At 44.5% G+C, this 70116-nt stretch overlaps 2 protein-coding genes across 4 annotated transcripts in view; both read left to right on the forward strand.

The window, feature by feature from the left end:
* The first annotated feature begins 4441 nt into the window (after positions 1-4441).
* TRAIP (TRAF interacting protein) lies at positions 4442-53178 on the forward strand. 2 transcript variants are annotated; one of them, XM_027837296.1, is made up of 15 exons: positions 4442-4703; positions 11439-11496; positions 12494-12577; positions 14750-14789; positions 15725-15852; positions 18724-18818; positions 26083-26196; positions 26988-27075; positions 28818-28907; positions 29685-29773; positions 42104-42259; positions 48874-48922; positions 50713-50862; positions 51534-51584; positions 52207-53178. In XM_027837296.1, exons 1-15 carry the CDS (start codon positions 4606-4608, stop codon positions 52318-52320), a joined length of 1404 nt encoding a protein of 467 aa, XP_027693097.1. In that variant the 5' UTR covers positions 4442-4605; the 3' UTR covers positions 52321-53178. The 2 variants fall into 2 exon arrangements, with proteins under 2 accessions (XP_027693097.1, XP_027693098.1); XM_027837297.1 differs by lacking the exon at positions 42104-42259.
* Positions 53179-56373: 3195 nt separating this feature from the next.
* Positions 56374-70116, forward strand: part of UBA7 (ubiquitin like modifier activating enzyme 7) — a 21210-nt gene continuing 7467 nt past the window's right edge. For both annotated transcript variants that reach the window (XM_027836919.1, XM_027836921.1), the window contains exons 1-21: positions 56374-56813; positions 56958-57126; positions 57273-57407; positions 57709-57815; positions 58242-58332; positions 58444-58576; positions 58992-59089; positions 59496-59642; positions 59750-59932; positions 61087-61194; positions 61723-61803; positions 62310-62465; positions 62714-62879; positions 63414-63610; positions 64018-64082; positions 64415-64598; positions 64736-64810; positions 65561-65750; positions 68151-68230; positions 68332-68424; positions 68899-69090. In XM_027836919.1, the coding sequence (XP_027692720.1) occupies positions 56758-56813; positions 56958-57126; positions 57273-57407; positions 57709-57815; positions 58242-58332; positions 58444-58576; positions 58992-59089; positions 59496-59642; positions 59750-59932; positions 61087-61194; positions 61723-61803; positions 62310-62465; positions 62714-62879; positions 63414-63610; positions 64018-64082; positions 64415-64598; positions 64736-64810; positions 65561-65750; positions 68151-68230; positions 68332-68424; positions 68899-69090 (2706 nt within the window). In that variant the 5' untranslated portion in view covers positions 56374-56757. The remainder of the gene's footprint in view (positions 56814-56957; positions 57127-57272; positions 57408-57708; positions 57816-58241; positions 58333-58443; positions 58577-58991; positions 59090-59495; positions 59643-59749; positions 59933-61086; positions 61195-61722; positions 61804-62309; positions 62466-62713; positions 62880-63413; positions 63611-64017; positions 64083-64414; positions 64599-64735; positions 64811-65560; positions 65751-68150; positions 68231-68331; positions 68425-68898; positions 69091-70116) is intronic.

Consider the following 70116-nt stretch of genomic DNA (forward strand, 5'->3'; position numbering starts at 1 on the left):
CAAGGTGACCCCCCCTCAGCCTCTCCGGTGAATGTATTGGTCCCTCTTTGCATATGGACAGAAGGGTTAGGGGCAGAAGGTGACAGAAGGCACAAAGTACTTATGAACACAGAGTGCAAGGCGAGTGACCCTACTTACCCTCCATGACCTCAGAAAGTAGAAGAGTGAGTGTGATTTAGAAAATGCGGAACAGCAAAGTGCACAGATGCAAAGAGAAGCTGTCCTGAATGCACTTCCACCATGGCCTTCTTGGAAATCTTTGCCAGGAACCTCATCCCTGCTTCTTAGTCTTACCCTCCCAGGTTCCTGGTAGCTTTGGAGCAGTCCTGAAAAAATGCCCCAGTAGGCCAAGGTATAGAGAGAGTGATTGATACCGCATTGGACAGCTAAATTGACTAGAGAAGCACTAGGGATGAGGCCTGAATCCTCATCATGGGAATGAACAGAAAGGTTGAAGGGGGGAAAGAGGGATGGGTAGAAAGGGTGAGATCAGGAGGGGCCAGGTGATATACCATACTCTATACCATGGTCAGCCTGAACCGTGCAAGGGAGCAGGGGCTGAAGTTCAGTCAGTCTCCAAAGTCCCACTTGTTCTAGCCCAGCCCTCTTCTTTCCTCTCAGGCTGTCAACCCATTACCAAAACCCAGTGGTACCCTCAGTATATCGATTTCCTATTGTTTCTATATTTTGGGGATCTGCCTCTTTATGAGTCGATTTCTCTATCACCCATTTCACCAGTGACATGGAGGTAGAAAAACTCAGTGTTCTTCAGTCCCGTCCTGTCCCCCACTCGGGCCTGGAGGGAGGTCTAGAACACAACACCTTGCCAACCTTGCAGGGGTCCTGGAGAAATCCCAAGTTTCTTTTCCTGAAAGGTGAGAATGTGGGCTAGGTTCTATTGGCCCCACACTCTAGGGAGCCAGGGATCAAGGGAAGGAACTTGGAAGATACCCCTTGTGAGAACCTGCTGCTAAGGGCAGGGGCAGCCATGCCAGCCCCCTGCCCCTATGTCCCTACCCCAGGCTGTGCCAGGCTTCTTGCTCCCTGCCTGAGGGTTTCTGCAATGGTTGTGCCCCAGCTCCCCCTGCATGCCCGTGGGTTTGATGTGGCGCTCAGAGGCCAGCAGGGCTAGACTGCGCGTCTTGCTGTAATTGGCAAATAAATGTCACCGTGCCAAAGCCTCCTGCCCACCTGCCTCACTCTGTCCCACTGCGCCGCCCCCAGCTGGGGCCTGGCCCCTGGGCTCCATTTCAGCCTTCTGGGGAGATAAAACTAAACAACATTGGGGTGCCCTAAAAGGCAATGGGATAAGTTCATTTTGCCATACTTAATAGGTCAGGGAAGGAAGGCAACAACAGTGGCCTGGGTCCCTAGTAACTCCATCCATCACCCTGACATGGGAATTTGGTAGGTCTATGTTATGGAGGCCATTCAACACCAAAGCTAGTATTTGAAAAATCCTCTTCCCTCCTTTCCCAAAAGTTTCTGGGCATTAGAGATCCAACCTAGTATAGGAAGTGACAGGCTCATGGAGCAAGGTGGTATGGATAGCTAGACTTCTCTTTATGTCATATGATAGATGATAGGATCAGGTCAAAGGACTGGTTTAGGGAGGCTCAGAAAGATTTTTGACATCATAGCTGCTGCTTCTTTCTGGTTCCTACCTGGGGCCAGCACTCTGGTTTCCCATCTCAATCCCACAAAGTCAGTTAATCAAAAAGCATTTATTAAGCATTTACTATGGGCCAGCTGCCATTTTAAACACCAGTGATACAAAGAAAGGCAAATTCAGTTCCTGTCTTCAAGGAGCTCACCTAATGGGGGAGAAAACATGTAAATAAGTAGGTATGTACAATATCTTTGCAGAGTAGGAGGAAAGTGGTCTGAGAGGGGAAGGCCTCCTGTAGAAGATGGGGCTTAAGCTGAGTCTTTTGAAGCTAAAAGGTGAAGGTGAGGGTGGATTTTATTTTAGGAATGAGGAATAGCCAGTGCAAAGTCACTGAGAAATAGATAGGTGTTGAGTTTAAGGAAGAGCAAGTGGTCTACCCCCACTGCTGTACTTGGACTACGCCAGTTTATGGATTAAGGCAAACTTGAACCAGGGAAGGCGGGGATAACATATAGTTCATAGCAGTGCTGAAAAACATTTGACTCAACCCAGGCAGAGCCCATGTAAAGCGCCAGGAGGTATTGTGTTTCAAACAGGATCCCTGAGCTGATTTGTCTGGTATGTTTGTTAGGACCCTTTTAACATCCGGGGTCATGGATTATAAAAACTGGGAAAAAGATATTGTTGATTTTAGGTTTAATCTCCTGTTAGTTGCCACTCTTTAAAGCTGATTTGGGTTTCCTGGGTGCTTAAAATCCCCAGAGGGAAATTGCCACAGCATAACTGAAGCTAGAAGAGAGCCTCTAAGGAGCAGGAGCTCATTGCAGTACCCTCTGGGAAGGTACTGGCAGGTAACTGCCCAGCTCTGGGCACCATTTTCTTCATTAGTGAAATGAGGAAGCTGGATTAGATGATTAAGGTCTCTCCAGGTTCTAAAACCTGAGACCCTTTGAATCATCAGGAATGTTTATTGATGCTTTAGCATTTATAATTAATAAGCAAATTCTTTGTATCATGGGACCAGTGCTAGCCATTTCCTCTCACTTCCCCTTTTCTTCCTGGATTTGTCACGTATACCCAACGCTAACATTCTGCCCTGGAGGCTTGGGCAAGTAGAGACAACAGGTCTCTGTATCACTTACCGCCTAGCTATAAACCTGTTCCTACCAGCTGGGATCCATGTCTGTTCTAGCTGTCTTACATCAAAGAGCCATGCTCTGGGCACATTGCCTCTCCACTGTCCAGGGGTTAACTAAGTTTTGCTAGGTGTGGGGGGTGCCTGGGCTCAAACCTTGAATACCTTGGAGCAAACCTGCACAATCTTCAGCCCGCACGCTCTACCTTTACATTTTTCTCAGGCTGCTTGAAATCCTTTGACTGATGGGCTGAAGGTTTCAAAGGCCTGCCTTGGAGGAAGGGGGGCAGTTCTGTGGCTTAATTCAAGTGGTTGGTTCTTAGAGTCACTGTGAATAAGTTGAAGAATACATAAGGGTGGAATCCTTAGGGGATATATAGACTGTATTCACACTTTTGGGGCTGAACCAGTCCAGATTCCCCTACCTAAGGCTGAGGCAGGGGGATTTGAGGGACAGCCAGAAGGATGGGACAGTAAGGAAAGGGAAAGATTTGCCCAGGACAGGAGAAATCTTTACTGGAGACATAGAGCAGGGGCCTGAGCTCCCTGGACATTGGTTCTATGACTTGGGACTTCCTACCCTCCATAGTCAACTATTAAGCCCCTACTATGTGTCAGGAAGGCAGCTAGGTGGTGAAATAGAGTGCTGGGCATGGAGTCGGGAAGACTCATCTTCCTGAATTCAAATCTGGCCTCAGACACTTACTAGCTTATGCTAACTGAGCGATACAAAACATAAACAGATAAGTAAAAGCAAGATGGGTCATCGAGGTAGCAGCACCGAGAAAAGAGCACTGGGCTTGGAATTCCTAAATTCAAATCTGGCCTCAGACATTTACTAGCTGTGTGACCCTGGGCAAGTCACTTAATCCCGTTTGCCTCAGTTTCTGAAATGAGCTGGGGAAGGAAATGGCAAAGCACTACAGTATCTTTGCCAAGAAAACACCAAATGGGGTCACAAAGAGTCAACTGAACAATTGTCAGGCGCTGGGGGTGCAAAGAAAAGCAAGAAACAAACAATTCCTGCTCTCTATGAGCTCATAGTATAATGGGGAAAACCTGTTTTAAAGAGAATCTTTAGAAACCTTGAGTCCCAGGCCATAAGGCTGAGAGGTGCCAGGTCGATGCCCCTAACGATTCAGGACACAGAAGCCGGTCAGATTCAGGGGAAGTGGAAGGAAGGAGGGTGGAATCTGGGATGAATCCAAGCATGTCGGAGCCTGTCGAGGCCAGCCCCTTCATTTCATAGATGGGAAAACAACGAAGGCCCTCAGAGGGCAGGTGACTAGCTCAGGTTTTTTGCCCCAAGTCCACCCAGACCTCTTTCCGCTGGACCACACTACTTCCCCGTCCCCCCAAGTTTTAGTGCCACTTGGAGAGCATTTCCTTCCTTTTACAGATGGGGAAACTGAGGTCCAGGGAGGATTGGCCCGGGCGGGGGGGAGATGGGAGAAGAAACCAGTCCAGTCACTCCGTGGGAAACAGAGGCCCTGGCACACAAGCGCTACAGGTGTCAAAGATGCATCTGGGGCCGAGGCGGGACACGCCTCCGCCTCCCGCCCTCTTCGGCCCCGGGCTAGCCCCGCCCCTTCCCCCCACACCCCCCCACCCTGCGCGGGCCTCGCACCGCTCTCGTTCAGATCTCGCGCCTCGCTCTTTTTGCGTCACTTCCGCCTCGCTTCCGGAAGCGACTCTGACGGAGCCAAATTTGAAGGGAGAAAAGAAGATTCTGTGGTCGCTTGCTGCGGCCCAGGTTTGGAGACCACGGGCCCCGAGTCGCCTTCCCTTGTCCCCAGACCCGCTGGAGTTAGGCCCCGGGCCCTGCTGACGGGCTCCCCGAGCAGAGGCACCAAGAGCCGGGATGCCGATACGTGCGCTCTGCACCATCTGCTCGGACTTCTTTGACCACTCCCGGGATGTGGCCGCCATCCACTGCGGGCACACCTTCCACCTGGCGTGGTGAGTGCGGGGCGGGCCGCGCCGCGGGGCAGGGTCCGGAGATCGCCCTGCCTAACTTTTTCGTTTTCCGAGAGGGGGAAACTGAGGCTGGCCGGATGGGGGAATTAGTAACAGAGCTGGTATCCAGATCCAGACCTCCCGACTCTTCCTTGGGCTTAGAGTTCTCCGAGAAGCAGTGAAAAGACACCCGGATGAAGGGTCAGGAGAGCGGGGTGCGAGTCCCAATCCTGCCCCTTGGGAATTCAGAATCAGAGCATAATATTAAAGTGAAAATGAATGGCTCCTAGGGAGGGAGGAACCGTGGCCCCAACCCCTGAACGCTCAGGTTCTGGGCAAGCACTCCTCACCTTTCTCCATCTCTCGTGGTGGAATCCCAGCCCTGCTGTTTACTACCTGGGTGACCTTGGGCGTTCCACTTGAAGCTTCTGGGCCTGATCCCTCTAAAGTAAGGATATTGAGCTGGTTGATCTCTGAGGGCCTTTCTAACGTTTACCTATGAATTTAGGTCCTTTCTATTACGTCAAAGAGAAGTGTAAGCCGCAGGAAAGTCTTCAAGGTGGGATGGTGGCCCCTTTTCATTGCTAACGCTAGCTCGCAGAATCCAGGCATCAGCTGAAGCCGCTTGTTAAAGCTGTTGCTGCTGGCTACACATTTGGAGCCACAGTAATAGATATGGTATGAAACTAAGGTATTTTACCACCTGTCCCAGAGTCTCATTTACTTTGAATAGATGAGCACCTCGGTTTCTTCCTTTGTGTGTGTGTTTTTGTGTTGAGAATACTCCTGCCATCAGTCAAATTTCCTTTATTAAAATATGGCTTTAAGACCAGAGAGAAACAACCTCTGTGTGTGTGTGTGTGTGTGTGTGTGTGTGTATACACAGAGAGAGAGAGAGAGAGAGAGGTGGAATTTTAATGTAATGATCTGAAAAAGGAGTTTCATTTTTTCCACAGTAGAGCTTCCTTTGAGTTGGCTGCTGGGTAGGCTGACTTTGTGCTGTTTGGTTATGTAAAGAGTTAAAACAGGCTTGATGTAAAGGATTAGGCAGCAAATTAATACTGGAGCCAGTTGCATTATTCATCTTGATGGACCATACTAAACATCAAATTGGCAGCATAGTCATTACTAGTGAAGTCCTGGAGGACCATTTGTTTGTCCCTGCTGCTCAGAAGCAATGCTTATAGTTTGTGCATATGGGATGGATAGCAGGCAGCAAGGTTCTTTTTTTTTTTTAATGTTTCATATTTTTTCATATTTTTCAGTATGTTTTTATTTATTTTGTTAACTATTTCTCAGTTACATGTAAAATAATTTAATTATTCATTTTTTAATTGTTCATTTTTTAACATTTTGAGTTCCAAATTCTCTCCATCCCTCTTGTCCCTGCTCCTTCCCTGAGAAGGCCAGCAATTTGATATCGATTACAAGTGTGAAGTTATGCAGAACATATTTCCATATTAGCCATGTTCAGGCTGCAAGATTCTTAAGCAGTCATTATGAGGCTTACTGATCTGGGGCAACATCAGACCAGGTGGGCAAAAAACCTTCCAAGAATGGATCTGAGAAGGGTCAAGAAAGCATAGCCCAAAGGAATGGGACCTAGCTGTTGATTTCTGAGAAGTGATAGTAAGAGATAACAAACTGCAGGGCACAGTCAGAAAGGAGTTGGCTCATTTAGGGCAACAGCAGCCCAGGAAGCAGGGAAGCTGGTCCAAGAATGGCAACTAGCCTGTATGTTCTCCTCAGTTACTGGATAGAGATGGAGCCCACCATTTTGTACACATGAAGAGCCATGCTTTCGGACTGTGATGTCATTGACTATGGAGAACAAAGAAATACAAATACTAATTTATCATTTTACCTGTTTCAAACCTTTTCCTTGAACAGATCCTTTCAAGAAGGAACCTAGCTTGTCTCAGTCATGGCTACCTCCTGTATAGTTTATTAGCTGCCATTGTTTACATTATCTAAGTTATGCTTCAGTTGAAAATTTTTTTAGCTTATCTTATATACAATTGCTTTTTTCACCCAAATTAAAACTAGTATAAAGTTATAATAATAAAAATACTTGATTTAGACAGCACTTTACAGTTTACAAAGTTTTTCCACGATGGCCCTACAAGGTAGAGAATGTAAATGCAATGTGTTTTGCAAATGAGGAAACTGATATCCAAAGAAATTAAGTGATTTGTCTGTAATTACATAGCTGGTAAGTGTCAGCACTGGGCTTTGAACATAGGGCCTTCAAACTCCAAAACCAGTGCCCTTTTCATCATACCTTAGTTGTTTGTTAAACTAAGTAGCTAGGTTTTACATTTTGTTAACCAGTACCAGAAACTATCGCAATTTGTGGGAGGCTGCTAATGATAGAGGAATTAAAGTTCTGGTTAGCCAAAGATTATTGTTTTCTACATGCTTGTAGATAGCTTGCAGAAACCTTTACCCATAGCTTTTGTTTAGCACACACTTATACTGAACACTGTAGTCCTGGGGCACAAAAAGAAATTGGACTGTGGGAGAAATAAGGCTGTGAAATTAAAACATATTCATTTTATCAGCAAAATCATTTCTTTGTACTTTCCATCTGCTTAATATGAAGTGAGAATGACAACTCTAGTGTTTCTCACATCTTTCTTCTGAACTGCAAAGTGTTTGGAGCAGACACTACCTCATTCATCTTTGCAGCTTTTTTGTATGGGAGAGAGATGACAAGTATAGTTCTTCCCATTTTTCAGATTATAGAAACTAGGAAGACTAAAAAATAAAAAGGGAAAAACTGGTAGAGCTCAGATCAGAGTCCAGGTCTCCAACTGCCAGTTAGGGTACACCTTGTCTCCATGTTCTAAACTGATTCAAGTTATTAGCTTTGACTAAGGTTGGTCTTGAGTGCAGACTGGGCCATTCTGCAAGGGGTGAGAGTGTAAGACTGTGGGTTTTGACTTAGTTGGAGCACAGCGTGTTGTAGGCTTAGAACAGAGCTAGAACCTGCATTAGATTTTTAATGGGTTGCTTGCTGTTGATTGCTCCTTGTTGTCTACTAAGTGAAAATGCCACTCCTTAGCTTGGCATTCAAGGCTCCCCACAACTTGGTTCCAGCCAACCTCTTGAACTTGATTCTAATACTACTCACTTGTGATGAAGCCAAACCAGAAAACTCACCATTCCTCAAGTACCTTTCACTACCCCTGTGAGTTGTCTGACGTAGCTGCCTGTGCTTTGAATGTGCTACATAGTAGCAGGCTCAAAATATAATTCATCCAATTAATAAGCATTTATTAAATGCCTCTTCTATGTGCCAGGCATTGTTCTCTGTAGGCATTAGGCATACAAATGCAAAAGTGAGAAAGTTCCTATCCTCAGATAGCATCTATATGAGGCATCCCCTGTCCTCAAGGGGCTAACATTCTACTAGGGGTTCAGGAAAGGTCTCTTCAAGGGAGTAGCATTTGAATTGAGCTTTGAAGGGATTCAGGGGTTCCAGGGGGCAAAGCATTCCAGATTAGCAGATCAGCTTGTGCAGAGGAGCAGAGGCAAGAGACTGAATGTCTCAAGCAAGGTCAGTTTGACTGGAGTGTAAAATGAGGGAGGGAGAGGACTGTGCTAGCACAGCCTAGAACGGGAGCTGAAGTCAACTTGTGTAGGACTTTAAATGCCAAACAAAGGATTTTGTATTTTAATATAAAGACAGTGGGGAACCACTGAAGCTTCAAGTCTGATATTCCTAAAACACATCTGACCATGTCATGCTGAAGGAGTAACATGGTCATATATGTCAGGAATATCAGTTTGGCAGCTGGTGGAAGATGAATTAGAGAGGGAAGAGATTAAATATAGGGAGACCAATTAGGATTTTTTAATTGTCTAAGCAAGATGTGATGAGGGACTCGATTAGTTTTGCTAAAAATAGACATGAGAGGACAGATAGAGACTGAGATATATAAACAAATTGGGAGGTATGTTGAGGAAGTAGAATCAAGATATGATTTGCAGTTGATTGGATGCAGGGAGGTGAGAGTGAAGAGTTTAAGATGAGTTTAGGTTGTGAACCTTGTTGACTGGAGAGATGGTGGTGCCCTCTGCAGAAATAGGGAATTTAGGAGGAAGGTGGGTTTAGGGGACAAGATAATGAATTCTGTTTTAGACATGTTGAATTTTAAATGCCCATGGGATATCCAGGTGGAGATGCCAGGCAAGCAATCGGAGATGTGAGCCTGAAGCTTAGGAGAATGATGAGAGTGGGATCTATAGACTTAGGAGTCATCTGCATGGAAATTATAGTTAAATCATTGGGAGCTGATGACATTACCTGAAGAGGGAAGAAGAGAAGGTCCAGGACAGAGCCCTGAGTTGGGATACTCATGCAGAAGGAGCAGCATGTAGAGGATGATGCATAAAAAGAGACTGAGAAAGAGAATCCTAACAGAGAAATATCATGACAACTCAGAAGAAAATATCCAGAAGGAGGGGTTGATTAGTAGTGTCAGAGGAGTTAGAGGTAAAGAAAAATGAGGACTGAGAAAAAGGCTTTGGACTTGACAAAAAAATCATTTGTGACCTAACAGAGATCACTTTCTATTGAGTGGTAGGGACAGAAAGCATATTGTAAGGGTTAGAAAGTAATAATAACAACAGTGATGACAACTGCTAGCATTTATATGGTGCTTTAAGGTTTGCAAAGTACTTTAAAAATATTGTCTTGTTTTATCCTCATAGCACCCCTGGAAGGTAGGTGCTATTATTACCATTTTACCGGTGAGGAAACTGAGGCAGAGATTAAATGACTTGTCCAGGATCACAGAACTAGGAAGTGTCTGAGGCAGGATTTGGACTCAGGTTTTCCTGATTTCCAACTCCGGCATTCTACCCATTGTGCCACCTAATTACTTTAACAAGTGAGTGGGAGGTAAGAAAGTAAAGACAATGGAAGTTGAGATACAGGATTATAATGTGAAGTTTTTTTAAGGGTGGGGGAGATCTGGGCATTTTTGAAGGAAAAACTATTGATATGGAGAGGTTGAAAATGAGAAGAGATGCAGTGTTCAAGGATGCACGGTGCCAGAGGAGAGAAGAGGGGATTAAGGGCACAAGGAGAGGGATTGGGAATACCATAAAGGATGATTTTTTTTGATGGATGAATAAATCTCCACTTGTTGAAATCCTTCCCATTTTTCAGGGCCTACCTTAAGTACCATCTCTTCATGAAGTCTTCCCTGATTATTATCACACTGCTCCAAACCAGAAACGATTTCCTCTTACTCAGTTCTTTTGTAACACTATAGTTTTTTTTTCCTATCTGTTTATTATAGTCTAATTAATGTAATGACTTTTTATAATTACACCACAGGCAGCATGGTATAGTGACTGGAGTACTGGACTTGGTCAAACAAAGCTTTAAATCCTTCCTCAGGCACCTGTTAGTTGTGTGATCATGGGCAAGTTCGTGTAACTTTTCAGAGCCTTAGTTTTTCCCTTTGTAAAATGGAGGTGATATTTGTTTTTGTTGTTTTGCAGACTTTTAAAACTTTTAGTATTTTATTTTTTCCCAATTACATGTAAAAACAATTTTTAATCTTCATTTTTTACAATTTTGAATTCCAAATTCTCTCCTATCCTTCCTCCCCCATCATTGAGAGAAGGCAAGCTATTTGATAAAGGTTATACATGTACAGTCATGCAAAACATATTTCCCTATTATTCATGTTTTGAAAGAAAACAAAAAAAAACAAGAAAATTAAAGAAAAATTTTAAAAAAAGCGTGATTGAATCTGTATTCAAATTCTATCAGTTCTTTGTCTGAAGGTGGATAGCATTTTTCATCATAGGTCCTTCAGAATCATCTTTGTGTTGCTGGGAATAGCTAAGTCGTTCACAGTTAATCATTGTACAATATAGTTGTTACTGTGTACAATGTTCTCCTGGTTCTACTCATTTCACTTTGTATCAGTACAGTCTTTCCAGGTTTTTCTGAAAGCCTTCCCTTCATTATTTCTTACAACACAATAGAACTCCATCACAATCTAAACCACAACTTGTTCATCCATTCCCTGGTTGGTGGGCATCCCCTCAATTTCCAATTCTTTGCCATCACAAAAGGAGCTGCTATAAATATTTTTGTACATATAGGTCCTTTTCCTTGTTTGTTTTTTTAACCTTTTTGGGATACAGACTTAGTAGTATATGGACAGTTTTATAGCCCTTTGGGCATAGTTCAAAGTTGCACTCCAGAATGGTTGGATCAGTTCACAACTCCACCAACAACAGTACCTTGCAGACTTGAGAATAGTACTTTGCAAGCTTACAGTACTATACAAATTGAGGAGTTATTTGTAATCCTATTTTATCATTCCTATTAAACTGTACATACTATGTGGGAAGAAAATCATAGTATAGTAAGAAAAGCACCAGATCTGGAATCGAGTACATTCTAGCTATGCTATGTACTATGTACTATTTGCTGTCTTAGTGTCCGTGAGCAAATCACTTAACCACTCTGGGTTGTTTTTTTCCTCGTCTGTAAAGGGAGAGGATTTGACTAGATGATCTCAAAGGTTCCTGCTGGTTTAGGAATATAGGAGTTTACCTATCCTGTCTTGAATCCTCTCAGTGTATGCCTTTATATTCAGTAAATGCTCAGTCTGTATTTCACAGACTTCCCAAAGCAGTTAGTCCAGGTATCTGAACTTTTTGCTAAGGAATATCTAAAAATGTCCATTTTGTCATTTCTCTCTTTTTCAGCCTCATTAAATGGTTTGACAGTGCTCCAAGTCGTACATGTCCACAATGTCGGATCCAGGTAAACTACTATTTCTAGAGGTAGTGTCAATGGTAGGAGTGCCTTGATGAGAGATTGCCTTTCCTTATTGGAGTGATTAAATGAGAAGAGCTCTTGGGGAAATATCAAGCTTGTCTCTAGTCACTCACTGCAGCTTCGTTTGGGCATCCTCATTCTGTGTAAAGTTTGGAGGAGGTGCCTTCTCAACAAGATAGCACCATGGGGGTCTGCAAGCAGGTGGTGGATGACCATTTGAGTTTGTTACAGGGAAGATTCCTTTTGGTTATGGGTCAAACTAGATGGGTGCTGAAGCCCCTTCTAACTCTTAAAATTTTATGTTCCTGTGAGATGCCTTCATTCATCAAGATCAGTGATAGCTAGCTTATTTTTCCAAGAAAACTGGTCTCCATCCTTTTCCTGATTTTCTTAAGGTCCAATGCCTTTGGCTGCTTTGTTTTCATTGAGTTAGCCATGGAATAGTGAGATTTTTAGCAGTGGGAGCTATCATTCAATTAAATAGTGTCATAACTTTAGAGAACACAAAATTGTTGCCACCTGAGTTTTCTGAGGGCATGTGGGGCACTTGGAAGCTATCCATTTTAGCCAAAGTGCACCTGATGATGAGGCAGCTAGGTGGCACAGTGGATAGAGCTCCAGCCTTGGAGTCAAGAGGACTTGAGTTCAAATCTGCCCTCAGACACATGACACTTACTAGTTGTGTGACCCTGGGCAAGTCACTTAACCCCAATTGCCTCACCAAAAAATAAAAAGTAAAGTGCACCTGATGTTCTGAGAGAAACCTGACCCTAATTCCTTCCTTTAGAAGAGGAGCAAAGTGCCATTTCTAGTATAATCTAAGTGTTCTGAGGGTGGAAAGAGAGAGGGATTTGCAGCAGTCATCAGAATCAGGCAGGCAGCTGTCAGATCTTGATATTTCATTCCCTCCCCTTTTCCCTTTATACCTGCTTCTTGATCTTTGATGATGAGTCTCTTTTCCCTATTCTATTTTCCCATCTAGGTTGGCAAAAGATCCATTATCAATAAGCTGTTCTTTGACCTTGCTCAGGAAGAGGAAACAGGCTTGGATGCAGAGACCTTAAAGGTATGTGGGAGCAAATAAAGATTCACGGTTTTGTATGCAGTTGTCTTTTCCTGTTCTTTTTTATATATTGAAATGTTCTTGTTTAATGTTTACTAAGTAAACAATGAACTTTTTTAAAAATTTAAGGTATGCAGGGCCATTATGCAGGGGAAATGTTCTTCAGCTTTGTTATTCAATAGAACCCTTATGCCATTTTGTGTCTGCCCATGAAGAAAGGTCAGGGTTCCCATGTTGTTGAAAAAGAAAGAGCAGTAATAATAACTGGGCTCTTGCCATTGAAGATTGAAGCAAAGGAGAGTTATAAAGTGATAATATTGTTAGTAATAATATGCAGGAGCAAGGTTACCATGGTATTTAGAAGTGTGAAGGCCCTTCAGGCAAGTCCTTTTATAAATAAGGAAAAGGAGGCCACAAAGATTGTGTCTAAGTTGGGATTTGAACCCAGGGCCCCCATTTGCTCCTCAGTTTATGCCTCACTTCATTCTTACTGTTTTTATATGAGAGCAGTGTGACATAATGAAAAGAGCACTAGATTTAGAGTCAGTCTGCTCTTCCCCGCAGTCCCTGTGAAATTCCAGCATAATTCCCAGCTTGAAAAACACTCATGTAGTGTCCCCATTCCCTGGACACTTAATACTTGCAGTGATGTTTAGCACTGAAAACCACATTGCTATATTAGTAAATCTTTGTACTTGTAGATTTCTTAACTGGGAAGCTCAAAACCCTTCTTGGATGTTCTTTCACTTTGCTTGTGAACTGACTTAATTCTGCCAGCCTCATTTTGTAGCTAGGGAAATTGAGCACAGAACATTCAGTAGAAATAATTGAGGTCCTTTACTCTTGAAGTTCCCAATGACTAGGCCTTTGACTTTGGGGTATCATGTAGTCTTTCACAGCTGGCTCCGTTTGGATTCTTTCTGTTAGCCTTTTGGATGTGAAGTGGCTAGAATCATAGGGCTCCCTAAATAAAGCTGTGTTAGGACTGACACGTAATTGCTGGGTTTTAAGGGTTAATTTTGCTAGGCATTGAATTGTTCCACCTTCCTGCTGGTAGCTTAGTGACACATTTGCTTCCTTTGAGCCTTGAGTTAGCTGGAGTTCAAATAATGGGACTCTTGTATCCTCTTCTGCTTCAAACCAGTGTGCTCAGCCATTACCATTGCTTCTATTGTCATGGCAACAGCTCCGTTTTTAAATGGTATAGCCCCTGTAATGACGGCAACAATGACATCTTCTAATACTTTCCTGCTTAAAAAATAGAAATTGAGAGTAGGGGAGGAGGTCAGTATCTTTGGGGCTAAAAGAATGATTTTAAGTAAATGCTTAGTAAAGCTTGTACTAAAATATGAAAGGGATTAGAGCGACCTTGAGTTTTTGTTTGATTCATTTGGCTGGTGTTTTTCCCTAGTTAACTGCTAGAGAGTATCCTTCATTCCTCAAATATCCACTGTACCCAAACACACCTTTGTCTGACCAGTAAGTATTTGGAGGGCTAAAACTAATAAGAAAATTCCAGGTAGATCCCAGGAAGCAGGACTCTATCCATCCCAGGGTTACAGAATTCAAGATGGACTTGAAGCAAGATGTAACCTAGCTAGTTTGTCTCTTTTTTAGAATGCATATTCTGAACTTTAGTTTCAGCATCTTCTACCACAATCCCTCTCTAATGCCTGCTTATAATGTGGAGGTGACCCTAGATTTGCTAGAACACAAGCTTTGACAGAACCTGCCAAAGTGGAAGGGCTTCTGGTATGGGCCTAGCGACGAGTTATTATCTAAGAACCAGCCTATCTAGGTTTATAGAGATGTCTTGACAGGTTTGCCACAATGTGATGAATTTTTTTTAGGCACAGCAAATAATGAAGATAGTCTACTAAGACATGGAAATTTTATATGTAGTCTGCATCAATCAAGGGAATATCCACACTAATGAAATCTTTTTAGGTATTAAAATAAATTTTTGTATGAGAACAGTATTTTGCGGACTGGAGTTAGAATGCATCCTTGTATTATCAATGGAGACTTAGCTATATCCTTTATATCTCCAGTACCTCTGGTTTTCCCTTTATCAAATAGGACACCCCTCTTAAATTCAGATAGCACTATATTAGAAATAGTATGGAAAGTATTTGTGATGCCCTTAGATCTCTGACCATATTTGTTTCCTTGCAGAATGAACTGGATAAGACTAGAGCCCAGCTATCCTTAAAAGGTGAGTTATAGAGAATTGTGCCTACTCCCTCCAGACAGCTGAGAAATTTCCCAAAGAAGCAAACAAGCTGTACTTAGAAATGGAGGGGAGCCCCAAGTAAGCCTTCATCTAGGAATTCATTCCAGGCTGGTCCTCCCCCCATGTGGCTGAGTGTATTCAGTCTGCCCAGCTCTTAAGGTAGAGACAGAGGGCATGATTGAGACCATCACGGTGGGTCTGTGCAACTCTTCAGCCACTGACTTGTTGCTTCCTGGTCATTGGCTGATTTGTATAGAATGGATCAGAATGTGAAGGAGAGGGCTTCAGCCTGGGTTGTGCTGGTCACATGTGGCTGTGAAAAGTAGGAGATCCCTGGAACATGAAGGAAAACCCTGGGGATTTGGGAAGATGGGTCCTGGGGGCTGCTTACGTACAGAATATGAGTCACAAAGAACAGAATGAGTTTTGTCATTAAGCCTGAGTGCCAAGGTCTCTGGCCTAGAACATGCTAAGGAGAAGGAAGCTCAAAGGGGGAGCACAGCTAACTTGTTTACTAGTTTGGAAAGGATTTGGAACTTTCCCCTAGGTTCTTATGTGGCTAATGGTGCTTAGTAGGGAGAACTGCACTTCTCCTCATTTGAAGTAGCCTATGGAGTAGAAGCTAGTGCTCCTAGCCTTTCTGGAGCAAATAAGAACCTCTCCTAGGAAAATCAGCAGTGCAAACACTCTCATTGGCTTTTCAGTTTGCCCCTTAATCTCTTCACCCCTACCTACCTATAAAAACACACACACACACACACACACACACACACACACACACGCACATGCACACGCACACGCACACGCACGCACATACACTCTCTCTTTCTCTTTTCATCTGGCAGTTGGTTGAAGGGTACAAGCAGGATGCTAGGGTTAGGAATCTGTACTGTGCTGATTTGAATGTCTCCCTCCAGTAAAAGAGAAGAAAGATTGCCAGTCCATCATTGACTCTTTGCGAGAAGTATTAGATGTGCGAAATGTTACCATAGAGTCACTGCAAAAGGCCCTGGGCGAGTCAGAAATGCTGTGTTCAACTTTCAAGGTAAGTCCTTTGGGGATCTGTGTGCTTCAGATTTATAGCTCTCGTTCTTCTACAGACAGTAATTCTCTATGTCACTGAAAATTTTTCCTGATGTTAAAGGACATGGGACTAGGAACTCCCGTTCTTGAGGTTCTCCACTATCTCTGCTTTGGTTTCCCCATGTGTATATTGGAGAAAAATTCCTGCCCCTTGTTAGCCCCTCTAGAGCAGATGTTATTAAAACTATGAACTTTTAAAAAAAAAATTTATAATTGTATTTCAATATAATTAATTTCCTTTACAATCCTACACATTTCATTTTATGCATTTAAAAAGATTATTCTGAGAACAGGTCCCATAAGTTTCACTGGACTGCTCAAGGGGTCCATGACACAAGAGGTTAAGAACTCCTGCTCGAGGACTTGAGGAAGCGAATATGTAGCCTGCTTTGAGCAATCTACCTTGTTAAATGGATAAATCAAATTATAAAATGACCCAGAGTGCAACTCAATTCAAGCCCCTTTGGGACCTGTATAGGCCCATGAAGGCTGCTGTGGCAGCCAAGTTTGCGTATTGACTTTGAAAAGTACACAACAGCTCAGAAAAGCTTTTCTGGCTCCTTCCAGCCATAGGCACTTGCAAGACAAGAACTAATAGGCCTGAGCCCTTTATGCCCGAGATAGGCCCAGGCCAGCTTCAAGAAGGCAGCTGATGAGACAGGCCTCAGGAGTCCTCCCATTAGTGCTTCAGCCTTCGGCCGAGCTGCTCTCTGGAGCCAGATCAAACAGCATACCAGGGAAGAGCAGGGAACTTTGAAGTTCAATGTGCTCAACTGACCGGGAAGATCAAAGCAAGCGGCCCCCAAACCCAAATGAATATTTTGTCAGCATGGGCCTGTTGGCCTCTTTCCCTCCTCAGCCCCCCTGCCCTCCCCAAGGGGGAATGAAGCGATTGATCTGAACTGGAGATTGATATTCTAGCTGCAAAAGAAGCAGCAGCCCCATGTGATGTGCTGTTTGAAAGACAGCTGTCGTTCTGCAGGAGGTCAGACTGCAGGGTTTTCGTTGTTTCTTCAGTTCTGTTTTAGGGAGCTGAGTGAAGAAGGGAAGCAAGGGAAGGAAGATTTAGGAGCTGGCTCAGGCATCAGGATGAGTGTGGGGAGAAGAGAATATCTTGAAAGGGAAGAATCTGTTCATTATATTTCTAGAAATTCCTTAGGTGAAGGGCTGACTCTTGCAGTGCGGTACACTGGGAACCAACACACTGATATGAGGGAAGATAAATCGAGAGCTGCCTCCTGAGTCTAAGCAAGATTCAAACCAAGTTTGCCTTAAAATGATAAGCACACCTTCATGGTGGATGACAGAGGCCCCTGTTCATCATCCTTGTCTTTCTGTACAAAGTCTTACTCTAATGCTTCATCATGCTGTGGAGGTGGCTCTGGATTCTCAAGGGCTGTACTGGGGAAGAGTACAAACTCAGGTGCTTGAAAGGCTTTGAATAAGGTTCTGGTGACAAATGACATCTGCTTTCTAAGGACGAAGTACAGAGAGCTCATCACCAGTGACTGCCCACTTGAGGATTAATTTCTTTGACCATGACAGTCCATAAACAGGACTGTGCAGCCTTGTTCTATTTTTGCAGTGGAAGAAAAGGGAATAGAACGTAAAAGAATCACAGAAGTTTACATTTATAAACATTAACTCTGTTGCCTTGGTGCTCTAAATGTGAGATTGTTGTCCAGTGACCTGGTAGACATAGTACTGGAGGAAACAAATTGTATCAGTATTGACATTCTTGTAATAAATCAAACAAGAGGACAAAGGAGGATGTAAGTTGAGTGAAAAGAGTTGACCACAGGTTTGATGGATTTGGTTTCATTATGTATTCAAAGGTAGCAAGAAACATCATTTCATGGGATGTTTGCTAATTGCTGCTTGTTTGCTAACATACTGTAGAAGGCAAGAAAGTAGAGAAATTCTCTTTGAAATTGAAAAACTCAATAAGCCATTCTAAATTAAATCGATATGTAATGTAATTCCCCAGATGCTGGGTCTCCTCCTATGTTACTGTCATATCCATAACCTCTTAGATTTTTAATTTTTTTTATTTTATTTTTTATTAATTTATTTTTTCTTTTTTATTGTGACAAGTGACATTTTGATGTACAAAGAATAAAAAGGATTATATGTGAACCTGCACTTGTATTACATACTGCTTGGATTTTTTAAGTGAACACTAAATTTAATGTGATAATTATAAAATTACTCTTCTTGTCTGTATTCCCTTTTGAACTTCTTTCTTGCTCTGTTCTGTGTATTTTTAGCATTTTATTGATGCTTTTTTCCTTCACTTGTTTTTTTTTCAAAACTCAAGTACCATCTTCTTCATGAAGCTTTTCCTGATTCCCCTAGCTACTAGAGCAAAATTACCAAAAATTACCTTGTTTTTATCTTTTATAACACTTGTACATGTTGTCTAAGCTTCTTGGGGACAGGGACTGTTTCTTTTTATGGCCTTGTATTCCCAGCACCTTGCACAGAGCCTGGCATATAGTAGGAGTTTAATAAATGCTTATTGATTGATTTCTTACAGCTTGGTTACAGACAGATCTCTGCCAGTCCATAGATAACAATCATCCACATTTGGCTTATTATTTGTGTTTCATCTATAAAATACCGTAGGGACAGGAAGATGATGGTCTCCTTTTCAGATAGGGAGTAACTTGACCCATTGTCCTTCAGCCAGTCTAGTGCAGAATCAGAGTTGACCTTGAAACGAATGGTTGCTAGGTGCGTTCCTCATGTTTTCTGAGACCTTGTAGAAGAAACCCATCCTGTGAGTGGTAATCTTTAGGAATCCACTTAAGCAACAGTTTCTTTTTCCTCCCAGAAACAGATTAAGTACTTGGAGCAGCAGCAGGATGAGACCAGGAATATGAAAGAGGAGACATGCCGCCTGAGGAACAAAATGAAGAGCATGGAACGGTGAGCTTGGGGCGCAAGGACTAAGTCATTATCACAGAGGCCTTGATTTAACAAAGGCTGGACAGTTCAGCCCCTTCTCTTTCCAACTCTTATTCTTTTCCCACCTGTGAGGAAGAGAGCTCGGAAATGTTTCCCACAACAGCTTTCTCTTCTGTCATAGCTTTTGAGAATGGCAAGGGAGCTGGTTCACATTTTTGTTTTTGATTCTATTTTTCATAGTTCTTAGAAGGGGAGAACAGGAGAAGAATAGTCCTGTTTAGTGTGAGTGTTAAGGACTTCATTGCAGTGGACTTTTTTGACTTTCAAGGCCAGTGAGATCCTCCAGTATGAGAATTTAATTCTACGGTTCATGCTGACTAAGCATTTATTATATCCTGAGCACTACGCCAGCAGCCGGTGAGACACAAAAGTTTAGGTAAGATGCAGTCAGTGCATTTCTGAAGCTTCGAGTGGTAGGGGAATATGACTTATGCACAAATAATTATGATATAAAATAATGTGTGATGAGTACTTCAGATGGACTTAAATATAATATGAGGTTGGGGGCAAGGTCATTACTTCTGTGAGGGATGGTGATGAGGAAAGGCTTCTTAGTGTCATGTTAAGCTAGGTTTTAAAGGATGGGTGGGGAGAGAGAAGCGTCCTAAGCATTAGGATTGATATGAATAAAGAGCAAAGGCACTGAAGGAGGAAAATAAGTGGTCTACTTGGGAGAACAAGCTGAACAATATGGAAAGGCGAATAAAGTAAGATGTGACTGGAAAAGTTTAGGTTTCAGGTGTTAGCCTTCAGTACTGTGCTAAAGAGTTTGAATTTCGCTTGGGCTGCAAGAAGCCAGTGAATGGTTTGGCCAGAAGAGAAATGTCAGGTCTGTGTGCAAGGAAAAGTAGTCTAGCAGCAATATGAAAGGATTGGAGGGGGAAAGAGAGTAGAAGAAAGAAGACCCCCTTAGTTAATCTTAAAATCTAGATACATTGTATTGTGGACCTGAATTAGGGTGGTTGCTGTGGGAATAGTGAGTAGGAGATGGATGTGAGGGAATGTTATAGAGATAAAAGTGGCAAAGCAAGATTTCTTAACCTAGGATCCATGAACTTGTGGATTTCTTTGTTTTTTAAATGTGTTTCTGGTAAGCAACAGATTGAAAGGTTTTGTTTTCTTATCCCTTCTGTCACTTTTTTTTTGTTTTGTTTTATTGGCTTGTTTAATGCATTCACATTTAAAGTTATGAGTTAGGTTTATGTTTTCCTCTGTGTCTTATAATTGAGGGGTTTTTTTCCTTTCAAATTATGGTTTTCCCTCTCTTTTGCTGTAAACACAGTATTATGTACCTTCAATTATTTTACTTACTGGCTCCCTTCCCCTTCCCCCAAATCCCCTCTTCTTGTTTGTTACGCTTTTCCCTTTAGGGTTTTGTTTATTTGTTCCTTTTTCTCTCCTGCTTTTATCTAGTTATATATTACTTCCCCCCCTTTTTTCCTCTCAGTCAAGTACATTCCCCATCCCTCTCCTTCCCTTCAGCTAGTCCTGTTCATTAATTTTTAAATTTAATTTTTTTTGAGTCCTTTCCAAAAAGAATTTCTCTCACTCTGTTCATTATCGACCTTATCTTTCTGTTTACTTTAGAACCTCATTTTCCTCTGATTCATGACCCCTTTAATCATCTAGTCTCTCTCTTTTCTCAGTATTTTTTATACAATCAAAGCTTCTAAAGTATCCATTCTAGGCTCTGCTACTGCCTTGTAGTATTTACCCCATGGAATTCTCCTTTCCGTTGTGCCTCTCTCTCAGAGTAATGCCAATTATTGCCGATGTCATAGAGGACACACTGCTCCATAATAGGGCCCTTCTCACATACCCCATTCCTACTCTGCTGGATTTTTTCCCTTTCATTGACCTTTCTTATTTTTCCTGCATTTGCCTTGAAATCTCCCTGTGTCCATGCTCTCCCATTCTTCTAGGTGTCATTTGCCCCGCAGGAGTCCCACCCCCTACCCCCCCAGGACAAGTAGACTTTTCAGGCACCAAATACCCCAGGCCTGATCCATTTCTCTGCATTTCTCATGCAGCATTTATCAGCCCTCTCCCACCTCCAAAGTAAAGCCTCCTTTTCCTGCTTCTCAGTTTTCTCCCCTACTCCTCACCCATTCCCCTATAGACTCTTCTCTTTCCGAAGCCAAAGAAGTCACTTTTCCCTTATTGCTAGCCCTTGATTTGACTCTGGTGCATCGCTCACTTCTCTCTATCCTCCTGTTCCCCTCCCCCCTTTCAGATACCCTCCTATATTGTAATGTAGTCCACAAAAGATGCATTCACCTGTAGGTAGTTTCACTAGGTTCTGTCTATAATGCTGTCCCCTGCCCACCTCTTCACTGTTACCTCTACCAGATTTCCACCTTTACCCCTGTTTCCTAGTATACCTTTAGAAAGGTGTCGTCTCGTGTGTATCTTTGTTGCTGGTGCTATCTGTATTTATTCACTCCTGCATTTTTGTTGTTTTGGGTGTTTAAGAAGAAAATGATCTCTTCAGGCCTGATTTTCTTTCTAAAAATGTTTCAAATTCTTCTTTATTATTGAACGTCCATCTTTTGTTCTATATGTTTTAGCTCAGATTTGCAGGACAGGTCACCTTGGACCACATCCTGATCTCCCATGGTCTTTAGAACACAGTATTCCATTCCCTCCTCCTTTTTTCTAGAGGGTACAGAAGTCTTATGTTATTCAAATGTCCTTTCCTTTGTATTTGAAGGTCTTTCTACTGATGGCTTGCAGGACTTATTTCTGAATTCTGTTGTTAACCACTGTGTGTCTTGGAATTTGCAGCCTTGGTTTTTTCATTGTTGTTGGGGTTTTTTTTTTTTTCCGGAGGCAAAGTATGAATTCTTTCCATTGGGATTTCATTTTTCTGTGTTCAGAAGTTCTGGGCTTTTCTATTATTTCCTTCACTGTGGTGCTGAGGTCTTTTGTCCTATAAAGTTCTGGGAGACCTGTGATCCTTAGGTTTTCTCTATGAATCCTGTCTTTGAGATCCATGTTTTGCTTGCATAGTGAATGTATTTTCTTTTAATGTTTGTGGATTTTGCTTCTCTTCCTAGGTTATTCTTCACTTCTGTGTATTTACATTCCCAATCTATTGTTCTCTTTTGTTCTTCATTGAGACTTGCCATCACAGATTCCAGTTTTTCTGTTCTGCCCATTGTTTTTATAGGACATAAATTCTTCCCTCATATTTCTATTTCTCTTTTAAACTACTCAGGAACAGCATGTTGTGGTTCCATGTTCTCCTCAAATCCCCCAGGGTCCTCCTGTCTTATCAAGTGTTGGATCATTTTCCTTTATTTTGCAGTATTTATTCATAGATGCCTGAACTTGATTACTAGCTCTAGAAACCACATTTCCTTCTGTTACTGTTTTTCCTGTTGATTTATCTGTTTATGTTCAAGGGCTTTGAGATTCTTTCTTCCTGAAATTTCTGATATTTTCAGTCTCCAGCCCCCTTCCCCTTCTTTTCGTTATCACCCATTTCCTGACTCCCTCCCCACTGATAGTGGTTTTCTTGGGGGCTGGATCTCTAAGTGTCTTAGCCTTCTCCCACACTGGGCATTTAAGGGTTCGCTAGTCTAGATCTCTGCCTTCGGCCTACTTTTGGGTAGTCAGAACTGGCCCCAGGTGAATACTGTGCTCTTCCCCCAGGCTTGGTGGAGTGCTGCACCATTCCCCACATACAGGTTCTCCTGCCCTGGTAACCTGTCCTACTGCCCAGCGTTGGCAATTCAGAGCTTTTCAGCTCTGGCACTTTCCTTCTAAAGGGTCGTGTGGTCAAACTGACTGTCCAGTCCCAAGCAAACTTGTACAACTTGGAGCCAAGATCTCTATGGCACTAGAAAGAGGGAGGGAGGACTGGAATGCAGGGGTGTGTTTTGGTGTAAGCCTGTGTTATATCCTTGAATCTGCTAATGCTCCTTGGCATGGGAGGTGGCATAGGGGTGCTGAGTGAGCTCAGGGTCAGTGGGCATCAGTTCCTGGGTTTTGGTTTTGTTTTTAACCTTCTCTTAGATTCTGGGTGTCCTAAGCCATGGAAACAGCTGAAGTTGGTTTATCTTTGGTACATAATTTCTGTTTTGGAGAGGTTTGAGAGGTCATAAAAATCAGAGAAATTGGCTTGTCTGCCATCTTATTGTTCACATGACCCAGAAGTCTTTTTTGGGGGGAGAGGGAGGGAGGCAATCAGGGTTGGGTGACTTGCCCAGGGTCACACAGCTAGTAAGTGTCTGAGGCTGGATTTCAACTCAGATCCTCCTGACTGCAGGGCCAGTGCTCTATCTACTGTGCCACCTAGCTGCCCCTCCATAAACTTGTTTTTAAAATATTTTTGATAACTGTATTTCAATGTAATTGGTTTTCTTTGTAGTCCTATCATTTTCATTTATTTAAAAACATTCTGATGAAGTAGTCAAAGCTATCTATAACCATATAAAAAATGCTCTAACTCACTATTGGTTGGAGAAATGCAAATTAAAGCAGTTCTGAGGTACTACTTCGTACGTATTAGATTGGCTAATAGGACAGAAAAGGAAAATGACAAATGGTGGGGGGATGTGGGAAAAAATAGCTCTTTAATGCACTATTGGTGGAGTTGTAAACTGATTCAGTCATTCTGTAGAGCAATTTGGAACTGTGCCCAAAGGGCTATAAAACCATGCTTACCCTTTGACCTAGCAATACCACTACTAGGTCTGTATCCCAAAAGAAATTTAAAAAAAAAAAAAAGGAAAAGGACCTCTATATACAAAAAATATTTATAGCAGCTCTTTTCTGAGGCCAAGAATTGGAAATTGAAGGAAGACCTATCAATTAGGGAATGGCTGAACAAATTGTGGTATGTGATTGTGTTGGAATACTGTTGTGCTATCAGAAATGATGAGTGGAATGCTCTTGGAAAAGCCTGGAGAGACTTGCATGAGCTGATAGAAAGTGAAATGTACTGTGTACAAAATATCAGCAATATTGTAAGATGATCAGCTGTGAATGATTAGCTATTCTTAGCAATACAATGATCCAAAACAACTCTGAAGGACTTATGATGAAAAATGCTATCCATCCCCTGAGAAAGAACTGATGGTTTCTGAATATAGATTAAAGCATACTTTTTGTACTTTCTTTACTTTTCTTGAGGTTTGAGGTTTTTGTTTTGTTTTGGTTTTTGGTTTTGGTTTTCTTTCACAACATGATTGTAACAGAAATGTTTTGCTATATCGAATTATTTGCCTTCTCAATGAAGGGGGTGGGGAGGGAGGGAGGGAGAAAATTTGGAACTCAGTTTTAAAAATGAATGCTAAAAATTGTATTTACATGTAACTGGGGGAAAAAATAAAATATTATATTAAAAAAAATTCTAAATAGGAATCTAGGCTTTACAAGACTGCCAGATTGGTTGGGTACACAAAAAAGGTTAAGAACCTCTGTAATAGAACTTACTAATTATGTATGAAATGTGGAGGAAAAGAAAGTACCAAAGATAAACCAAGATTTTCAACATGAGAGACTTGGATGAATGGTGATGTCACTGAGAGATATAGCTAGAAGGTAGGAACAAATTTAGGAGGAATAATAAAGTCAGTTTTGGACATTTGAGTTTGAGGTGCTGGTGGGACGTCAGTGTCCTTTTAGGCAGTTTGAGAGAGAGGTCAGAGCTGGAGATAGAGATTTCGGATCTACATTAGAGGTGCTACTTTAAACTAGGGGAATAAATGAAATTGTAGTGGGAGACAGTGTAGCTTCAGAAGAGGAGGACCAAGAAAAAACCTCTAGATATTTATTTGGAAGAAAGTTCAGCAAAAGAAGTCAAGTGAGCAGCTAGAGTAGGAAAACCAGAGCAGTATGAGGTCTGTGAAGCCCAAGAGTATCCATGGGGGGAAGTGGCCAGTAGTGTTAAATAGGCTTCATTGAGATCATGGACTTAAAAAAAGCTATGGATATAGTATGATTAGAAAGTTATTGGTGACCTTTGGAGAGGAGTTTCAGTGAAGTAGTGAAAATGGAAACTGGATGGCAAGGCAGTGGGAGAGTAAGTGATATTGAAAAAAAAAGTGATGTAAGCCAAGAAGGGGAAGAAAGCTAGGATAGTAACTGGATATGGAAGGGTCAGGGAATGTTATCTTTTTTTAGAACTGGCAAAATTTGAGCATGCTTGTAGGCCGATGGGAGAGGTAAAGATGGAAGATGCATGAGAGAGAAGGAATGAGCATTTAAGTGGAGATGGGATCCAGGGAATAGGTAGAGGGATTGGCTTTACCAAGGCATTGAGATGTTGCTTCCACTGACGCAGAAAGAAAGGAGAGACAGAATGGATGATGCTAGAAAGTTTTAAGATTGAGAACAGAGTTGAATAAGCTTATGTCATAGCCTATGTTCTCTCAGAAGTTGTCTTCTATAAATGTGGAGGATGGGGGTTCAGTTGGGGCTTGAGGAGAAAGGAAAAGTTACAGAACAAATTGCTAATCAAGAATAAGCCAATAGGAAAAGAGTAAAAGGAATGCTGAGCAACAGTGAGGTCCCAGCTGAGGTTCTGTGCCACAAATTTGTAGTGGGTGAAATGGCTCCATTTCATCGCTTTCTTTGTTAAAGATCTCCAGGACCAGAGTATAAATAGGGGAATTGTATAGTGGGGTAATACTACCCAGGGCTGAGGATTAACAATTATGTGATAGTAGAAAGGCTAATGAGTAGTGAAGGTTTCCATGGTGATTATTAGTGAATTATTAAATTGGCCAGCCTTGGGGTCAAGTCTGGGTATAGAGGCAAATGAAGCCAGTGATTCAGGAAGAGACTGAGAGAATAGGCACAGAACAGAGTCTTCATTGAAGGTGAAGAGCAGGTTTAGTGAGAATAAAGGAGTGAGTGTAAAAGAGGGTCTTGCTTACTCCTCAATTGGTTTGCTCTTTATTTATCAGCTTAGCAAGGTCTTAGATGTGTTCCTCTGGTATCACTGTCCTTCAGAAATGCCCTGAGGTAAAGGTGTTGCCTTTCATTGTTGACCCTTCTTGCCTAGCAGCATTCCTGTGAAATCAGAGTAGAGCAGCTTTCCTCAGCCCTTCTGTAGGTATCCATTGGTGATGCTGCCTGCAGACACTTCCCTTTCTCCTCACCCAGCAGCTCTGATACATTGCTATAGCAACAGCAGTGAGGGGAAACCGAGCTGCTAGGATGCTTCTGCCCTGGATCCTTTAGAATTTACAAGCCATTCAGTTGGTTTTTTTTTCAGGCTCGAGATCCTGCTCCAGAGCCAGCGCCCAGAGGTGGAACAGATGATTCGGGACATGGGAGCAGGCCAGTCAGCCATGGAACAACTGGCTGTATACTGTGTGTCACTCAAGAAGTAGGTATTCCAAAATGCACTCGGGGCTTTCCTGAGGCATCATCACTTGCCTACATGAGGAGAGGGTCTTTCTCTGAAAGGAACAGATTAATCCCAGCATCCAACCCTGTAGACACAGGAACCTCTTTGGCTCTAGCACTCCCCTTTCTGCTGCTTGTACTTTGAAAGAGAAGCTGGCAGGTGAGGCTCTGAGTGCTAGAGGCCCTTCTCTCTGTGTAACCCCCTACACCCTCAGACCAAGTTCATTTTTCTCCCTACCAAGGTAGGTGTGTCTGCCTAAAATTCCAAACCTTAGCCTTCTGCTTCCCTTTGTTAGGGTGAAGACTTAAAGCAGATTTCTGAGCCTGCATGGGTGGAGGGTCAGCCATGAGCTGACTAGGGCCTGTTACCGCTAGTTATCCAGACGCAGCAGAATAGGAAGGGTGGAACCAGGAGCTCATGGGTTCCACTGTGCTTCCTCTTAGAGAACTGCTGAGCCCTGCCTGTTCCATGCTGCTTGGTTTCACAGCGGCCCCAATCATGTATGTCAGCTCATATCCGTGAAGTAGATAGAATGGTATGCCTTTTGCAGGGAGAATAACTGAGGTACAGGTTTAAATGATGTGCCCAGAGATCCTCACTGCTATCCCGTTGTTCTTTTCTCTGCCATCAGTAATACTTCCCTGTTTTGCTAACATAATACTTTGGGCTCGACACTAGTAAATATTAATAAACAGCTTGGATAATGCCCTCTGATGCTAAGAGAACTTTGTATTCCAACATCCTAATGCTTCTGTGTGATGATTTTGCAGAGAATATGAAAATCTCAAAGAGGCCCGGAAGGCCTCAGGTGAACTGGCAGATAAGCTGAGGAAGGATTTGCTTTCTTCTAATAACAAGGTAATGTGGTGGGGGAGGGGAGCTGTGAGAAGGGGGAGGAGGGTGTGGTGAAAGGCCTATGCCTCAGTCTAGGGCATCCCAGCCAAGTCAAGTGTTTCAGGCTGCCTGTACTCCTCTGTGGGACCTATAAGCTCAGCCGTTCCCTTGGGGCTATAGGACAGGCTTAGAAAGGGACGAGATCGTATTTCTTGCCCAGCACCTGGTCTGAATATCAGCAGTTTCTTTCACCAGGATCACATAGCCTGCAGCAAAGCAGTCCTTTTATTCCTCCTCAATTGATTCTGTATAGACAGCTAGGTAGCACAGTATATAAAGCACTGGGCTTGGAAAAAGGAAGACTCATCTCCCTGATTTCAAATCTGACCTCAGACACTAGCTATGTGACCCTGGGCAAGTCACTTAACCCTGTTTGCCTCAGTTTCCTTATCTGTTAAATGAGCTGGAGAAGGAGGTGGCAAACCACTCCAATATCTTTACCAAGAAAACCCCAAATGGGGTCACAAAGAGTCAGACACGACTGAAAAACAACTGAACAGTAACAAAATTCTCTTTAGATATATTCTGTGTGTCCTTATAGATTTACTTGTCTCTCACATTAGAATGTAAGCTTCTTGAGAATAGGGATGGCTTCATTCTTTTATTTGTATCCCCAGTGCCTGGCACATAGTGGGTGCTTAATATATGCTTGTTGGTGAATGACTGATTTTGCTCTTGAAAGGGATCTTAAGTTCTCTTATCCATCATTGCCTCATTTTGCAAAGAAAGAGGCCCAAAAGTTGACATGGCTTGTCCCACTTCCCATAGACACAGCAGAGCCAGGATTTGAGCCTGGGTGCTATGACTAAAAATCCATCCCTCAGGGCACCATACCACCCTCCCTCCCTCTTCAAAGAGCAAAATATAGGCCTCTGGCCTTGAGTTTGGGGAATGACCATTCATGTCCCAAAAGCAAAGAGCATTGTTCTGAACATCATGGGGCTGGGCCATCATTAAGAGACGAGCTCTCCTGTTTGGTTTTCTGAAGATGCAGTGGTCGCTTTTTAAGTCAAGTCAGTGTAGATGCAGAACAGCAGATTTTCTCACTTACTTGGAAGAACTGCTTTAAAAGGTGCTTTTGATGTTTTCCTTGCCAGCACTTAGCCTAACCTTTCCAAAATGCAAGGGAAGAAGTCTAGGAGCTTTTAGTCAGGATCCCCTTCTAAGTCTATTAAAACTCTGTATGTGTGTATCATTTGTAGCAACAAGGATCAGTTTCCCCATCTTCTACTGTGACTGTTCTTCACCTTCTCCACCTCCCAGTCTAGCTTGAGGACATCTCAGCTGGGCTCAAAGTACCCTGGATTGTACTACAGGGATTTGAATGTCAGTAACCAAGTCCCATCTATCTTGATGGGACTCCAAGGAAAAGACCTAGCAATCCCTGCAGGAGTCATTTGCCAAGTACTTGGGCCTGCTGTGTCCAGGTTTGGGAGTTTAGAGGAAATGACTTTGTTACTTGCCCCAAGAGATTGAATGAGTTGCTGGGGGCAGTCATCTGTGTGGTCAGATGATGGGAAAAATTGCTGCACTGTCTGGGCAAAGTAAACTCTCTTGGCTGGGGGAACCCTGCTCAGGCAAGGGCCTCTAACAGACTGATGAGAGAGTTCCCTACCAGGCAACTCCTGAAGATTGTCCCAAGGAAGGTGCTTTGAGTGTGAGTTGGTACAATTCTTTGGAACTTTTCTCTCTTTCTTCTTCCGTAGTTACAAAAGGCACTCTCTGAGCTTGATAATATCAAGGAGGAACTGAAATCAACCCAGAAGGATTTACAGAATGCAGACAAGGAAATCACGGTGAGATGGTGAAGGCCTGACTTGAAGGGTCCAAAAGTTTATGCGCATTTACCAGAAGTAACAGTGCAACCCCTGTTTTTCACTTCCTGGTGTAGACCTCTGTACTCAGCTTAACTCTTCCTAATAAGCTTGACATTTGACACTTTCAACAAAGAAACCCAGACCTAAATGATTGCATTCATTTTTGGCTGCCTGGGTGTTCATCCAGGACAGGTTTCAGAAATGGGAGGTGTAGCATTGCCTTTATTCCTTCATGTATCCTTCTGTCTGTCCACTGCTGGACATTGTCATGGTGCTTGCCCTCTGAAATATTGGTTATAGTTTTTATTGGCTGAAGTCCCCACCTCACTTTGAGAGGCAAGGGGCACACCCTCAGTTGTTATTTGTCCTACCTGAAGAGTACTTTAGACTTTATTTATGTGACCAATAATCCCTTCCTGTCCTGTGAACATAAAAGATCACCATTTGTTTTTTTACTGTTGCCACTCTTGGTGAATTTGGACACCAAAGGTCATCGAAGTGCACGAGGGGGAAGTAAGTTGTGCAGAATCACTTCAAAAATTTATTCCCCTGAAGTTGAGCCTTAGGCTCCAGGACTGGACTCTGGACTGTATCAGCCTGGCTGTGCAAGGGAAGAGCCTCCGTGTACTGAAGGAGTGACTGAGCTGGCCTTGCCTCTTCTCCCAAACCTGTTCTTTTCTCTTCGTCCATCTCTAGACTAAGAGCTTTATTCATTAGTCTTCTCATTTACACTTAGGCATTTTTCTCTTTCCTAAGAGCTTAAAGAAGAAGCTGACGATCCTACAGGGGACCCTGAACCTGCCATCCCACACCAATGAGACCCTCAGTCGGCTTGTGTTAGAGAGGTTTGTTCAGCCCCTTTGGTGTCGGAGGGAGGATCTGGGGAAAGCATTAAAAAATTCTCTATAGAGGGGTATTATTCATCCTAAGTTATTAGACGGAGAAGGACTAGTGACCTGTCCTAGAAATTCATCAGGAATGAAAAACAAAGCAGGAAATAAATAACCAGGAACCTCAGGTAAACTGTTCTGGGTATAGGCCTGACCAGAAGTATTATTATTTCTTTTCTTTTTTTTTTTTTTTTGGTTAGGCAATGGGGTTAAGTGATTTGCCCAGGGTCACACAGATAGTAAGTGTTATGTGTGAGTCTAAGGCTGGATTTGAACTCAGGTCCTCCTGAATCCAGGTCCAGTACTCTATCCATTGCGACATCTAGCTGCACCCTGACCAGAAGTAAAAAGCAGGTTTGAGTCTGTCTTCAGTACGCCTTTGATATGGTATTTTATTTTACTTTTGTTTTTGCATCACATTCATTTCAATAAATCACCAAGCATTTATTAAGCATCTACTAAGTGCTAGGGACTGGGAATACAAAGACAGAAGTTTGACACTCCTTACCCTCAAGGATTTTGCATTCTAATTAGGGGATACAATACATATATTCTATATGGTAACAGTGGTAATTTTCTTTCCCCATCTGTTAAAAGTGTCAAGTTTGGGAGCATCTCAGCTGGGCCCAAAGTACCCTGGTTTTGCAGAACAGGTTAGAATATTGGTTCCTGAGCTTTACTGTCTTGGCAGTGGCTCCAAGAATTGACCTAGCAGTCGCTGGCAAGGCAAGGGAGGGGAGTTTTAGATTAGGTAGTCACGGGAATCGTGAGCCATAGAGCAGGAAACCATCAGGCCCTTTCTAGGAGCAGTGGTGGTATTGATTTTAATATTATTCCACGAATAAGAAATAGAGGGTCTGCGGGTTATGGGTGAGCTGGGGTACATGCATGGTGGTAGAGAAAATGGTAAGACGTCCTCATTGAGGAGGCCTTAGTGACCTGGTGGATAGATCCATTCTGTCATTAGTGTGGGTAAGCTCTTGGATCAGTGAAAAGAGCGCTGGATTGGGGCACCTAGGTGGCACAGTGGATAGAGCACCGGCCCTGAAGTCAGGAGGACCTGAGTTCAAATCCTGCCTCAGACCAAACACTTGACACTTACTAGCTGTGTGACCCTGGGCAAGTCACTTAACCCCAATTGCCTTAAAAAAAAAAAAAAGAAAGAAAGAAAAGAGCACTGGATTGTAAGCTCCCAGGTTAGCCAGAGTAAGGACATCTATCTCTGCGCCCATCCTCAACCCAGTGAATCTTTCCTTGTAAGAGAAATGACAACAAAACCAAAGCAAAAAAGGTCAGCTAAACTAACACACACAGTGATAATATCTGTGAGCATATAGCACGTTCTGCATCCTCGCCCTTCACCCCTGCAGTGACAGGAAGGAGCTGGCGTACCCATTTTAGCCAGCCATTCCAAACAGATTACCGATTCCTGACTTACGGTTTCAGCAGTCCTGAAGCCTCTCGCTTTCCAGTCTCCCTTGCTTCCACATTGTTCCTACCTTTTTAAGCTTCTGGTGGAGGAAGACAGGAAGTGGTGGGGCTGGAGCTTTGCCCAAATCTGACAGCTCACTGGTTTTTTTGTTCTGAATTTGACAAACAACAATAAGCATGAATATTCCCAGATACAAAGTACAGAAGGGGGATTGTGTGTGAGACTGTAAATCTTCTTCTTGTTTTTTTAAAGTCTGTACTCATTTCAGCACTTCAGTTCCAAAGCGGTTTCTTTGTCTTGTTGCTCCCTGAATCTCCTCATCTCTTCTCTGCTTTTTCTCTAAATGCTTCACGCTCTTTTCTTTCTTTTTAGGGGGGAATATCTACAACCAGCTTGCGAGGAGCCAGTTGTCAAGTTCATTGGCATTTTTACAGAGTGTTAATGAAGCACCTAATTTGCTTGCAGTTGTGTACTAAATGTTGTACAAAGCTACAGCTCTTGTCCTCCGGGAGCTGACAATTAAGACAGGCACATGGTAGTCAGATGAATCATTTAGTTTAACACCTTCATTTTATAGAAGAGGAAATAGACCCAGAGTGGAGAAATAATATGGTAGCCAAGCCCAGATTAGAAAGCCTAGGGCTTCTAATTACAATTTCTTCATTCTTTCAACTCCTCCAAGCTGATGAACTTGTATATGCACACATACCTCTCTATCTGCACAAGTGATCCCCTTCCATCTCGTCCCATCTCCTCCAGCAGAGCGCTCCTCTGTCATCCCCACTCTATTATTAATCTACAATTTCTGTGCGCTGGCTTACCTACTTCTCCCCCACTCTCAAAAAACCCTCTGTAGATCCCTTCATCTCCAATAACTATCATTCTATATCTCTTTTGCCCTTTGTGGGTAAACTCCTTGAAAAAGCTGTCTCCTCTCAATTTCTTCTTAAGCCTTTACAATCTATTTTCTGACCTCAGTGATCTCTTAGTTGCCAAATCCAGTGGCCTTTTCTCAATCCTTATTCTTCTCAACCTCTCTGTAGCCTTTGACGCTGTTGATCACCCTCTTCTCCTAGATACTCTTTTCTTTTCTAGGTTTTTGGGGTACCATTCTCTCCTGGTTCTCCTACCTATCTGACTATTCCTCAGTTATCTTTGCTGGATAATAATAGCTAACATTTATATGCACTTACTATGTGCCAGGCACTGTGCTGAGGGCTTTATAGTAATTATCTCATTTGATCCTCACAACAACCCTGGGAGGAAGGGGCTATTATTATCCGCCTTTTACACTTGAGTAAACTGAGACAAAGAGGTGGAGTGACTTGCCGAGGGTCACCCAGCTAGTAGTATTTTGAAGCTGGATTTGAACTCGAGTCTTCCTGACTCTAGGCCCAGCATTCTATCCGTTTTGCCACCTAGCTGCCTCATCTAGAGGCTAGCTGCCTAGCTGAATTCTCATCCACATCACTCCCTCTGACCATGGGTGTTCCTCAGGGTTCTGTCCTGGACCCTCTTGTCCCTGTGTGCTACTTAGCTTAGTGATCTCATTAGCTCCTGTGGGTTAAATTACCATCTCTATGCTGATGATTCTCAAATCTACCTTTCCTGCCCCGAACTCTCTGCTGACCCCCAGTCTTACATCTTCAACTGCCTTTCAGACATTTTTAACTGGACATCCAGTAGATATCTTCAACTCAACATGTCCAAAATGAAACTTGCAATCTTTATCCCAAACCCTCCACTCCTCCAAACTTCCTTGTTATTGTAGAGGCCATCACCATCCTCCCAGCCCCTCAGGCTCACAACCTAGGAGTCATCCTGGACTCTGTACTCACCTACCCCTTACCCCCATATCTAGGCTGTTGCCAAGGCCTGTCCATTTCCTGTTTGCAACATCTCTTGAATAGACCCCCTTCTCTCTTCTGACACTGCTACCCAAGGGGTACAGGCCCTTATCTCCTCATGCCTGGACTGTTGCAATAGCTGCTGGTGAGTGTGCTTGCCTCAAGTCTCTCCCCTGCATCCATCCTCCATTCAGCCGCTAAAGTGATTTTCTTAAAGTACAGATCCAGCCATTTCTCTCTCTCTCAACTCCAGTGACTCCTTTTAACGTCTCAGATCAAATACAAAATGCTGTTTGGCATTCAAACCCCTTTATAACTTAGCCCCTTATTACCCTTCTAGTCTTCTTACATCTCATAATCCCCTACCCCCCAATATTCCTTGATCCAGTAGCACTGGTCTCCTTCCTCTTCCCCAAACAAAACACTCCTAACTCCAGGCATTTTCTTTGACTGTCCCCCATGCCTAGAACCCTCACCATCTTCATCTCTTCCTCCAGGCTTCCTTTAAGTCCCAGCCAAAATCCCAGTGTTCTACTGGAAGCCTTTCCCAGCCCTTCTGAATTCTAGTGCCTTCTCTCTTTTAATTATTTTTATCCTTTATGTAGCTTGTTTCTATATATTTGTTTGCTTAGTGTCTCCCCCATTAGATTGGGAGCTCCTTGAGGGCACTGCCTTTTGCCTCTTTTTGTATTCCCAGCTTAGCACAATACTTAATAAATGTTTATTGAGTCACTGACATGTATACAAAGTGAAACAAGCAAGATAAAACTCTTAAGTACGTAAGTGGGTTGGCAAGACCTTTTTTAAAAATCAAATATAGGTAAGTAATTCAGCTTGTCCTTATTTAGGGTATTATCCGTTGTTAACTGGACTCTCTGTGACCAGGCTTCAGATTACACTGTCTGAGGCTGATCAGCTCTGAACTAAAGCCATTTTAGTATCTAGTAAATAATCATGGGAGCTTTATTGCATATTTCCCAGTTAGTTGATAACCAGAGTTCAATTCTGGCATCAGACACTTGCTAGCTGTGTGACCTTGGACAAGTCACCTAACCTCTGTTTGCCTCAGTTTCCTCAGCTGAAAATTGGGATAATAATACCTATCTCCTAGGATTGTTGTGAAGCTCAGATGAAATAGTATTTTTAAGTGCTTAGCACAGAGCCTGGCACATAGTGTATGCTATATAAAGGCTAAGTGCTATTATCATGATTATTTATCAAATACTTAAATATCCATAGTCTTATAAATTATTGATTTTCCTTCCATCAACATAAATTGTATGATTGTATTCCCTCTGTGTCTCAGCAGATATTTTTATGAGTTTTTATAGTTAATAAATTCATCACCTGATGATCAACCATTTGTTGAAGAGCCTCTCCACACTTAGGTAGGTTGGCCCTTGAATGACAGGCACATTGCCCATGCTTTCTGCTTTGGTGGGACCTGCCAGACAGGTCTGGTGTAGAAGTCTTATAAATCTGGTGGCGTAACCTCCCAGCACCAGGAGTCATCTTACCATAGCATGGCATCAGAGCAGGCCTTCGGTGAAGGAACCTGTCTTTGTCCAGGTAAAAATGTATTTCAAATATCTACTGTATACCGAGCATTGTGATAAGTGCCATACATTTTGCCAAAAACCACGTTGTGTGTTTTCTATTATTTCTCCTCAATCTATCAGATTTACCAAATAGATTGATAAGATTCTTTAAAAAACTGTTGACTGTTATCCTCTATTGTCTCTGATTTGATTTTTCCTGCTCACGAGGTAGCTTCATCTTTAAATCTAGGCACAATTTAAGCTTTCTGATTTCTGTGTACTTTCCCATTCTTCCATAAGTTTTCAAAAGTGGTTCTGCACTAAGTGCCTAAGGATAGAGTCCTCTGTTGGGTACTGAAGAAATTGTAAAGTTTAGATAGTACCTGATTCTTGCTGTCATGAAGCCCATAGTTTGGAAAGAAGGTTCAGAAATAAACATAGGTAATTCTAAAGCACAATATTGCATGATAACTTCATTAAGAAGGTACAAAATAAAGTGCCATGTGAAATCTGGGGGAGAATCAGAATCATAGATGAGGAAATCAGTGAAAGCTTTGTGTAGGTGGTAGCATTTGAGTTGGTCTTTTAAAGATGGTAAGAATTCTACAAGTGAAGAGGGGGAGGCAGTTTCTGGCATAGGGAATAAAAGAAGGCATGGAGGTGGGAGTGATCAGGTTGTGTTCTAGAGATGGATAGCAGTGCAGTTGGGCTGGAATGTGGAACGTGGGAGATAGATTGGGTTTAGTTGATGAAGTCTGAACTTTAGGTAGGTAATAGGGAGCCACTGAAGACTTTTTGAACCAAAAGGTAATAAAATTTGCAAATAGGAAAGACTAGTGTGACAGGATAATTCAAAGAATAGATTAGAAAGGGGGTAGAAAATGGAAGTAGACCCATCGGGGTACCATAGTTATTTAACCTTTCATCAGTCTTTTCCACTAACCTCACAATCTCTCATTTGGCTCCAGGTTACCTTAGATTTAAAAAAACCTTTCTTATTCTTTGCTTTTGTGTAAGCTTCTAGTGTGTGCTCCCCTCTTTTCTCATTTTCTTTTTCCTACTGTATTTAAATCATGCCCTTCGTTTCCCCTTTGTCATTTGAAAGTCGCATCATATATTTCCATAAAAGCATTTGTGACTCTGTTCAGCAGCCTTCCCAACTTTCATTCTCATTTGTGCTGCGTTGCCACGTGCACTTCTCTTTTTGGCCAGCTGGGCCTCTTCCCCCATTTTAGCTGCCTTGTGTGACAGTGCCGTGCCAAACATTAGCATGTCTATCAACCTATCTTTGAGTGTGGGGATAGCACTGCTGCTCCTTCAAGGTGGGATTATGTTTCTTAGCTTCGGATAGCTAAGTGGGTCCAAGTTGAAACCTCAGCCTCATTCTTGTCTCAGGCGACCGGACAGCCATGTTTCAGATTGAAATATTAAAGTGTGTCCAGAGCAGGGTGACTAGGAAGTGAAGACTCTGGTAGACCAGGACAGATGAGGAGGACATAATGAATATTGAAGGGACTGGAAGTGTTTAGCCAAGAGAGTAGGAGACATGGTTGATGTTTGGGGCGAAGGGATGAGGCTGGTTCTGCTTGGCCACAGAGGACAAAATAAGGCCTGCTGGATAGAAGCTGAAGAGAGTAAGATTTTGACTACATTTAAGAAAGAACTTTCTAATGGTTAGAGCTATCCAAAAGTCTAATGAAAGCAAAAAATGAAAAGTTAATATATTCTCTGTCACTGGAAGTCTGCAGGCAGAGGCTAGATGATCCCTTAAGATATTGGAGGGGGACTTCTTGCTAAAGTATAGGTCAGAGGTGGGGAAGTCTGTGGTCTCGAGGCCACATATGGCCCTTTAGGTCCTCAAGTGAGCTTGACTGAATCCAAACTTCACAGAACAAATCCCCTTAATAAAAGGATTTGTTCTGTAAAACTTGGACAGGTTGAAATGAATGAATGTGAATGAATGAATGAAGTGTAGGTTAAACTAGATGAGCCCTGAGGTCTCTTCTGACTCTGAGATTCTATGAGGTGCAATTCATTTTTCTACTCTCGATTGTGCACAGGAAGTACTGTTACTTGAACAGCATTGAACCCTTTCTAAACTTTTCCCCATTTATCTTCTTCCCATGTGTCCCTTACCTCATGATCTTCCTTCAAATTTATTTTTTCAAGTTTTTATGACTTCTTTACACTTCTGAATTTTGTTGCTTTTCTAAAATTCTTTTACCCTGGTTTCTTCCTATATGAAACAAAGGTGTTGGATTAGATTTTTCTCTAAGGTCCCTTCCAGCTTTTACATTCTGTGATCCTATGAACTAATTTCTCCTTTAAAAAAAATTTGACTCAAGAACATGCATCCTTATTTTGTCTCCTTTATTTTCTGCATCTAAAAATGGTCTTTAATTTACTCTCTCATTTGACTAATTTTTGCCTACCATGTCACTTTTCCCGAAGATAACTGAGTAATAATTTTTTAATTAATTAATTAATTTATTTATTTTGGCTAGGCAATGGGGTCAAGTGACTTGCCTGGGGTCACACAGCTAGTGAGTGTTTTGTGTCTGAGGCCAGATTTGAACTCAGGTCCTCCTGAGTCCAGGGCCGGTGTTCTATCCACTGGGCCACCTAGCTGCCCCAATAATTTTATTTATTAAGCACTTTATAAATGCACAGCATTGTGCTAGATCCTGGGGAAAATACAAAGTTTAAATAAAATATGGTCCCTACCCTTCTGAAGCATGGAGACTCATGTCTCATGTCTTCATTAGTATTCAGTTTTCTGACTTGACAAGTTGAATAAACTCCCCAGTGAGCCACGTTGGCTTCCTTCCATTGTTTAGGAGGCTTGTGATAAACCCTGGCCAAAAGGTCCCTCTTTGAGATCGTCCGAATTATGAAAATGGCAGATCTTTATGCTTTCAACTGCCTCTACCAAGCTGTTAATAAAAGTAGCATAATTTTTTAAAGGTCTCTTTTTTGCCATTTGAACTGATAGTAGATACTTCAATTTCCCTATTACAGTCAGCTTCTCTAACCAAAGCCTCCCTTCTGACTCTGGAAAACAGCAGCTCTTGAAAAATGAATATATGTCATGTCCCTTGAACATTAAGCCTCCGTAAGCTGACAGTGAGCCAAGTAAACCCTGTATAGCGCACAGGACATGCTGTTCCTGACAGAGCTGTTTAACCAAGTAAATTTGCCAGAGAAAACAAGATGTTAGAAATCCACGAAGATGACTCACTTTCTCTAATGAGAGAGAGAAAACGGTCTTTGAAACGGTTTTCTTGTCTTATCCTTTGCTTCCTGCTCTGTCCCTTATTTTGAGCCAGTGTGAGACCATAGGCAGCAATTGGGGAGGGATTTGAAGGAGAGGAAATGACAAGCGAGGAAAGGTGGTTTTGCATACAGAGAAGCTTAAAAAGGCATAGGAGCCAGGGAAAGGGAATCAAAGCAGGCAGATGAGAGTGAGAGTGTGCAGACAGTGGGCTGCACAGAGATGTCACAGGTTGGGGGTGGGGATGAGGATGTGGCCACTTAACCTGACCAATATGTTTAAATAAGCATTCGGGTTTGGTGCTGGGGTGACCAGAGCCATCACAACCTGCAAGGGAAGAGCTCACAGTCTGGCACATTTTACTGTCTGGAGAGTCAGGAAGACCCAGTTACAAATCCTGCCAAGGGGACTTAACCAGATATGTGATCCTGGGCAGGTCACTCACCCTTCATTTCCCCATCTCTAAGGTACAGATAACAATAATAGTGCTCACCTCACAAGATTGTTGGGCCGAACAAATGGGATAACAAATGTGAAGCTATAGAAATGTAAGCTGGCTATCAGCCTAACAGTTGGGACCCAGGGAGGGGCTAGGTCTAGGATATGAGCACTTTGTATTTGGCATTCCAGCTTGTGCCAAAGAGCAGACAGAAAATTGAATGTGTGGCCCATTGACTATGTCACCAAGGCAGAAGATACTGATGGTACCATTTGGAATGGCCTAAGGAGATTAAAAACTCTTCAGTTTATTGCTTTATTACTTTTAGAATAAAATATAAACACCTTAGTTTGCTTTTGAAGTACTCCACAATCTGGCTCCTACCTACCTTTTCCATCTCAGTTCCTATTGTTCCCGTCGACATCAGTTCTAGTCAGACTGAACAGCTAGCTGTTCGCTATACACAAGATTCCCACTGCCTTTGTATGTTCTGCCTTTTGTGCCTGAAATGCTTTCGTGGTCACTTCTTCCCCTAAGAACCCTTCACTTACTCCAGAGCAGAGCTCAGGTGCCACCTCCTATGTGAATGAGACTTTTCCTGATTCCCTTCCTTCTCTGAACCCCTAAGTTGTTCGTTCTCTCCCTCTTGAAATTACTTTGTATTTCTTTGTCACATGCTCTGTGTTTACTTATCTGGCATTTATTGTCTCTTCCTCTCCACCCCCTAAGTCAAATATATACACCGTGACAGCAGGAACATATCCCAGTGCATTAATAAATGGTTGTTGGATTAAAGGAGAAGGTGCGGAGGTGACCAGCTAATAGTAGAATGGTGCTTTTAAGGTGAGTAGCCCAAGTACTTTCTGAATTTTGGCACAGTGAGGGACAAAAGGTCAGGGGCCAGATTTAAGAGGAAGCCATAGAAATAGCACTTCTTAGACCTGAAATGGTGTCAAAAACAGAGATATGCTTTTGACTTAAGCTGAACCTGAAACCCCATCTCTGTTGTCTGTAAAAACTCAGAGGTGACAATCTGTGACTAGATGGTGTGGGAGTCTCCATCTGTTGTTGCTATGTTATGTCAACTGTGCTTCGCCTCCCACCCCCCCAAAACCCAAACCCAACAACACAAAAATCTTATGGTAAGAAGTCATCTTTCTACAGTGCTTTAAAAGTTTCCAAAGCACTTTCTTTGTAACATCTCTGTGTGGCAGGTAGTGTAAGTATTGTCCCTGTCTTTATAGAGGAAGAAAGTGAAACTTGGAGAAGTGATTTGCCCATGGCCCTGGGACTAGGGATTGGAAGAGAAGATCCATCCTTTGTGCTTGAAGCTGCTTGGGAGCACATAGGTTCGTTCTCCTGGCTAATTAGAGCCACATGTACTGCTTGGTCTCTCCAGCAGTCCTCTGCATTGCTACAGCACGTAGGTTCCTTTTCTTTTTTGTTTTTGACAAAATAAACATTTCCCAGCAGATACCCAAACGTACACTTCCGCAAAGTATATTCCCCCCAAAAGCAATGAAGTGACCACTGCCCTGTTAGACTAAGCGTACCTTCACGCAGGGGCTCATTTTTATAGGCAGTAATCTTTATCTGTTGAACCAGTGACTTAAGGGAAAAGGAGGATCTCATTGGATCATAGGCGTCAGAACTAGGAGGCACCTTAAACACCATCTAGGTCTCCCCTTCGTTTTACAGATGAAGACACTGAGGCTCAGAGGGGAAGTTACTTGCCCACAGATATAAGAAGGGAGGCAGAACCAGTCTTCTGACTCCAAATTCTGTGTGTGTGCATGCGTGCGCGCGTGCACATACATATATACACACATATTTTATTATATCACATATAATATGTAGTAATATATCATTTTTCATAATTGACTCAATGATATTTGCCTGCCCCTTTGTAAAGCAAGCATGAAAAAGGAAGGATGGCATTTTGGCTAGAAACGAAATTGCTCTGTAAGTGGCTAGAAGAAAAAAACTCATTTCAAGGTAAAATGGGTCAAATTTCTTACCATTTCCTAGCTGTGTACACCATATGCTCCCCCATTCCCCTTCCTTCTTAAGGTCTCTGAGGCTGCCACCTCAGCTTCTCTCACTCCAGTGATTAACCCTATGAGTTCCCTGATCTGTCTTCGTGACGCTTCACACATCTCATCAAACACGGCCCCCTGCTTCGGTGTCTGTGCAGCAGTAGCTTTAAAAAAGGAAATATGGAGCACTGTGAGGGACCCTAGGGGAGAGGTGCAGAAGCTGGCCATTTCAAAGTAGGTCTTTCTAGGCAGCCACATCTGAAATGTTGCCAGTTGTCCTGTTGTCTAAAAGGACCTACCTCTGCTGTTGCATCGAGTACCGAGCTCTCTTTGTGTCAACAGTGGTGCCCCAAGAATGATTTAGAAAATGAGAGGACCTGAGAGGAGAAGTCTGGTGCTTGAGTCTGGTTTCTGGTTTTATGTGTGGCTTTTCTGTCGCTTCCTCTCAGCCACATGGGCTATGATTCAGGAAGGAATGAGGATAGACCTTGAATTCACCCTTTCAGATATTTCAGCGCTTTGAAGTATGTCACACTTCAATGGGTCTGTGATCTCATTGATGAGAGCAGTCTTTGCTCTGGCGGAGATCATAACCCACCAAACCTTCTGATCCTGTGTGTTGCTTGTCCTTGTCTTTCTAGATATTCTCCATAGAAGATTTATCCAGCGAGGCAGAGGCCTTCCTCTGGTTCTTTTAATATCTTCTGGGTACCCATGCAGCATTCAGGAATCTGTTATCCAAGTTGTCCATTTGTTATCTTTTGCTCTCTTCCCAGCTTGTGGCCTTTTCTGGTCATGTGGCCCCTTGATGATGTCTTCCGTGCCACTTGGCATGCTCAAGTTATCAATGACTAACTTACACCCACTCTGTGTTTTTCCATTGCCCTTATTCTTCTGACATCATGGTGAGCTATGATTTATAGCTGTACAAGGAGAATACTAGTATTGAGAAGTTGGGCTTTTGAAGCAGGGAGGAGCTTAGAATTATTGAAAGCATTGTATGTTGGCCAAATTCAGTCCAGCCCATTCTCTTCCTGTTCGGCTCTGGGCCTAGCTTGCTGTCTGTCTATAACAACTACCAGTATATATGTTCTGATGGAAGGGCAGCACAGCGAGTGAGTCCACTGGTATGTCAAGATCTGAGAAGTAGACATCTGTCATCCATTTGGTTTTTGCTGTTTGGATTGTTAGCTTAATCTCTCTTAAGTTCTGGTGCTTGATAATGACCCTTTCAGGTATATCTGGTAAAAGTTATCATTCCTGCGTACGTTGAGTTAAAGTGATCAAATAGTTCTTCCCACAAATGTTTACATAATATGTGCAAGGGACATAGTAGATCCCTACTATGGGCATACGTAGTGTCCCCTAGACACTGGAGGGAGGGAGGGGCTGTTAAAAGTGTATTATTCAGGGGCAGCTACGTGGTGCAGTGGATAGAGCACCGGCCCTGAAGTCAGGAGGACCTGAGTTCAAATCTGGCCTCAAACCAAACACTTGACACTTACTAGCTGTGTGACCCTGGGCAAATCACTTAACCCCAATTGCCGAAAAAAAAAGTGTATTATTCAGGATTCCTTAAGATGCCTTACCTTAGTAGGTAGGGTAGGACCCTGTGTACAGTGAATAAGTTGAACCTAGCTGTGTACTCGCTGTCAGAGCCTGAAGAAGATAATGTTACTCTGTGTGTCCTCTACAGTGAATGATTCCTTTTTCTCTTCCTAGCCCAGCTCCTGTGGAAATGCTGAGCCTAAAGTTGCGCCAGCCAGCCCGTGGTGAGGATATTGATCTGAATGCCTCTTTTGATGTGGACACGCCCCCAGCCCAGCCCCACAGCTCCAAGCTAGTCCCAGCTAAGAAGCTCTGCCTGGAGCAGTCAAGGTGAATGGTCTTTGTCCTGGCCTATGATCCCACCTCCCTGTACCCATTAAGGGGCTGCTTGGTCTGCAGAGAATTTAATGGTGGTGACAGGGGGAGGTGGGTAGGCTGTTACTACTCATGGTCATTTTCCTTTGTTCCTGGCTCCCAAATCCCCTTTTTACAGAAGTAAAGGGAGGATAGAGGAAGAAACAGCTAGAGGAGAGCTAAGAAAAGGGCACTAACTCCTCTGGCCAGTACTCCAAAGCTGGGGGTGGGGTGTGATGGCCTGTGGCCTAACCCCAAGGGGGATGTGGGTCATATCATACTCTCCCCACGATACACATTTTTAAGACTTACCACACCTACTTTATCCCTCCACACTACCTTACTCAGCTCCCTCCCTGTGCAAAGCTCCCAACCATAATCTTTCTGAGCCAGACATTGGCTCCTCATGATAGTTATAAGATAACCTGATACTGAAGTACCATTCTGAGGGCAGATTCTGCACCACCAGGCAATGACTAATATGTTAGAGCTCTGTATTTTCCATTTTCATTTTGGGTGGGAAAACTGCTTCACATCTTGTTGGGGGAAGAGAGGAAAAGGAGGGGAATAAGCATTTATATAGTACTTGCTATGTGTCAGGCACTATACTGAGTGCTTTACAAATACTATCTTATTTGATCCTCACAACAACCCCGCAAGGTAGGTCCTGTTATCCCCATTTTTCAGTTGAGGAAACCGAGGCAAACAAAGATTAAGTGACTTGTCCAAAATCACAGAGCTGGCAGGTGTCTGAGGCTAGATTTGAAGTCAGATATTCCTGAGTTCAAGTTCATTATCTTTACTCCAAACTCATTTCTCTTTGAAACTTCCCTACTATTGTCTTTTAAAATAAGTTCTTATGGATATTTTCTGGTTCTTACATCACCATAGTATCCCATGTATATGCCCTCCCCCTCCCAAAGAATCATCCCACTTGACAAATAGTATTTTTTAGAGGGAAGGAAAAAAGTCAGGACAACTGATTGATACATTGAAAAAGTCCAGAAACATGTGCAATGCATAAACCGTGGACCTCCCACCTCCATGAAAGGGTGGGTTGAGGATGTCTTCTTGTTTATCTTCATTTGAGTCCCATTTAATCTTTATAAGTTTGTTCGTTTACGTTTGTCTTTTTCGTGTGTCATTGTTCTTTCTGTTTATATTGTTGTAGCTAATGTGTGTGTTGTTTTCTTGGCTCTGCTTACTTCACTCTACATCAATACATTTAAATCTTTCCATGTTTCTCTGGATTTATTACATATCATTTCTTAGAGTGTAGTGATATTTCATTACGTCGATGTACCACAGTTTGTTTATCCATTCCGCAACTGATGGACATCTTCTTTGTTTCCAACTCTTAGCTATCACAGGAAGTGCTACTTATAAATATTTTGGAGTACACGGGGACTTTTTTCTTATCAGTGGCTTCTTTGAGGTATAAGCCGGGTAATGGAGTCTCTGGTAATGGTATGGATATTTGATTACTTGATTTGCATAATTGCAAATTGCTTTCCCAAATGGTTGTACCGTGTCACACCTCCCTCAACAGTTTATTAGTCTGCCTATTCTTCCACAACCCCTCCAACATTGACTGTTGCCATTTTTTGTTATTTTTGCCAGTTTGCAGGGTGCAAGGTAAAATCTCAAGAGTTGCCAGATTTCCTTATTTTTAAGGTCACTACCATCTTTCCAGTCACCGAGGTTCATAACCTTGGTATCATCATCAAATTCTCATTCTCTTTCACCCCACATATCCAATAGATTGTCAGATCTTGTTTCTATTTCTGAAAGCTCTCTTGCATCTGTCCCCTTCTGTCTTCTCCCACAGCTAACACTTGTTCAGGTTCTAACCTCCTCTGACCTGTACTCTTGGGATGAGCTCCTCTTTGGTCTACCTTCAAGTCTCCTGTCTTCTAAAGCACAGACCTGACCATGTCACTTCCCTTCTCAATAAACTGTGTGATCAAATATTATTTCATTTTTAGCTCATCCTTTAAAGTGTTTTTTCATGCAAGTTGTATAATGTATGTAATTATTACTACAGTAATAATAGATTTATAAGTAGGTAAATATGTGTATATTGGGGGTATACATTCAAAATTTATTTGCTGATAGGGATGTGCATCAAGAAAGTTTGGAAACCACTGCTCTGGAAGTTCCCAACATCTTACTCTTCTTGCTCTGCTGGTTTCCTCCCTATGCCTTCATTTCCCTGTTTGTGTTTGTGTTTGTGTTTGCCTCTCTGAACAGTAAGGATATAGGCTTTTCATCGTACGGTCACAAGCATTCTGGTGATTGAAAACCACCAGACAAGGGTCTAAATGTCAGAAGGGCCTATTGCCTGAACTCAGGGATGTCTGGAAAAACTGTGGCAGGGATCCTGAGTGTGCACAAACTAGAACTGCCGTAATAACTAATGATAATTCAGGGTTCTGTAGTACTTTTCTTGTTATTGTTGCTGTTATGTAGCCTCTAAGCTACAAAGGTGCAAAGAACAGAAGCAAATCCCTTCAGAGACTTAATGTGCTGAGAGAATGTGGCTCTCTTCAGAAGAGAGGGAGAAACTGACATCAAGAGAAACAGAAAGTGGGACATTATAGGACTTCTGGGGTACGTGTGTGTGTGCCCATACATACACATACAGAGCAGCTGCTGCTCTGAACTAGTCCTGCACCAATGAAATCAGAGGCCTAGACAAAAGAACACACACACACACACAAAATCACACACACACACACAAAATCTTCATCAAGTGTTCAGCCCTTTAACAAACAGGCTATTGGCCATCTAGACATGTAGGCTCAGAGAGTAGGGAAACACAGGGTTTAACTTATAAGTTGGGGTCTTATGGAAGTTATAGTATGTTTTAAAGGCATTTTGGGGGTCCTCCTACCCTCTTTCCCTATTCTTCCTTGATATCTTTACATTTCCACACAGGACAAAATAGTTTCATATAAAAAAAATTAACAAGAGTGTTGAGCAATAATGCAATAGATTTTCAAGGCAAAACAGCAGGGACACGGTCTAGACCAGCCAGTCATTGGAACAATGAGAGATGACCCAGACGAACAGGTGGTTAGGACTAGTGACAGGACAGATCTGCTGGGGCTGGCAAGAGAGAAACTGACTCAGGCTGCAGAACACTTTACTTCAAGGCCAGTGGTCTGAGAGCCCAGAGTCCAAGGTAACTTAGCTCCAAAACCCTGAAGTGGTAACTTTTAGCTAGGTAGTCAAGTGCAGAAAGTGGCCTTCTTTTGGCCAAATATTGTACTCTAGAGGTCAAGACAGTCAATAAACACTAAACACCTCCTATGTGCAAAGCACTGGGGATGCAAATGTGGAAAAAAAGATAATCCCTGCCCTCAAGTTGCTTACAATCTAATGGGGGAAGGAAGCTGGAAAAGGGGTGGGAGGGGCTTAGTGGAGAAGTCCCTTGGTTGTGCAGCCAGCTGAGAAATAAGTAGTGACTATGTACCATTTCTTTAGGCTGCCTGTCTGGAAAATGTGCTGGGGTTGGGGGACAGGGGGGAGGTATATAGATATACTGTGGTTTTTGAAAGAGGCAGTCTGAATGAGATTTAAGTTGACTCAGACCACCATAGTAGGTAGTAGCTCTCTACAGGGCAGGTCTTCAAATGCCATTGCATTCAAGGTGAATGGAAGGCCTTAATAGTCAAACAAAAAATAGTCACCCAAAGAGGCGAAGGTTGATGCCAAGGAAAAGATCATTGATAGGCAGCTGGTAGAGGTCAGAATAATAATGATGATGCTGGCATTTGTTTAGCCTCGTTAAGGTTTGCAATGCACTTTGCATGTGTCATCACATTTAATCCTCACAACTTTGTGAAATAGGTGCTATTATTACCCTATTTTACAGCTGTGGAAACTGAGGCTGAGAAAGGTGAAGGGATTTGCCCACTTGCACATAGCCACTAAGTGTCTGAAGCAGGATTCCAGCTCAGGTCTCTTGACTCCCAAGCCCAGCACAGTGTCTGCTACACTGATGTGTCCCAGAAAGGATAACTGGCTGAGAAGTGTTTTTAAGTCAGAAAGGGCTGATTAGAAAAAGATGGGGAGTTTCATCAAAAAAGAAAGAATCCTTCAAAAACAAACTGGGGTGTCTGGTACAAGCTAAAGAGACAACAGCTTTGAAGTTCAGAGAGGACACTTGGGGGGTTCCAGGAAAAGTAGTTCAGAGCTAAGTGCCCTGGTGAGATTCCTGCTATGCTGCCTGTGCCATTAATTGCCTACTCTGTAGATCTAGAAACAGGTGCTGAAACTTAGGGGGATACTTGGAGAGAGTGAACCTAGTGTTTATTCAACAAACATTTGCTGACTAATTAGCAATGTGAGGTAGAGGGTTGCACTAGGTGACCTCTAAGACCCTTTCCAATCCTATGATTCTAAATTATGCATAAGGTACTATTGAAGTTGTGGGGTAAGACATGGTTCCTACTTTCACATAGCTAACTCTCTGGTAAGTCATGAGATATAACATCCTTCCTTGTATTCAAATTATTTGTATCTAAGGAGGGGAAATAAACTAAAAACTCTAGCAGTTGAGAAGGAGGAGATCACTTCTACACAGGAGGTCAGAGGAAGCTTCATGGTGGCAGTGGTATTTGAGCTGAGGCTTGAAGGATGGGTCGGATTTTGATGGGTAAATTGGGGAATGGGTATTTCACATTGAGGAAACAGTGTCAGCAGGAGCACTGAGGCAGGAAGGAATAGAGCCTATTTGGCAAGTGGGGAAATAGCCTGTTTCGGCTTCAGCAGTGTGAGAAAGTGAGATAAGGCTGGGAAGGTAAATTTGGATTAGTCTGTGGAGGGCCTTGAATTCTGGATTGAAGGAATTTAGTCATATTTTATTTCAGGAACATTCATATTTCATAAACATTCATAAAAAACATTCTTTGAATTTTTTTAACAAAGAGTGACACGATCAAAACAATGTTAGGGAAATTAATCTGCAGTGTATAGGGTGGATCGGAGGTCAGGAAAGGCTGTGGGCCAAGAAACAAGGTAGATGTCTGTTACAAAGTGAGAGGACCCAAAGAGGAGATTAAACTGGGGGTGGGGGGGCGGGAGGTGGAAGATAAACTCCGCTGTGGATAGCAGCTGTAGTAAACCGGCTAAACTGAGTAGATTCTCAGTCTGGTAAAATTAACGTCCTCCAGGATCAGAGGGAATCTTGTGCTATTAGAAGAAATCTGTCAAGGGGAGGAAAGGGTCAATTAGCAAACTTAAGCAGTCCCCCAAACTGCCAAACACCTGCTTGTTTCAACGTCTGTTGAATGGAGAAATGAAGTGAAGGCACAAGATTTAGTGGCAGGTGACAATTAGTTCCTATCATTTGAGAGATACTTTAGGCTCATAATGTCATCAGTAGTGATGGAAAGGGATAGATAGAGGGAGGGGAACAACAAATGGATTCCATACTTGACTCTGACACAACCATTGGAAAACCTGAGGTGCCATTTAACAGGTTCTTAGAGAGTAAACGATCTCAGTTCAGCAAGTGTTCCGGTACTGCTATGTACAGTCTGGATCAGAGCCAAAGATGAGAGATCACAGGGCCCTTGCCCTTAAGAAATTTATAATCTAATGGGATATGACTTGCACAAATGAAATTTGATGCAAGATTAAAATGTTGTAATCAAGCTAAAAGAGAGACCTAAGCAAAGAGTTCTAGGAAAATTTGAGGAAAAAGAAATCATTTTTAGTTGTTGGTCAAAGGAAGGTTGAGGCAGGCTCATCTTAACTGAACCTCAAAAGAGATATTTCAACAGGTAGTGATGTGGAAGGTGTGTGTGTGTGTGTGTGTTTCAGGCATGGGGGAAAGGAGCTAAATAAGACAGTTTAAGCTCAGTAGTCCAATAGATGGGTCCTTTAAGTGTCCTTGTGAGACAGCTGGCCTCAAAAGTGCCACTGTCTAGACACCCGAAGGAAAAGATGAACAAGAGAGACTAGAGTATCCCCATCTGTAAAGTGAGAGGTGTAGACCTCAAAGTGAACTCTCAGATCCCTTCTGGTATAACTTTTATGATCTTTGTAAGCAAATATCACCACAGACATGGTCTTTGTATCTAAGAAGAACTGTTTGAATTCCATGGAACTAGAGAAAACCTTTTATTTGATATCTTTAAAATGTTGTGACTTTTCCCATCATTCCCCCCCCACACACACACCATACCACCCCTTTTTTGCTAGCAGGAAATACAGAGCCTAGCTGGATCCTTGGTGAATGTCAAGGGAAGGAATGAATGGAGCTGTGCCCAGAACCATGGCAAACCTGTAAAGAGGGTGCCCCCTGGTGGATGATTCTGAGAGTAGCTGCTAGGCTGAGAAGCTTACAAGCTTCTACAAGCTGCTAGGCCAGCTCCCAAAAGGTGTATCACAAAGGAGTACAAGCAAGCCCGTCCTCTTCTGTCAAAATAATTTGGGGAGGAGCCTGCCTAGTGATGGCTCAAGGTTGGCCAGGCCTAGCACGATGGCCCCCAGCCTCTGGCAGCCGGCTTTGACCAGAGCTCAGACCCCCATGCAAGCTCTCTACCCAGCTTCTCACCCTCTCATTGGATTTTTTTTTACAGCTCTCTGACTCCTGGCATCTCCAGAAAAGACAACAAAGACCTCACGAAGGTACGTCTCCACTTGTTCTTCTGTGGAACTGGCCTGTCCTAGACCCCTCCAAAGCCAGGAGGATGGCCAGGCCTGAAGGCTAAGAGCCATCCCATCCTGGCCAGCTTTGGACTCTTTACCTTGGTGTTTGCCTCATCTCTGAAGCTAGTGTGTCTGGGTTCTGTAGGTTAGGTAGCCTTCCTATGTGAGAGAGAGCTCTCACCATGTAGGGTATGGTGGGGAACACCACAGTGAGGGAAAGAGTACTGGACTTGTGTCCAGCTTTGGAATTTCTTTGCTACTTCCTGTGTGATCTTGGGATCTCATAGATGTTGAATCCTTCTATTAAAAAGTGAGCTCCTTGAGAGCAGGGACTGTCTTGGCTTTTCTATTTGTGTCCTCAGTTCGGGAGCTTAAATGAGATATTGGAACTGGAAGCTATAAAATCTTATGCAAATGTAGGACATTATTATTATGTAATCAAGTCCAGACTTGAGCCTTCCCAAATGGCAGTCTGTCCTGCCCATCTGCCTTTAGTAAAAAAAAATTTCCAAGGGTAAGGTAGAACTCCCACCACCTCTTAGTATTCTTTCTTGTACAGGTGAATTTTTTCAAATAGGAAGCGTACAGAATGAACCAGATTATTTCTACTCAACATGAGTAAAGGTAAACATAATAGATCTATTCAGTCAATCAGCAAATTTTTACTTAAGTGCCTACTATGTGCCTGGCACTCTTGTTTAACTGAGCCTAGAATTTCCATCTGTTCCAAGTTGGGAGGCACGAAGGTATATAGGACATGACTGGTATAGAAATAAAAAAGCATCAACAAAATTTTACTTAAAAAATTTTCCCCACTGTCATGGCCCCAAGAACTTGTTTCCCCCATTTTCCTCTTATCTACATAAACAATAGAATGGAGACATCATTATTATATAGTAGTGCCTTGAGATGCACAAAGTACAACCTGTAGAGTAGGTAATGTGAATATTTTATAAATAAGGAAGCCATGTTTCCCAAAAGTTAGATGATACCCAGGATCACATAACTAGTGAGTATTGGTAGAGGAAACTGAACCCTGGCCTCACTGCATCATGCCACATTTCACCATTTTAGGCCAAATAATATCATTCAATGTTATCTCTATATGAAAAGATAAATTAGATCCTGCTCCAGCAGCCTGTCGCTCTGTCCTTTCCTGGGGTTGAGACCTTTCTGGGCAAGTTTCAAAGGGACCCATCTGACGGCCTGGCAGCAATGGTCATGATCCTAACTACCACAGCATGGAGTGGCTGGCACCAAAAGTCTGTAAAATTGAAGGTGTAGATTAAGTACTCTAGGGTCTGCTTCCAGCTCTAAAGCTGGATCAGCATGGATATTTCCATGCCGCAGTAGCAACTAAGAGCTGTGCTTCTCTCTTGCTCTTCCCTCTCCTAGCCCTAAATACAGGTAGGAGCTGGTAGCAGCCTGGGCCCTGGAGATTCAAGGGAAGGCCACTCTAGGACACTGAGGGTCTACTTCTGGGGTTCTCTCTCTGTTCATGGGGTGGCAAGAGCTTTGGTAAGAAAGAAACCTGTGTTCTAGTTCAAGTTTTCCTAAGAACCAGTTGGGTGACTTTGGACAAGTCATTAACCTCCCATTGGGCTTTAGTTTTAAAACAAGATGGTTGTACTAGCCAATCTCTCAGGGATGTCCTGCTCTAACATTCTAGGTTCATAAGATTCTTCCTCCCAAATCCCCTGAGGTTCTGGGGATGTGTATAGACCTGTCTGTCTAAGGTATTAACTATGACCTGGATTTTTCCTCTTCAGATGAATGGCCTTTCCCTTGGGGGTCAGCATTGGGCTGGAGAACAAGATGATGAGCTGGTGGGGAACTTTCCCTCATTCATTCGGAATGCTGTCCTGGGCAAGAAGAGGCCCCTAGGCAACCTGGGGGACCCATGCAGGAATAGTGGAACTGTAAGTATTGCTGGCAACCCGCCCCCAGAGTGAGCCTGTGGGCATTGAACTGCCACCCACCCCCCTCATGCCCTATGGCCTTCTGGGGGAGTTAGATTAACATCCTTCTACATGTTGGGCCAAGAGCTGGAGCCAGGGCCAGACTGACTGAGTCTGGGGCTGGCTGCTCAGCAGCCAGGCCTTCTTCACCTCATCTTCTTCTTACAGAACCTTTCTTTCCTCTTTTTTGCTGCTACCTCCTTCACAGTCACTCTTTAATTATCTCCCTAGTGCTAGACTTGAATGAAATAAATAAATATATAAGTAAGTTAAGTAAGTAAGTAAATAAATAAATAAATAGCAGTAGAAGTGCTAGACTTGAAAATAAGGAAAGGCCTGTATTGGAATTCTACTTCTATCACACTTACATGTCTCTATAAGCCTCAGTTTCCTTATCTGCAAAATGGAATGATAGAACCTACTTCACAGGGTTGTTTTGAGGATCAAATGAAGTAATATGTATGAAGGTGATTCGAAGATTTTAAAAATGCTATCTATGTAAATGTTCACTATTGTGATGATAGAGCATCAGACAGGGATCCTATCTTTTCTCAAAGCTTTTTATTTCTCCCAGCACTTATCCTAGCATTCTGTATAGGATAGGCACTCATATGTTTATTGTATTGTCATAGGTAAGAACAGGATTTGATGGGCTTGGAGGACGGAGCAAGTATATTCAACCTGTATCCTTTCTACTCTGACCCTGAGTTTGCCATGGGGAGCTGGAGGAGGGGTCAGGGCTGCCGCTGGGGAGATGGCATTTGTGAAGATGGTAGAGACCATCTGATACCCTCTCATACGTTGCAGCTCCCAGCCCTGAGGCCTGGGAGAATGTAGTCGTGAGCCCAGCTGTGTCCTGAGTGGTTGAGTAAAACTGGGTGGCTTCCTGGGAGGAGGGACTCTTTTTATCTCCAGGCCTTGGACAATCAGACTGAGACTGCTGAACCTTTGGGGTTTTTTTAAGTGTTATTGTTGCCTTTTGTTTTTACAGCAAAATCATTTCCTCTTTAAGTGTCCTCACACCTGTTTATTTAACTCTGTTGTAACCAAGAATCTTGCCACATTCTGACTTGGTGGTTCTGTACTGCTTTGCTGAGAGGAGGAAGGAGTATTTCATCAGCACTTCTCTGGGACCAAGATTAATAGTTAGTTAGAGCTCAGCAGTCTTTTGGTGGTATTTTTCTTGTACATTGGGATAGTGTGGGCACTGTGTGTGTCCTCCTAGAGCAGAGATTTTTTTTCTGTTCTTACCCCCTTCCTGCTGTCTCCAGATACCTGAACTTTTCCCTTGACCAGTTTCTCCAGACTGACCCCTCTGTCATCCGTCCACTGCCTGTAAAGCCAAAGCCCAGGCACAAGGTGGTGTCAAGGAAAGCAGCCCCCTCGGTCCAGGCTAGGTTGGATACTTTCCTGAGATAACCTGGAGGCCCTTGGGGCCAGAGCATACAAGAAAAGGCCACTGGGCATTCTCCCTTTCTCTCCAGGCTTCTGAGAGACAGGGTTGGCTGTTGGCGTGGGATGCATGGGAGCAGGAGTGGGGAGCAGCTCCAGTAAGTCCTGCAGCCCACTGGGTGGAGACACTACCGATGCTAAGTACAGCATCTGCCCTCACTGGGTGCCACCTGTTGGGGTGTCCCAGAGAGCCACCCAGGGCACTTACTGCTCAAGGTCCCCCATGGGGACTCCTCCTGCACACTCTGGAGCTGAGAGCTGCCCTCATCATGGCATGTGCAGCCAGCTCCGGCCATACCTGTGGTGGCTTATGAGTGAGGACCAGCGGCAGGGGCCGTAAGCAGCAAAGTCCCCATAGATGGCTCCCTTCCTTTCCTATGTTGCCTGTTCTTGCCTTCTAGGTTCAGCAGGGCCCAGGCAGCTTAGACTGTGGTACATTTTAACTCCTCCATTGCTCAGGGCCTTGATTCTCTTACCTCACCGAACCCCCACCCCCCCGCACCCCCGCCTCACTCCTGCACCCAGATATCTCCTTGATATGCAGATTTTCCTCTTTGTGACCAGAATGGAGCCCAGAGCCTAGCCCTGGTCTCCCTAGGGCCCTCAGGGTCCAATCCCTTCTGCCCCTTTACCCAGCCCAGACCCCACTGGCAGACACTGTGCCTTTGTGATTCCTGCTGTCCTGGTTGGCCTGGAGAGGAGTGAAGGAGTGAAGCAAGGCCTGCCTGCTTTCTCGTGAAGGTGATGGGCCGGTGTGGAGCTGGGCATGCTGTGGAGTGTCATGGGCTGTGCCTAGTGTTCTTGTGAGGATCCCTGTAAAATAAAGGCAGTTTCACAAATGTGTGGGTGTGACTGAGTGCTTTTGTTGCCTGGAGGTGAAGATAAAAGTGTTAGGCCCAGCCAACTGGCTCTGTGCCCTGCGACCAGGGAGAAGGAACTAGGGATGCCCTCCTGTCGGGGGCATCCAGGAAAGGGGGTAGGTATTTGACTGGGGCTTTGGAGGTCACCTGCCAGTAGTTTCTGTGGTTCCCTTTGTCTCACGCACTAGGATCTAGGACAAATAATGGGGGTGGGGCTAGAAAGGAGATTTCCTTCCTGGAGAGAGAGAAGGCTTCCTGAGCAGAGTTGGAGTCAAGACAAGAATGCACATGAGGTGAGCTCAGTGAACTCAGGCAGGGCCTCCTGACCTGCCTCCCACCCCTGGCAGATCCCCATATGGCTTGTTTTAGTTCCTGTCTAAATACTATGAAACACTTCGAGACTGTTCAGAGGGCCAACCCTTGACTTGCTCCATGGGCCCAAGGCTCAGTGATAGGAGGGTAGAATGAAAGTGAGCATGGTACCCTGGGGGGCACCAGGGATCTAGTTAAGTCTACAAGCATTCAGGAAGCCCCAGGGTACAGAGAAAGGCACAAACACTCCCTGCCCTCAGGGAGTTCCTACTGTCCTGGCCATCCTCTCCCAGTCACCATTCGTCTCCTGCCCTCCTGCCTCAGGACTTGCTTGGCACCACCTGTTCCTGCCCAGGCACCTGCCCACAGTCCCCACTGCATTTGGGGGCAGTGGGCCCAGGTTCACATCCTGGCTTTCTTTTCTCCTGAGACTCAGTGTTTTCATCTGTAAAAACAAAGAGGGTCTAACTGTTGCAAGAATATTATTTGCAGTTACAAGTCTTAGATTCAAATTCTAGTCCCGCTGTTTCCTATCTGTCTGACCTAGGTCAAGTCACATCGACCCTCTTGGTCTTTTTTCCACATCTTTAAAATGGCCTGTATAATCTATTTCCTTTCAATTCCAAGTCTGTGATCCAGCACCCCGCACAAAGCCTGGATCACCCAAACTCGGCTGTCCCTGGAGCCTGGAATGGGCTGCATCTCATTCTCCCTCACCCCCCAGGGCTGGGCCCAAGCTTTTATGTTGGTGATACTCTGCGCTGCTGCCACAACCAGTGTGGGGAAAATTAACTCAGCAGAGCGATAAATGGCTTTCTCTGGTGTGGACTCTGTGACCCCCTTTAGATAGGGTTTCCCCAGGGCCATCAGCACCCCTCCTCTGGACCACCTCAGCCCTTTGGACCTCCAGTGTGTTTGCTCAATGTCCCTCCTCATCTCAAAACCTTCATTTTGGGAAAGCTATGTCCTCCACTTCAGCCTTTCACACAGTCTTCTGTCTCCAGAAGCCCTCCTTCCCCTCCATTTGCAACAATGTTCAAGTGTCTCAAATTCTATGAAAGGATTTCCTCGACTCTGCCATCCCCTCAAGCTATGGCCTTGCCCACTCTGGAGCAGAAAACAATTGCTATTTACACTCATTCGGAACCATCCATACCTAAACCGTGAGCCAAGGCAGACTTGGGCTGGACCTATTGGCCATTCAGTGAAAGCCAGAATGATTTGGGTTTAAAAGCATAGTCAAGTAGCTCCATCTAAAAATAACAGGCTTCTTTTTTTAAAGCCTGTTTTTCAGAGCTATATTTCAAGAAATCAAATTGAAAACTGCACAGGACAAAAGTAAATTGTCCTGGTTTTTTGAAGAAAAAAAAAAAAGGAATAGGAAAAGAAAAAGAAAGGAAGAAGATGATAGCATTTCCCCAGAAGGCAGCTACTACTACTCTCAGATAACATGGTAAAGATGTGATTATTACAAAACCTCCTAAGGACCGGGCTCACTCCTTCCCACAAATACACACAACATTCATGGGAGGAGTAGGCTTACACAGTAGTGAGGCAAACAGTAAGAAATATGTGACAAGGTTTAACTCATTACCTAGTGGAGTCCTCTCTGTGAAGAGGCCTCATGCAGAACCCTGGTTGTTACTATTCATCCTTAGTTCTTCAAGAGACCTTCCCCTGCCACCACCCATACTAATTCTACACACACACACTTTATTTTCTTTCTCCCTTCCCCAACTCCTGCCCTTCTATGAAGAGACTTCAACATCCATATTGATGCTCCCCCCAAACACTAATCTCCCAATTCCTCAGTCTCCTTAAATCTGACCTACTCAATGACTGTATCTAAGGTTACTATGGTAATGATTACACCCTGAGTCTCACCATTACCAACAACCATCACTTCTCTGAATGTTGATTGAAGAATACTTTTTAAATCTTATCTTTTTTTTTGTTGTGTTTTCTTTTGCAACACAGCTAACACGGAAGTATGTTTTGCATAACGTCACATGTATAATTGATATCAAATTGCTTTCTCAAGGAGAGAGTAGGGGCAAGAGGGAGGGAGAGAATTTGGAACTCAAAATGTTAAAAAAAAGTGAATGTTAAATTTTTTTTACATGTAATTGGGAAATATTTAACGAAATAAATAAAAATATTTTTAAAAAAAAAAGGACCTAGGTCCCTGGGCCAGATTCCCTGTCCTCTGCCCAATTTTACCCAATTTAAACATTGACTGCAGAGATGTCAAACATGCTGCCAGATTAAGATGTAATTGAGAAATATTTAACAAAATAAAAATACAGTACAAAGAATGTTAATTTGTGGCTTTCTAGGTTAATGTGCAGCCTTCAGGGAAACCTTTCTATTTGGGTTTGACATCCTGGCTTTGTGGTGTGCTGCTTGCTAGTAACACAAAGAAATGGAAAACCAGTCCCCACAAGGAGGAAAGTGCACTAGTGACATTGGGGAACCACATGTAAACCGGTAAGCAGCTACATGATCATTTGAGAAGCAGGAAGGTAGCAGGATGGGAGAGGTCACAGCAGCGGCAGATAAGGTAGGGGATTCTGTGAGGTAGTGGTGAGGAGGATTTGGGGTCCCCGGGACTTCATGGAGGTGAGAGAATGCTGAGTTTGGAGAATAGTAAGTCAACCAGTCCGGCTTGAATGGAGTGTGTGAAGGGGAGTGATGTCAGCTGGAATAATGCCAGCTAATGAAGGCAGCGTATTCGTTCTTCTACTGTGTTTTCTTCTGGGCACTGGGGCGTGTTCTGGGTTGATATGGAAAGTAAGAAGTTGACTGGGTCCCTAAGATTCAGGCTTTCACTTTCGCTTTCCTAGAAAATAAAAGGGAAGGAGGAAACGGAGAACAGCTGAGTCCCGTTTTCCCTTTCTCTTTGCTCCTTTTATTTCTAACTGAGCAGAGCCCTGAGGTGAAGGACAAGGGAGCATTCAGAACTGAGGCAGCAGCCTAGACACGGGACAGTCCTGGGAAGGGAAATAAAGAAAGGGAGAAGAGAGGGCAAGCATTGACTTTCATCATTCTGAGCCACGTCAGGGAGCGTAGAGCCACACTGACTAGCTGTTTGTAGCTCTGTCTGGGGATTAGGGCTTCAGCCAGTAGGACTTAACTGGGTGTCTGTCGGGGGTGGGAGGTGGGGAGATGTTTTTTTCTGCCCAGTTGAGTGTCTGGCTGGGTATCTGAGCGAGTAGAGAGTCCATACAAGAGGATGGGTGACCTCAAGACATATTTGGATATCAATGAACAACTGTATTCCCGACAGCTGTAAGTACAAGAGGATGGGGGGGTGCTGTTGGGAGGGAGTGACTGCACAGGTTGGCAAGAAGCCAAATTTTAATCCATCTTTTCAGAGGGGGAGTTGGGTAGCAGGAATAGCAGCTGACCACAACTCTCTCTCCACCCCTCAAGGTATGTTCTAGGCACAGAAGCCATGAGGAGGCTGCGGGGGTCTTCCATGCTGGTGTCTGGCATGAAGGGGCTAGGTGTCGAGATCGCCAAGAACCTAGTCCTGGCCGGAGTGGGCAGACTCACTCTGCGTGACCCCAGTCCGACCTGCTGGATGGATCTTGCTTCCCAAGTAAGGAAGGGTCAGATCCAAAGGGACCTGTGAGGCAAAGGACAGTAGCAGCTGAAGAGCCCAGCTGGGTGGAGGCTCAGAGCTATGGGGGGAAGAGTGTTTTTTCCTCTCTTGCCACTACTACCCCAAGACATGTTCTCCCCCAGTTCTTCCTGTCCGAAAAGGACATAGGACAAAACAGGGCCAAAGCATCTCTGCCCCACCTAGCCCAGCTCAACAGCGATGTGTACATCAGTACCTATGATGGACCCCTCACTGAGACTGTGTTACGAGGATTCCAGGTACACTTCTCCTTTACACTTGCCCCCACCTGCCCCTCATGAAAGACCAGGAGATTCCTCCCCCACACCCCATCCATGGAACTCCGCCTCTCAGGGCTCCATGTTCAGAGCCCTCTTCTTCCATTCCTGCTGGCCTGTGTTGGGGGTTCCTGTCCAGATCCTATAGTGGCAATGGGGAAGGAAGCCATTAGGGATGGATCTCAGGGGAGTGCATGAAGGTGGGAGGGGAGTGCATGAAGGTGGGAGGGGAGTGAAAGGCCTGGTCAGCTCAGGCTGCATGCTGAGCTCCAAGGATCCCCAGGTGGTGGTGCTAACAGACTCCACACTGAAAGAACAGCTGCAGGTGGGAAGCCTTTGTCACGAGCATGGCGTGCACTTCCTGGTGGCCAGCACTCGGGGCCTGGTGGGGTGAGTAATGTCAAAGGTCCATTCCCCTTTTTCCTTCCTGCTCCAAACCCCATACCTGCCTCGCCCAGGATAACCTTTACCCTGCTCTGGCTCTTCAAAAACTCACCTCAATGCCAACTCCTTGAAGCTTTCATTGATTTTGTGGTTAATTATCTCCCCTTCAGACTTCATACCACATTTTGTTTGCCGCTCTAATGCACTTTTCATGAGATAGCTTGGGTTACACATTCTGCAGCTAGACTGTGAGCTTCTCATGAAAGAGTCCTGGAGTCCCCCCTCCTCAGGCCCAGTGCTTCGGACCCAGAGTAGAGGCTTAATAAATCTTTTTAATTCCTTAACTGAATGTAACTGTGCCCCTTGGCTCTCAAAGGGCCCACTACCAGGAGCTGCCCCAGTGGCCCCATCTTCCCCTTCCTTCTTTCCCAGGCAGCTTTTCTGTGACTTTGGCGAGAAATTCATCATCCACGACCCTAGTGAAGCCGAACCCCTACAGAGCAACATTGGGCACATATCTCAGGTGAGTGTTGACGGGCCACAACCTTAACTGCTACAGCCTAGTATGAGGAGTGGCCTGAGGGCCCCCTGCAGAGGGCACTGACATAGACAACCTGAGTCCTGTCTTATTTAGGGTTCTCCTGGTATACTCACTGTTCTTGAAGAAAATGGACATCGGTTCCAGGATGGAGACTGGGTGACCTTCTCTGACATTGAAGGCATGACAGAGCTCAATGATTGTGGTCCTCTGCCCATCCGAGTTCGAGGTGAGTCATACCAATCCTGTATGTGTTGAGTGTGACAAAGTCCCAGAGCTGGGGAATGAGGATGAGGAGAGAGAGGAAAGGTAATAGTTATAGAGCAGGATCAGCTCCCACGCTTGGGAAGGTCCCCAGTCTTGCCCCCCTCACCTTTATGGAGCCCCTAACCCAGAGGGGGAGTTTCTTATCCTTGGGGAGCCCCTAGTCTGAGGAGGAACAGTAACTTCTGCCCTCAGGGAGCTCCTTACACTAATAGGGCAGACAGGGCCCCCGCCTTTGAGCACATCTCTCTGTCCCGTTGGCCTAGGGGCTAGTACTCTCAATCATGAGGAATTAAGGCCAGCCTAATTTCAGGGCAGAGTTCCTAGAATAGTGGGATGGGGTCAAGCATTGTACTTTCTGGTGGTGGAAAACTTGGCAGACAAATGGACCCTCGAGATTGGGGACACCACGGCCTTTTCCCCCTACCTACGAAGTGGAGCTATCACACAAGTCAAGAGATCTCAGACTCGTTCCTATGTGAGTGTCCTTGTAAAGGAGTGAATACCAGGGGGCTGGGGGAGACTGGCAAGTATGTGTGAGGACAGGGGGCGAGGGACAGGCCTTTCAACTGCCGAGGAACCATAGCATCATAGGGTTTGGAGCTAGGAAGGACCTGAGTGAACTTCTAATTCAATCACTTCATATGACTTCAGGTCACACAGGTAGTAAGTGGAACCTGAATTTGAACCCAAATTTGAACCCCAATGCTCTGATTCTAAACCCTGAGGCCTGAGCCCTTAGGCAGAAGCTTGCACACTGAGGGGAAGGGGGGAGGGCTGTTGCTGTGAAAAGTTCTGTTCTAAAAGGTCGAGTAGGGGAGGGGAGGGGAGCAAGGGGAGTGAGGACTAGATAAAGGTGGGGTGTCCCATCCTCACATCTCTAGGAGGCCTTGCCCTTGTCACTGCACCAGCCCAGGATCATGGCAGCTAACCTTCAGGAGGCAGAGCGTGCCCGCTGCTTGCATCAGGCCTTCCGGGCACTGCACAAATACCAGGCCGAGACTGGCCACCTCCCCAGACCCTGGTGCCTGGTGAGTTGCCCTGGCACCCTCAGAACCTTAGTGATTGAAGGGAGAGCTGGGGCTGGCCGGAGCCTGGGGAAAGAGTCTTCTCTTCGTCACCTGCATCTCCTGGACAGGAGGACGCGAATGAGCTGGTGATCCTGGCCCAGGGCCTGGAACCCCTTCAGGGAGACAATGGCAAGAAGGTGAATGAGCCCCTCGATGAGGCACTAGTGAGGAAGTTTGCTATGACCAGCACTGGGGACCTGAGCCCCATAAACTCGGTATTTGGCGGGATGGCTGCCCAAGAGATGCTGAAGGTGAGAACCAGGGACCAGACTGGGAGACATTCAGGCAACCCCCGACCAACGCTGGTGAGCCACTAGCTTGCAGTAACCAGAAGCGGCCACCAGAGGGTAGCCTAGTCCCAAACTTCCATGCCCTCTGTTGTCCTTGAGCATCTAAGAATTTAAAGACCATTTCTAAGGGGATCTTAGAGACCATTTTGTCTAATTTCCTCATGATGTGTAGAAGGAAATTGAGACACAGAGGACGGGAGGGGGTTTTCCCAAGCCCACACAAGTAGTGGCAAAGCTGGGATTGGAACGCAGGTCTAATCCCAGGGTCTCTGAATGCAATGCCCCTCTTATGGGTGGGGAACCAGATGGGGTGGGGGTAGGGAGTGGGAGCGGGCAGTAGGATCAGCTCCCATTTTTATACTGTTTCTATAACGTCATACACAGGATCATAGACTTAGAGCTGGAAGGGACCTTAGAGGCTACCAAGTCAAACTCTCTCATTTTACAGATGTGGAAACTGAGGCATAGAGAGGTTAAATGATTTACCCAATATCACCGTAGTGTCTGAGTCAGAATTTGAACTCAGGTCTTCTGGACTGCAAGTCCAGCACTCTATCCACTAGGCCACCTAGATGCCTAGTTTTTTGTTCTGTTTTTTTTTTTTTGTTGTTGTTGGTTTTTGGCTAGGCAATGGGGTTAAGTGACCTGCCCAGGGTCACATAGCTAGTCAATGTTATGTGTCTAAGGTCAGATTTGAACTCAGGTCCTCCTAAATCCAGGTCTGGTACTCTATCCACTGCGCCACCTAGCTGCCCCCAGATGCCTAGTTTTCCAAGTCCTTTCCTCATCACTACCTGGGAGAAAACTAGGGGAGTTCTTAGTATCCTTCCTATGATACAGATGAGGAAACCAAAGCTCAGAGAGTTGATGACTTACCCATGATCACACAGTTAATAAATATTGGCATCGTGATTCAAACCCAGATCTCTCTTGAATCTAAGCCTATGCTTTTTTCCCCACTCCACCTCACTTAGAGGAAGACAGCTTCAAGGACCCCGGACAATTAGAAAGGGAGAGAAATGGAGCTGATTCTGTGGAGCAGTAGAAGGAAAGAATAAAGGTGGAAGAGAGTAAAGTTGGGGGAGAGGGGTAGCTAATAATGTGGAGTTTCCCAGGCAGCCTCAGGGAAGTTCATACCCCTGGACCAGTGGCTGTACTTTGACGCTCTTGAATGTCTGCCGGAAGATGGAAAGCCCCCACTGAGACCAGAGGCATGTGCCCCAGTGAGTACTTGGAGGGTTAGGGCAGGGATGGTGGGGAGGAAAGTCTTCCTGGAGTCTGACCACTTATGTTAGACCTTGGGGGATGCGAGGGCAGAATAGAAAGAAGGAAACAATCTCAAGGAGTTCCGGCTCTAGTGGGGGCAAATGGACAGGATTCACTCAAAATTGAGGAACATCATTATAGTAGCCATTATGAGCCATGAACAGAGTTCTGTTATATGTGCTGTATAAGTATATACAACTGGGTACGTATATACCGTTGATATGTATATAGTGCTTTATATAAAGCACTTTCCTTACAACAACCTTGTTAGGAAGGTAGAAAGGTAGATAGTTCAACTGTTATATCCATTTCACAGATGAGGAAACCTTACCAAGAGCAGTGAAGTAGCTGAAACCCAGGTCTTCCGGCTGCCATGTCAGTGTTCTTTCCACTACACCACAGTGAACAGCAGTAGAGGTCATATTTTGATTGTCATCTGTTTCCCCCTCTTTCTTCCCACATACTCATCCCAAATCTTCCTTCAGAGAAATTGCCGTTATGATGGACAGATTGCTGTGTTTGGGGATGATTTCCAGAAGAATTTGGGCAAGCAATGCTACTTCCTGGTGAGCAGGAAGGGGTCTGGGGCTGCAGGGGTCCAGGTTCATGTAGGCCAGGCCTTGAGTAGGGAGGCTATTTTGTCTTGTCCAGCCTGAGCCTCATGGGAAGTATGATTGCTTAAGGCTGTTATGGGTGTGAGCCCCCTATCCTGATAAGCCCCAAACCTAGTCAGGAAGTAGAAATCAGAGGTCTGGGCTCCTAGACACTGAGCCCATAAGCCAGCAAACTCCAGGGAGACTATCTTACCCATCTCTAAGGTCACTGGAGGAAGGAGCGGGATGTGGGAAGCCATGCAGGGTGGAGTCAAGGAAATGAGCTTTGGAGGAGGTCAGGGGCCCATGGAGAGCAGAGGTGGGTAAAGAGTCAGAGTCACAGGATTTCAGAGGGACAAAGTCTCTTAGCGGTCGGTCAGTCTAATAGCCTCCCTTTATTTCAGAGAATGAAAAGGTAACTTAGCTGAGCTAATCAGTTGGGGAAATTAACCCCAACAAGGCCTGTTTTCTCCTGGTAGGTGGGGGCAGGGGCCATTGGCTGTGAGCTCCTCAAGACCTTTGCGATGCTGGGGTTGGGAGCTGGGCAGGGCGGGGGCATCACTGTCACCGACATGGACACTGTGGAGCTCTCCAATCTCAGCAGGCAGTTCCTCTTCCACTCATGGGACCTAAATGTGAGTTGGGGACCTCGGCCCCCATTGACATCCCCTTCCTCAAGGTTCCACTTTCTTGAGGGAGGGGGATTCTCTAAGAAGATCTGTAACATGAATTCCACAGCCCCAAAGGCGCTACCTTTATCCCCTTTTCCTCGGACTCCTCAACTTTGCACCCCTGGTTCCCAGGCCCGGCTAGGCAGAGAAAAGCAGAACTCTGGACTCCCTGCCCCAGTCTCCCCTTAAGCTTCTCCACCACCTCCTTCCAGAAGCCCAAGTCAGAAGCAGCAGCTCTAGCTGTGAGAAGCATGAACCCAGCTCTCTCTGTGACGGCACACACAAAAGAACTGGGCCCTGACACTGAACACGTCTTCGGGGATGACTTCTTCTCCAGCCTCGATGGTGTGGCCTCTGCCCTGGACAGCTTCCAGGCCCGTACGTCATCCTCATTGGGGGTAGGATTTAGACCTAACCCCTTGGCCTTGAACGCATCAAGTCCGGTGCTCCTCATTTTACAAAAGAGGAAGAAACTAAGAACCAGGTAGGGCAGGAACTCCTTCCCCTTTAGGTTAACTGGTGAAGCACATGGAACCTCTCTCAGAATCTGGTTTTTAAATTGTTGAAGGAAATGCTGAATTTGAGTTAGAGGTTAGTGAAAGTAAAGACCCTGCAAGGTAGGTGCTATTGTTATCCCCAGTTTACAGTTGAAGAAACTGAGGCAGACGGAGGTTAAGTGACTTGTCCACACAGCTAGTAAGTGTCTGAGGCTAGATTTGAACTTAGATCTTCCTGACTCCATGCCCAGCACTCTGTTCAGTGCACCATCCACTGCCCTAAGGGGAGACACTTCTTGTATACTGATACTAGACTGTCGCCCAAGTACCCACAAGAAGCCCCTGGTCCCCAGTTCTCAGGTGCCCTGTTCCTGAGCCCTGGTGCCTTCTCACTCTGCAACTCTTTGACTCCTAGGTAAGTATGTGTCCGAACGCTGCATCCACTATATGAAGCCAATGTTAGAATCAGGCACTCAAGGGACCCAAGGCAGTGCTGCCATCTTTGTGCCCTGCCTGACCCAGCCGTACAGCACGTCGTCCGAAGATGCCGAGACTGCGTACCCTGTCTGTACCCTACGCCACTTTCCCAGTACCATTGAGCACACCCTACAGGTAACTAACTCGCCCCCTGGAACCCTCACCTTCCTCCTAATCTGAGCCTTGTTCCTCTTTCCAGGAGGGTCTCTAGGAGACAGAGGGAATAGGGGTGAGGGAGGCATCCTAGTAGAACAGAGTGCTTGGAGTCCAAGGATCTGAGTTTGAATCCCTGCTCTGCTGTTTACTGCCTATGGAACCCTAGGCAAATCACTTAATCTCTCTGGGTCTCAGTTTCATCATCTGAAAATGGGGAGGGTTGGACCAGATGATCTTTAGGGTCCTTTCCATGATCCTGTGGTCTAAAGGCAGGAGCAAAGGCTCCAGGACAATGAGGGGTACAGAGGATGGACAGAGTTTAAGAGACCTGCCTCTTCCAGGCTGGGCCCAACCAGCCACTTTGTTCACTTACTCTCTTGACACAGTGGGCCTGGAATGAGTTTGAAGGGCTGTTCAGATTGCCAGCAGAGATGATTAACCGCTACCTACAGTAAGGCCTTGGCAGGGGAAGGCAAGGGGTGGGATGGGGTCTTCAGCAGCAGCGTGGGGGCCCCAGGTTCTGCGTATCACTGAGCCTTGTTCTCTGGTGGGTGGAGGATGGTGTTTACCCTGGCTCCAAGAGCCCCACAGCCCGTGGGCCCAGGTATACAGGTTGGTAGGGACCAGAATGCCTGTTGTGGGAGCAGAGCTAAAGGCAGTGACTCGAATGATAGGGGGGAGGGAGAAATAGCTCGGAGCTCAGGTCCCATGTGGTCTGGCTCAGTTCCTGAGTCCCAGGGGCCCAGACCCTAGGGCTCTGCATTGAGGATTCTCTCTTCCCAGGGAGCCAGACTTCTTAGAGAGAATGGAGGGGCCACAAGCCCTAGATTATCTGAAGACGGCAAGCCTTTCCTTCCTCAGCCCACCACAGGGTTGGCAGGAATGTGTAGCTTGGGCCTGGGGTCGTTGGCAACATTGTTTCCATGACAGCATAACCCACCTTCTTCAGTACTTTCCCCATGACAAGGTAAGGGAGCGGGGAGTAGGGGTGTGTGTGTGTGTGTGTGTGTGTGTGTGTGTATGTATTTGGGGGAGGCAAAGGGAGCGAGGAGGAGTCAGTAATAGTGCTCCTGATGAGAATTCAGACCTGCCCTAACTCCCCAGGTGAATGAGGAAGGAGTCCCCTTCTGGTCTGGTACCAAACGCTGTCCCCAGCCTCTGGAGTTTGACATCAGCAGGGTGAGTAGGGGCTTGGAGGCTGGGGCAGAGGAACCAGGGTGGGTGAGGAAGGAAAGCCAAGAACTGATCACCACGAGGGTGATCGGTGCCTATTCCTGCCTCCCTAAATCTTGAAGAGTTCATAATCTGGGCTTCATACCTTTCCCCCGCTTGTCCAGAATTAAGAACAGGCCATGGTATTGACATGGGAATGGGACCCCTAAGGGGAGGTATATTGGGATCCACACAGAGACACATAGACACAGACCCACAGACTCATAGACACATATACGTGAACACAGACAAATGTACATACTGTGTGTGTATCAATCAACAAGCATTTATTAATTGCTTACTATGTGCACTTAACCCCATGTTAAACACTGAGGAGACAAAGAAAGTAAGAAACACAGTCTTTGCCCTCAAAGAGCTAATGAAGGGAAAGGACAAACCTGAAAACAACTTTGTACATACTAGATATATACAGTGGAAGCAGAGGACATATATGCATACGTGCATGTTGGGGACACAAGTGCACATAGAAATATACATATGCAGACAAGCAGGTACATTGCACAATACACACATTGAGCTATGTATGGAGACACATGCTCATGGCCATACACAGAATATCTATATGAAGGGGAGCATTTGCACAGACACATACATACACACACACAGTAGACATATATATACTTAACTATATATGCATACATCCAAATAGGCAAAAGAGAGTCATTTAGGCCCCACTGATCCTGGCTTCTACCGTAGGACACCCACCTGGATTATATTCTGGCAGCTGCCAACCTGTATGCCAAGACCCACAAACTGCCGGGCTCCCAAGACCGAGATGAATTACGTGTGATCCTTCAGGAGCTACCAGCACCTGCCTTTCACCTCCACACCCACACCCCCATCTTTGCCAATGACCAGGAGCTAGAACAGTCCTCAGAAAAATGGGGTAAGGGCTTGGCCTCCTTCGTCTGCCCAAGTCTAATAGGGAAGGCATGGCACCTACCCATGAGGAAAGCCAGCTGGAACTTGAGAGGCAAGTTCTAGCTCCTCACTTTTCTTGCTCATCATTTGGTCAAACCATTAAACAGCAAGTATTCACTGAGTACCTACTATGTGCCAAGCACTTTCCTGCTAGGCAATGGCTATCTAAATATGAAGACAGTTCCTGTCCTCAAGGGGTTTACATTCTAATAGGAGAATACTAGAGCTCTAGGGCAGTGGTGGCCAGGGAAGGGAGTAGATGGGGAGGTGAGCCATGTTGGGGTAGTAGAGGATCAGAGCTCTTTCCAGTAGCAATGACAGTATCAATCTGATTCTTGTTCCAAGAGATTGAGCATCTGTATACTTCAGACCACAAGAAACAGCTTTCTATAACTCATTTAAAAAGAAAAGATAAAAAAGATGAGATAAAAAGATAAAAAAGACAAAATCAGAAAAACTACACCCAAAAATGAAGTCATTAAAGTGGGACTATAACTGCTCAATCCCAGATTAACTGGCCCTTAAACTTTCTAAATTATTCTCTTGCAGGACAGTTTCCTGGGATTAGTTTGACCCATTCCAACTTTCTCTCTACCCCCTCAAGAATGTTAGCTCTTGTCCCAGAATATGCCTAAAGAGATTGAGATTAATTAGTCATTTGTTGCTTCTGGCCCAAATTCATTGGTTTATTCTGCAACTGCAAACCCACTTTCAATCAGTCAGAAGTCCTCCCTACTATACAGTGAGAGTTGGGAAGGGGACGACCAGTGCTTCACCCCTATGTTAGGATCATAGAATTTAGAGCTGAAAGAGACCTTGTTGTTTTGTTTTTGTTCAGTCATTTCAGTTGTGTCCGACTCTTTGTGACCCCATTTGGGTTTTTCCTTGGCAAAGATACTGAAGTGATTTGCCATTTTCTCCTCTAGATCATGAGAAAACTGAGACAAACAGGGTTAAGTGACTTGCCCAGGGTCACATAGCTAGTAAGTATCTGAGGCTGAATTTGAACTCAGGGAGATGAGTCCTCCTGACTCCAGTCCTGGTGCGCTATCCACTGTGCCACCTAGCTACCCCAAAAGAGATCTTAGACTTCATTCAATCTAAGCACTTAACTTTACAAAAAAGGAAACTGAGGCCCTGAGCTAACTAGTGTTAGGAAAAATAAGCAACAATAACAAAAACCCACAATCCAAACAAGTAACAATAGGGTTCCCATCATCTTCAGAAATTAATCAGAATGATTCAACCTAATATGTGGTCAACCCCAAAGTTTACAAAAGATAGCGCCTTTCCTTACCAAGGACTCACACACGTGGAAGGAACACGGGGGCATTGATCATTAATCCTAGGATCACAGCAGATCACACCTGGAAAAGATCTCAGTGATCAAGGCAAACCCCCTCATTTTACAGTAAAGGAAACCAAGGCCCACAGAGGGGAAGTGACTAGCTCAAGGTCACCCAGCACCTCAATGACAGAACCAGGAGTAGAACTCGGTTCTTTGGACTGCCAGCTCAGGGCTCTTCCACTACACCTTGATAATGATAAAAATGATGATGACAACAATGCACTTTCTAGAGCACTTTAAGGTTTACAGAAGTTTCTACACCAACTCTAGGAGGTAGGCAGGAGGAAAATTGTTCTGTGGGCACCTGTATGTTACAGGTGAGGAAACAGTGGCTCACCTATCATCACATGGCTAGGAAACATCATAGTCAAGATTTGAACCCAGGCCTCCTGACTCCAAGTTCAGGCTTCCCTCCCTCCCCTTTTTTTTTTTTTTTTTGTTTTTAACTCTCCCACTCTGTCTCTCAAGGGCTTTTGTTTGCCTATTAAAGCCCAATTCGTGGCAGAGAGAGACACACAGTTTTCAGACATGGCCAATACAGGAATCTGTTTGGTTATGCCTGTTTGTTACAGGGGCTTTGTTTTTCTCGTCTTTTTTCCCCAGGAGGGGAAGAAGGAGAATGGAAGGAGAGGGAGGAATAAAAAAATGAATGCTTGGTAATTGGGAAAAAAAACCCACAAAATTTAATTTTTTTTACAAGAGACTTCTACCAACCATATATACATACATATATATGTATATACATATATATGTAGTGCTGTTTGTGTTAATTTTTATTGTTGTTTTATTTTTTTAACCATCTTAAATAATATAGAATTTAATTTTTTTAAAAAGCAGCCACTGGCCTCAGACACTTGACACTTACTAGCTATGTGACCCTGGGCAAGTCACTTAACCCCATTACCTACCAAAAAAGTAAATAAAATAAAAAAAAAAGCAGCTGACTGGAGAAGCTTCCGGGCCTGGACTTGGGTACTCAACTTTAGGACGTTCTTTATTCTCCTCTCCAAACTGCAGGTCCCACCTATGTACAAGAACTACGCTTAGCTCTGGCGAAATGGCCAGGAACCTCCTTGGAGCCACAGCTGTTTGAGAAGGTAAGAGACAAGCCTCAGTGAGTACACTAAGCATCTCTGGCCTGGGATCACTAGACCCAGAGCCCACCAGATTCTTCTGTGTTTTGCCTGACTCTCCATAGGATGATGACAGTAACTTCCACATGGATTTCATTGTGGCTGCATCCAACCTTCGGGCAGAGAACTATGGAATCCCCCCAGCTGACCGGAGCAAGGTTGGACACCCCCCGCCCTAGGGTCCTCATATCCACTCCGGTTATAGTGAAAAGTACGCTGGGTCTGGTGTCATAGGAACTGGGTTCTAATCGTGTTTCCAGCACTCACTAGGTGTGTGACCTGGGTCGAAATCTCTTCCCTCTCTGGGGCTTACTGTCTTCCTCTGTAAAATGGGGGTATGTAGAGGCCAGATGACTTCCAATGTCCTCTCAAGCTTTAAGATACGATGATTCTCTACACCAACTCTGTAGAGTCTCTCCACAGGAGGTAAACAGCAAAGTTAGATTCCCCAGATCTAGCCAGACCTGGAATGATCCATTTTCCACCCTTCAGGAAAGAGCTAAGAGGGGAGGGCCCCTGGACATATATGCGCTCTCCATTTTTCTGGAGGGTCCATCCCTTCTTGCCCTGATCCCCGAAATGTCTTCACCTCCAATGCTGCTGATACCTTCTCCGTGTCCATCCCTCCCCAGAGTAAGAGGATTGTAGGGGCGATCATCCCAGCCATAGCCACCACGACCGCGGTTGTGGCCGGGCTGGTTGGCTTGGAGCTGTACAAGATCGTGATGGGGCATCGGTGTCTCAGCTCCTACCGCCATAGCTACTTACAGCTGGCTGTGCCTCACCTCTCTCGCTGGATACCCAAGGCCCCGTGTGTCCAACAGGTAAAGCCTCATTCTCTGCCCTCACCCTGCCGGGAAGCCCTCGTCTTCTCCCTATGGCAGCCATTCTTCCTCTCTCCCTTTCATTTGGCCCCTCTTCTCCATCTCAGCCTACCTTGGGCCTTTTTGCGGACCCGCTCCCCCTTCCTAACATCCGTGTAGTCTGTCCCCCTTACCCTGGCCCTCACCTCTCCCTTTCTCCATTTGGTCCTAACTGCTGACCCTGTTCCTGTCTCTTTCCCTATTCTTCATCTGGTTCCCCGCTCTCATCTTGGCTCCGACCTTAGCCCTGTCCCTGCCGGTCTTGCTCCCTCTATTCGTATAGATCATTCCCTGCCTGTTCTTGACTCTTTATCCTTTCTTCTTTCTGACTCCAGTCCAGATGTCTCCCACGCCGGTTGTTCTCCCAGCCCTTTCCACTGTCCCTGCCCGTCACCTTATCTCAGTTCTTCCTTGTGCCCCTCTCCCACCCTCCTTGTCCATGGGCCATTCTGTCCTGGGCCATGGAGCCTCTGGTCTCAGCTTCTCGTGAATCAGCTCATTCTCTGAGATGACCCTGGGGAACCTTTGCCCTTGGTCCAGGGCCTTCTTAAGTTGCTCTTTCTTGATGGTAGGAGGTTACCACATCTGGCCAGAAAACAGCCGAGCTAACTCCTAGCTTTGTCTTCGGGGCCCTCAACCTCCACAAGGTCCCTGGATTCTCTAGCTCTGGTCCCCAGTGGCTCCCTCCCTTCTTCAGCTCCTACAACACACTTCAGGGAGCTGGTAGGCTTTTCTGCTGGTGTTTCTTTCCAAGGGCATGAGCACTTACAGATATACCAGCACAAAGTTCCAAGTGACTTTGAGGCATATAAAAATATTCTCTCACGGACCAACTGAGTGAGGCTGGTGCCATAGAAGACGCATTGGTTTGGGAGTCAGAAGGCCTGAGTTCGAATCTCAGCTGTGGACCTTGGACAAGTCCTTTCTCTTCTCTGGGCCTCGTTTCCTATTCTGTAAAGTGAGAGGATATTCAGACAAGGTTTTTAA

Source organism: Vombatus ursinus, unplaced genomic scaffold (assembly GCF_900497805.2).
Source record: "Vombatus ursinus unplaced genomic scaffold, bare-nosed wombat genome assembly UNPS02014820.1, whole genome shotgun sequence".
Taxonomy (NCBI): Eukaryota; Metazoa; Chordata; class Mammalia; order Diprotodontia; family Vombatidae; genus Vombatus; species Vombatus ursinus.

Coding starts and splice junctions, on each gene's coding strand:
- TRAIP (XM_027837296.1), top strand. CDS start 4,606: ATGCCGATACGTGCGCTCTGCACCATCTGCTCGGACTTCTTTGACCAC. Junction 11,497..12,493: donor GTCCACAATGTCGGATCCAG/GTAAACTACTAT, acceptor TTTCCCATCTAG/GTTGGCAAAAGATCCATTAT. Junction 50,863..51,533: donor CATGCAGGAATAGTGGAACT/GTAAGTATTGCT, acceptor GTATTGTCATAG/GTAAGAACAGGATTTGATGG.